The sequence below is a fragment of the Pristiophorus japonicus genome, chromosome 13 (genome assembly GCF_044704955.1).
Source record: "Pristiophorus japonicus isolate sPriJap1 chromosome 13, sPriJap1.hap1, whole genome shotgun sequence".
In the NCBI taxonomy this organism is placed as follows: Eukaryota; Metazoa; Chordata; class Chondrichthyes; family Pristiophoridae; genus Pristiophorus; species Pristiophorus japonicus.
In genome coordinates this window covers 73,836,153-73,897,273 of record NC_091989.1, presented here as the reverse complement: position 1 = coordinate 73,897,273, position 61,121 = coordinate 73,836,153, and the positions used below count along the sequence as shown (strand labels likewise).

The 61,121-nt window shown below is 49.1% G+C and overlaps 1 protein-coding gene and 2 non-coding genes across 4 annotated transcripts; all 3 read left to right on the top strand.

Annotated features, from left to right (window-relative positions):
* Positions 1–4,416: 4,416 nt before the first annotated feature.
* On the top strand, positions 4,417–14,027 carry LOC139278641 (solute carrier family 25 member 3-like). Of its 2 annotated transcripts, none has more exons than XM_070897655.1 (7): positions 4,417–4,639; positions 4,953–5,083; positions 6,799–6,978; positions 8,449–8,630; positions 10,195–10,367; positions 12,662–12,772; positions 12,856–14,027. In XM_070897655.1, exons 1-7 carry the CDS (start codon positions 4,477–4,479, stop codon positions 13,014–13,016), a joined length of 1,101 nt encoding a protein of 366 aa, XP_070753756.1. In that variant the 5' UTR covers positions 4,417–4,476; the 3' UTR covers positions 13,017–14,027. The 2 variants fall into 2 exon arrangements, with proteins under 2 accessions (XP_070753756.1, XP_070753757.1); XM_070897656.1 differs by lacking the exon at positions 4,953–5,083 and adding an exon at positions 5,290–5,414 and having other exon boundaries at positions 4,418–4,639.
* On the top strand, positions 8,667–8,918 carry LOC139279208 (small nucleolar RNA SNORA53). The gene has a single exon (XR_011596424.1). It is a non-coding gene; the product is annotated as a small nucleolar RNA SNORA53 (small nucleolar RNA).
* LOC139279209 (small nucleolar RNA SNORA53) lies at positions 13,411–13,663 on the top strand. Its single transcript, XR_011596425.1, has one exon. It is a non-coding gene; the product is annotated as a small nucleolar RNA SNORA53 (small nucleolar RNA).
* Positions 14,028–61,121: the final 47,094 nt, after the last annotated feature.

Sequence of the window (61,121 nt, the reverse complement as noted above, 5' to 3'; positions counted from 1 at the left end):
ATTGATTGGGATAGGGCCAACGCTGACCAAGCTACATTGTCCCCACTGTCTCGCAACTATTCATTTTGAACCGATGGTGCTCCAAAGTGGTGTTGGGTAGGGAGTTCCATGATATTGATTCAACAACAATGAAAAAACAGTGATAAATGTTCAAGTGATGGTGGTCCTTGAGTTGGAGGTGATGGTGTTCACATGACATTGCTACTCTTGTCCTTCTCGATGGTAGAGGTCGCAGGGGAGGGAAGTGCCGTTAAAGTATGTAACAAAAACTAGAATAAGTTTGCTTTTTCTGTATCAAACATAAAAGTGAACGGCAATCTGGATTACATAAAGTCCACATTATTAAACTAATCATAATTAGACAAACTAAGAATTCACCATGGATAAAATTGCAAAGATTAAAAAGAATGCAACATTTAGCTTTTGATATAGAAACAAAACGCTGGAAGCATTCGGCTTCTGTGGAGAGAGAAACAAAGTTAACCTTTCAGGTCAATGAACTTTCCACACTTGAGTTCAAAGTTAACACAGGCTAGAAAGCTCAGAACTGAGAAAGAATTAAGAGAAGTGCATAGGAATTTGAGAGATCATTCAACACCAAAGGAGACGTGAGAAAGAATGGAAAAACATATCTGGCACTTATGGGGCTCAAAGATGAGTTGAGGACCGTTTGATCCAATTATTATAAATACTTTTTTTTTGGTGCAAGGCCCATTCACATTTCCATGCATGCACGGTTTCTTGCATTGAAAAGCCACTGGGTGGCCTGCGTGGCACCTTCAGACTGCTGCGCAGCCGTGCAGCTTAACGGGAACGTTGCCAGGATTGTATCCGCTCAGTTCAGATGACTGCTGTTCAAATGCTAAAAATAAGTTGACCTTTGATACCAGTTTGCTGTCACAGAAAGCAGTATATTGATGCTCTATGTGTGCTTAAAAACTGGGAGGTTTCCAAGTTCAGCTGTTCATTCGTTCTAGAATTTAGTCAGATGGAGGATCTGTAAAGTGTGATATGTATTAACCACACGTTTCAATCCTGATCACTGATATTGTAGAAGATCATGAAACCTATTGAATATTTTTAAAATAGACTTACATTTTGTTAGAAGCTATTAAAAGGAATAATTAATCAATTTGATATTTTACTTAAGTGTTTTTCCAATTCTCATGTTTAGGTTCAGTTTATGGTGGATACTTTGGTTGTATGTAATATTTCTCCATTAAAAGAGTATTATAATGTAGAGTGAGACTACTTTTAGTCCAGTGAACAGATGTTTGTAAGTAGGGAATTGTTAATCCTCTGAGTTGTACAACTTTGCACGGGCAGGTTATTGTAAAGGTACCGCTTTCACCTCTTTAATGGAAATGCTGTAAAAGTTAAGCCATTTCAGAAAATACCCCAACTTATAATAATTGAGGATAGTGCGGTGGGATATATTTGGAGACTAGGCGGACCATTAAGTATTAACTTGGACCAATCTAAGCTATCAAGAAAGACTGGATCAACTGGGCTTGTATTCACTGGAGTTCAGAAGAATGAGAGGGGACCTCATAGAAATGTTTAAAATTCTGACGGGGTTAGACAGGTTAGATGCAGGAAGAATGTTCCCAATGTTGGGGAAGTCCAGAACCAGAGGTCACAGTCTAAGGATAAGGGGTAAGCCATTTAGGACCGAGATGCGGAGGAACTTCTTCACCCAGAGGAATTCTCTACCACAGAAAGTTGTTGAGACCAATTCACTAAATATATTCAAAAAGGAGTTCGATGAGGTCCTTTCTACTAGGGGGATCAAGGGGTATGGTGAGAAAGCAGGAATGGGGTACTGAAGTTGAATGTTCAGCCATGAACTCATTGAATGGCGGTGCAGGCTAGAAGGGCCGAATGGCCTACTCCTGCACCTATTTTCTATGTTTCTATGTAAGCTAAAACGCAATACAATGTGATAGTGCAGGCAAAGCTGATATATGTATGAGATATGAAAGAGTATTCCAACTGGAAGTACAGAAATTGGAGTTGCTGGTGGAAAACATAGCTCCAACACGAAAGAGACGATGGAGGATTGCAATGTGTGCAAGAGGATAAAGACAAGCGATGTAACCGTCAGCTGGAAATACACAGACAGGAGCTGGGCTGCAAGAGGCAGCATAATCTCACCAGGCAAGTGGGGGTGGAGTAAGATCTAGCTTCAGTCTGCTTGTTGGCAAAAGGGATGACTCATTTAAACTGTTAGTGCATTATCACATGAGAAACTGAGGAATGGGGAGACAAACCGTCACAGAAAGAACCACTTGATTTCTATAAAATGTGACTTGAGTACACAATAGTGAAACAAGCAATTCTTGTATATTTCACTTTCACTCCAGCAGCAGAGAGTGTAAGTGTAAACCATCTAAATGTTACAGAAAGCATACAGCGATACGTAAAAAGTGACATGAACTATATTGCCTGTATTTCTGACGAAATTCAATGTCGGGACATAGGAACAGGAGTCTGTTCCGCCATTCAGTAGATCTTGTCTGATCTGTATCTTAACTCTATTTATCTGCCTAGTTCCATATCCTAGCAACAAAAATCTGTCACTTTTGACATTTTCAGTTGACCTCCATCCTGGAGCCTTGTGGAGGAGAGTGTTTCAGATTTCCACTACATGTTGAGTGAAGAAGTGCTTCCTGACATCACCCCTGAACAACCTAGCTCTATTTTAAGGTTATGCCCCTTGTTCTGAACTCCCCCACCAAAGGAAATAGTTTCTCTCTAACTACCCTAGCATCCATTAATCATCTTAAATGCCTCAATTAGATCACCACATAATCTTCTATCCTCAAGGGAATCAAGCCTAGTCTATGTAACCTGCCCTCATAATTTAGCCCCGGTATAATTCTGCTGAATCTGCGCTGCAGATATATCCTTCCTGAGGTGTGCACCCAGAACCCAACGCAGTACTCCCGATGCAGCCTAACCAGACCTTGATGCAACTTGCAACCCTCTGTACTCCAGCCCCTTGAGATGAAGGTGTGGAGAGATTTCATCTTATTTACCCACTCGGTGTTGATTTAAAAAGTTCGGCCCTAACTCTAGTTTTAATAACCTACTTAAACATAAATGTTACTACCGATTACACAGTCATACTCAGCTGTGCCTAGGATACAAAGCTGATCAATCTTCCACCAATGGCACTGGTACCATGAATCTCCCAGAGAACTCTGCCTCACCTTGGGCTTAACTTTTCTTATATTGGGTTTTCCTGCATGTCTTGCACATGGTCTCACATTTTAAAAGTACTTGGATATGCACTTGAAGTGCTGTAACCTACAAGGCTGTGGACCAAGAGCTGGAAAGTGGGATTAGATTGGCTAGCTCTTTCGGCTGGCACAGACATGATGGGCTAAATGGCCTCATTCCCTGCTGTAAATATCTATGCTTCTATGACACTCCTTGGCCTATCTACTCTCGTGCCCCTCAAATAACCCTACAACTATCCTCTGCCTCTCTGCAATCACCAAAAGGCCCAGCAGTGCACTTCCATGGGCTTATGGGCAGCAATCCTGACTTTCCTCTCTGACGACCTTCCCAGCCAGCATGCCGGCTGGGGGCTAACCTCACCACCCTTCTTCCTGTCTCACTCAATGCCCCAACGTGACTGAAACTTGAGTTCACTGGTGGGGACCTCTTGCCGAAATCTGTTCGCATGGTTGTACTTTGCAGCACCTGTCTCACCCAAACTGCTGTGACTGTGAGCATGGTACATTAGCCCCCTGCATCCTCCTCGGCCTGTGCAGACAGGTCTGTTCATGTTCAATGCTTCACTACCTGACAGACTACAATGCTTTCAAAAAAAGATCTTTCTGATTAAATATATTGAGGATTATTTTTAAGTGAGAAGCAGTGATAGTTTATTGCAGGTGCAAAATCAATTTGTTGCATAAAGAGGAAGCAAGGCCTTTGTTGACATTGCCCAAGGACAGAAGTTCTTTGCACTTAGTGGAACCCTCCTTTGGGCGCTGTGCCTGCAGCCAGTCGCTGGGAAGTGACACCCTGTCAAAGACCATAAATAGGAGCACGATTCGGCCCCTCGAGCCTGCTCCGCCATTCAGAGATCCTGGCTGGTCTTCGACCTCAACTCCACCTTCCCACACTGTCCCCATATCCCTAGATTCCCTTAATATCCAAAAACCTATCGATCTCTGCCTTGAATATACTCAATGACTGAGCCCCTGACCTGGGGCAGGGAATCCCAGAGAGAGAACATGTCCTCAACAGCAGCAGCTCCAGGCTGGGGCTGCAGGCCCCGCCCCAATTCCGGGCCCGCCCCCTGCTCCAGGCCCCGCCCACAATCCCTGCTCCAGGCCCGCCCTACGCGCTGGCCAATCAGCGGACGGCGCTGGGCTCGCGCGTCACAGTGACGCAAGCGCAGGTCGCGGACGGCGACCGCCATTTTGGGGAGTGCGAGTGCTGTGAGGGCCGCACGCTGCCGCCATGTTCTCCTCAGTGCTGCCCCTGGCCGGCGCCAACCCCTTCAACGCGCCCCGCTTCCAGCTGCTGCGGGACGGCGGCTCCAGCCCGACACAGGCCGCGCCTCACACCGGCGGCCCCGCCGCTCCCGCCCGCCGGCGCCTGGCTGCCGCCTCCACCGCTACAGGTAAGGCCGATGGGGTGGGGTGGTGGGAGTGGGCCCCGGGTCGCGCGGTCTCTCTCTCTCTGGGCTGCGGCCCGCGGGGGGACGGTGAAGGTTTAGGAGGCGGGGCGTGAGGCGCTTCCCCCTGGGCCCCGGGCCTGTGGCTGGGACCTTGGCCTCGTCACCCGGTGACCTCTACCCGTCCTGCTGCTCTTGGGCCCGGCCTCCATCCCGTGCCGCCCGGCCGGCCGGCCGGACTCCGGCCTTTATCACAGCCCACCCCGTTACACACACTCCCTTCCCTCTCCCCGCACTCATGCTCTACTTTCCCACACAGACCAGGAGGAGTATAGCTGCGAATATGGCTCTACTAAGTTCTTCGCGCTGTGCGGCCTGGGCGGAATCCTCAGCTGTGGTACGACGCACACGGCGGTGGTGCCCTTGGATTTGGTTAAATGCAGGATTCAGGTTTGTTGTGTGGCGCATGGTCCTCACCGGCCCGCACGGAGAGGCAGGGTAACTGCACATGCCAGCACGCCAGCACCCCGACAGTGGGCCGGGCCTGCGGTGTGTGCTGATCAGCTTCACGTTAACGTTCTAGGAAGCCAGCCCTGCTCATGTTGCACGTACAGTCAACTAATTGCATGGTGTGTCTTTGTTTTACTGTGCTGCAGAGAACTACAGCTGCGAGTATGGCTCCGCCAAGTTTTATGCTTTGTGTGGATTTGGAGGCATTCTGAGTTGTGGTCTTACACACACTGCTGTTGTGCCGCTGGATCTGGTGAAATGTCGCATCCAGGTTTGTATTTCACGTCAACACGAGGTGTACCCGAGTTCCAGCAGTGCTGAGCACACGGCCTCAGATCAGGAAACCTTTTTAGGGAAAAGCATGGAGATGCCCAACATTTTGTTCTCAGCATAACGTTTCCTCAGGAACTGTGCGTGGTAGTACAGACTGGGTTTTGTGGGGTGTTGTGGATGGAACAGTGGTGATACTTTATAAGAATGATATTAATTGCAGATAGTTTTTGAGATTTTTTTTAAAGGAATGCTGCAATGAAGTTATCAACAACCTAGCTTCAACAGGAAAAGATGTATGTTGAGGCTGTCCTTGTGATTTTTAGCCCCTCAGTGGCATGACTCCCCATTGGGACTTGCAATGGAATTTCTCAGTTATGCAGGAGAACTGGCCACCAATTCCCTGTACCATTTCTACTGAGCTCTTTTATATGCTGCCCCCCTCTGGTCCCTGGAGTTACATCAGTGGTTTGTCAAACTTCCTGTGGAAGATCATTGGCTTAAACGTCCAAGAGATAGTATTTGGTCCCCAAACAAAAGCAAAATAAGAAACTAATAAATGGAATCCTGAATGCAGATGAAGGCATTGCATGCAAGTCTGATTAGATCACTACCCCTCAATGCTACGTTGGTTTCTGCTCTTCAAAAAGTGGCATAACACCTTTTAACATCTCGTCTCAACCATCAGCAATATAGCAGTGTCTAAATTGTGTGCTGCAGCGGAGCTTGAACCCACGCTCTTCTGCCTCAGGCGAGTGATCGCGCTGAACCAAGCTGACATTAGCAGCACCAAAGGTGGCCATTAAGTCCATTGTTTTGGTCTGATTTGATTGTTCTAAATGCATGACCACAGACTTGACGGTGTCTACGTGGTTGCTTGTTAAGCTTACCGCTTTTGTAGGTAAAAATTGCAACCTCTTGAGTGACTTCCCTTTTTCATTTGTCTGTGTGTTCAGAACTGTACTTGGAAATTACAACACAGCCATTTATCCCAACCTCCTGTACCTGCCCAGTTTACACCTCCCTTTATTCCCTTCACTTAACCACCAACAAAGCTAGTCTCTGGAATCTTTCAAATTATGTGAACAGCGTGCGAGTGGAATCAGTTGTGCTGGAAATGTGCACTGCAAGTCCCAGTACCAGAGAAGTGGGAGGAGATTAATTGATTCACACGATATCAATATAGTAAATTTGACACTTGGTAAATCGATGTGTGCATGCCATTTACTGCAGTTTGGCCAGATTGGGCTCATTGTGACTTGGAAGACTCCTATCCAGTTTGTGGGGCCAATTGCCACAGGTGTGTTGGTGTTTCGTTCTGTTTTGGGATGGGCAATGTGGACTCTTCCATTATTATGTAACTGTTTTTACATTATTGTGTCCAGGTGGATCCTGGCAAATACAAGAGCATCTTCAAAGGGTTTTCAATCACAGTGAGGGAAGATGGTGTTCGTGGTCTGGCGAAAGGATGGGCTCCAACCTTCATTGGCTATTCGATGCAAGGGCTGTGCAAATTTGGTTTCTATGAAGTCTTCAAGAACTTTTATGGTGACCTGATGGGTGAAGTAAGCTTTTTTAATAAAAACTTTCTATCTAGGAGTTGCAACCAGCTAGTGAGCATTTACACGGGTACGCTAGGTGTAGTGAGCGTTTACACGGGTACGCTGGGTGTATTTACATGGGTGCGCTGGGTGTAGTGAGCGTTTACACGGGTACGCTGGGTGTAGTGAGCGTTTACAGGGGTACGCTGGGTGTAGTGAGCGTTTACACGGGTACGCTGGGTGTGGTGAGCGTTTACACGGGTACGCTGGGTGTATTTACACGGGTGTGGTGAGCGTTTACACGGGTACGCTGGGTGTATTTACACGGGTGCGCTGGGTGTGGAGTGTTTACACGGGTACGCTGGGTGTGGTGAGCGTTTACACGGGTACGCTGGGTGCATTTACACGGGTGCGCTGGGTGTGGTGAGCGTTTACACGGGTACGCTGGGTGTATTTACATGGGTGCGCTGGGTGTGGTGAGCGTTTACACTGGTACTCGGTGTATTTACACGGGTGCGCTGGGTGTATTTACACGGGTGCGCTGGGTGTATTTACACGGGTACACTAGTCTGCTAAGTATAAACTTTAGTTTATGTGCTGCACATTGTAGAACCAGGTGTTCTACATGTGGAGACGTGAGCACCATTAACGAGAGAGGATCTGTTCAGAGTTGAATCTTTTAACAAGACGTCTTTTAAAGGGGAGAGGGGAGGTGTTCTTTGGGAGAAAGTTCCATGACAGTAGGGCATTATGGCTCGAGTGGGTTGGGGGAAAGTGATAATTGCAAGGCAGGGGTCTGCCAGCAGTACTGATGGATTGGCGACCAGGGGAAGGAGAGCAGTAACCGTAAGCGGGAGAGGGGATCGGAGGAGAGAGAGAAAACTTGGATGATGGATCTCGATCTTCCAACCCCCTTTGCACCAACACCTGATTTCTTGGAAGGTTTGGGGTGTGTGACGAGGGGTATCATTGGATGAAATCCAGAACTCACGACACTGTCATTATTCACTTCATACCCAATAAATCTGTTCATAATCTGTGACCCCCACACAATGCTCCCATCTGTGGCGGCGGAGAGAGGTCAGGAACATGGGCTGGAGGGGGCACGAACTTGGGCTGTGGGTGTCAGGAACTTGTGCTGGGAGAGCTCTACCCTGTCTGGACTCTGAAGTCAGAACGGCCTAAATTACACTTTGCAAAGTCACTCAGAACTTGGGCTGGGCGGTTCCAATTACACACTCCAGAGAAACCTCGGTGTGGCTTCTCCTCCAAGGGAATCAATCAGGTTATGTGATCGTGGAGAGCCTACCAGAGCATTTTCTAGTGCAAATAGCTATGTGCCTTGAATATAGAGGATGGAAGTGGGTCGGTGGTTGATCATTCCTTTGCAGTAATCAGCACTCAGTTTGAAAGTGAAAGGTCTTTCCTTTGAAAATGAGGAACCAATGATTAAGTTTTCAGCAGAAAAGGTATAATCTCTCAATTTCATTACAGGAAAATGCATACATGTGGCGTACATCTCTGTATCTTGCTGCATCTGCCAGTGCTGAATTCTTCGCTGATATTGCACTTTCTCCGATGGAGGCTTGTAAGGTCCGTATTCAGACCCAACCTGGATTTGCAAACAATCTGAGAGAAGCTTTTCCTAAAATGTATTCTGAGGAAGGCATTTGGGCGTAAGTATGCTTGTGTTTATTGGATAAAACTTGACCAACACATTCCTTAGATCCACCTTTGAGGTGTATCTGTTTTGCTGTGCTGGCTGGCCGCATTGCTCCGTGGTGGGTTCTCCAGTATGGTTACCAGATAATCCGCAACTTTTGTGGTTGTACAGTCAAAGGTGCTTGAGTCATTGATGTGTGAGAATAATATACCTGCATATTAGCCTTGCTTGTTCCAATGTGAACGGCCTGTGTACTACATGCTGTTTCCTGCCATTGGGACGTGGCTGGTTTGCGGACATGAAAACTATAATGTTTGCTTATTTGGTGTGTTAAAGTGAACAATAAGCCGCAGTATAGGAATCGGCACTATCGGGTATGGTAGGTGGGCAAGCGGATGGCATGTCTGAATTAAAACAGAGTGCAATGCAGAAATTTCATGGGGCTTCCCACAGCACTGTCACTTCTGATGGGAGAAACGACTTGTTTCTGATCATTGCGGCTTCAGTGTTCAGACGCTTGGGCCTGCTCCTTGTAGCCAGTGATCTGCTCGTCCCATGATACTTCCTTCAGCTGGTGGCAGCATCAAAATAAACTCTGGTTTTAGAACCAGAATATGTATGTTTGTGTGAGCCCAGTGCTCCAGAATCAGCCCTCTTTGGTTTCCCACATCATCCAGTTTTTACGGTTTTGATTTGCATATTGAAAATGGAAAGAGCTTTCAAGGAACTTGTCTCAGCATTGGTCGAAATTCTGGCTTTGGATGCAACGTGACAAATGTCCTGTTCTGTCTTGTTTTGGCTTTTGTAGAAGTACCTTTAGTTTCACCTGAGGAAATGTTTATGCTTAACCTGATCCGACTTGTGCACGGTTCTTCGATTGTCTGCCAGACTCAAGGAGGCGCTGCTCAGCTGTCTTTGAGCAAATAGACTGTGGGGCTTGTTCATTATGTGAAATGGACACCATGTACCAGAGCACCATTCAGATCCAGGAAGTCTCAGCAACTGGGATTCTTGAAGGAGATGTAACTGTTTGAACTTTAAGATATAGTTCAGGCTAGTGCCAAAATGCTGCACATGAGAAAGTTATTTTCAGACGAATAGTTCAGCATTTAGATTGCAGCCTTGAGTTCCATACAAAGATTTCTACTGCAATTATGTACTGGTGTGACGTGATGCTCTGCCACCCATTAAAGGTGGGAGAAAGCCTATGTAGTTATTTCAGTACCTAAAATAATTGATAACATCAAGTTCTGTTCTGTTATCCACAGCTGAAATAGATATCAAATTAGTAAAGATACTCTTGACAGGTAGGTGGGGCTCAAGTGATCTAAACTATCAGATGACAAATGTAGAGGTTGACTGAAAAGACCCGGACCCCAAAGTGTCATGCTGGAATAGTAGGTGGGACTTGTCTTGACTTTGTTTTACACCCTTTTTGATATTGTGCTTTTGGCTATGAGCCTGCCTTAGTGGAGTGTGATTCTGTCTTTTATACATTCTAAACTCGAACATGTATGGCAGGAGAGATTCAGTAAGTTAAAGGCTTCACATATATTGCCATTACTCTTATTCAACAGGTTCTACAAAGGTGTTGTCCCTCTCTGGATGAGACAGATCCCCTACACAATGATGAAGTTTGCTTGCTTTGAGCGCACAGTTGAAGCACTGTACAGATACGTGGTGCCCAAACCCCGTGTCGACTGCACCAAATCTGAGCAGCTGGTGGTGACTTTTGTTGCTGGTTATATTGGTAAGAAATTATTGGAAAAATGGAGGAAAGAGTGAAATATTTTAGCCACTTATTTGCTGTTTGTACATTTGTGTGGCTTTGTAGACCAGTTCATGTCTGGTGCATGGTTGGTCCCTTAGGACCTCTGTCTACATCATTTGGGTGTAGCTAATGTGTAAATATTCTCAAGTGATAATTGTCAGGAGCTGCCCCAGCATATTAGTTTGTGACAAACATTTTCCATGTTGCGAAGTCAATTAGCAATTGTCAGACTCAACATGGGAACATCATCCCCTCGTGCCTCGATTAGATCGTGGCTAATCTGTATCTTAACTTCATTTACCTGCCACGGTCTGTATCGTCTGTTTTGAAAGTTTCAATTGACCTAGCAACAATTGCTTTCTGGAGGAGAGAGTTCCAGATTTCCACTGCCCTTTGTGTGAAGAACTGCTTGAACCCTCCACCCCCAGCCTTAACAGCTTTGAGATAGTGTTCAATGTTTCCCTTTGTGTGGAAAGAGTGCTTCCTGACATTGCCCCTAAATGGCCTAGCTCTAATTTTAAGGTTATGTTCTGTCCTCCCCCACTAAAGGAAATAGTGGGGATACAGATGTATATATCACCAGGTAACAATGTAGGTTAGTGAGGTCATTAAAAAAGCAAACCAAGCACTGGGGGGTGATTTGTAGAAAGGTTAGAATTGAAACGCAGAGAAGTGATAAACTTGTAACAAACGTTGGTTACACCACACTTGGAGTACTCCAACAGTTCTGGTCTCCATATTATAAAGAGGATGCAAAAAAAGGTTTACCAGAATGGTATCAGGACTGGGAGGTTATACCAATTGGGAAAGATTGAACAGGCTGGGGCTGGTTTGCCCAGGGTAGATGTAGAGATGTTTCCACTTGTAGATGAGACCAGAACTAGGGGCCATAAATGTAAGATAATCAGTAATAAATCCGATAGGGAATTCAGGAGAATAATCTTTACCCAGGGAGTGGTGAGAATGTGGAACTCGTGACCACAAGGAGTAGCTGAAGCAAATAGCATCGATGCATTGATGGGGAAGCTGGGTAAACACGAGGGAGAAAGGAATAGTTGTTGATGGGCATAGATGAAGGATGGGAGGAGGCTCATGTGAAGCGTTGGGCCGAATGGCTTGTTTCGTGCTGTAAGTATCGATTAGATATGCCCATAATCTTGTATTCAAGGAAATAGAAGTCTTGTCTGTACAACCATTCCTCATCATTTAACCCTGATATTCTGGACTCACTCCAAGGCCAATTTATCATTGCTGGGGTGCAGTGCTCAGAACTGAACGCAGTCTAACCAGAGAACGATACAACTGTAGCCCTTTATATAGCAGTTTCTCAGCATTTAGAACATACTCTGATCCATCTTTCTTGGGTCCAAAATGGATGCCCTCACACTTTCCCACGTTGAACTCCATCTGCCACAGTTTTGCCCACTCACTGAATCTATCGATGTCCCTTTACACTTTCCGCTCCCATCCACATTACTTACAGTGGCACCTAATGGGGTGTCTCCAGCAAACTTTGATATAAAGATTTTTAAAAAAAACACTGCGGATGCTGGAATCTGAAATAAAAACAGAACATGCTGGAAATCTGTGGGTCAGGCAGCATCTGTGGAGAGAAACAGAGTTAACATTTCAGATCGATGACCCTTCATCAGAATATAAAGATATTTGGCACAAAAAAAACTAGGTGAGATGAGAATTTTTTTTAGTGATCTGGAATGCACTACCTGCAAGGGTGGTGGAAGCAGATTGAAAACTTTCACAAGGGAATTGGATAAATAATTGAAGGGGAGAAATTTGCAGCGCTAATGGGACTAAATGGATAGCTCTTTCAAAGAGTCTGCACAGGTGCGATGGTCCAAATGGGCTCCTATGCTGTGTTATTCAGCAGTTAGTAGTTCAGAGTTGGTTAATGGAGCTTCTACTAGGGTGTGAATATTTGCTGCAATTTCGGATCAAACATCAGTGAAGTTTTTTTTTGCAATTCTCACTGAAGCATTGGGTTGTCTGCTTCGAATCCTGACATGGCTAATTGTAGTTGGCCCCTCCATATTAGCTGCTGACACGTTTCAACTGGTGCCAGAGTGCTGTCTAGTGGCATGGCTTCATAGGAGGCCTCTGATAGAACACTTAAGTTCGGTATTCAATTATTTCAATACATTTAAAAATAATCATGTCCTTTGGTAGCTAACAATTGTCCCGTTGGTAATGGTTTTTAATTAAGTGCCACACTGTTACTATTTTGTGCAACTGACCGTTTTTTCTGTTCCTTTCAGCTGGTGTGTTTTGTGCTATCGTGTCTCACCCTGCTGACTCTGTGGTGTCTGTGCTGAACAAGGAAAAGGGTAGCTCTGCTATACAGGTTCTGCAGAGGCTTGGACCTGTCGGTAAGCCATATTCCATATTCTAGATGATGTGCCATGCTTTCAAGTTAAACATGTGACCCAATGAACTGTTTTTTGTTCTGCAGGAGTGTGGAAGGGGCTGATTGCTCGTATTATCATGATCGGCACTCTGACTGCCTTGCAGTGGTTTATCTATGACTCGGTTAAGGTCTACTTCAGACTTCCTCGCCCACCTCCCCCAGAGATGCCAGAGTCGCTGAAGAAGAAGCTTGGGTTGGATAAGTAAGAACACATGGACTTGGACTTCATCCATAAGACATGGATTGAATGTTCTATTTAATATTGAAAGTATCATGTTTGTAATGTGTGGCTGTTGATGAACCCTGGCAGACTGGGTGCAGAGTATTCATCAACTCTGATTCTGAATAAAGAACAATTACCCAAGTTTTAGATGTGCAGCTCATAGTTGTTTTATTTGCAGGTCTAGTTCACCACAATCTATTTAAAAATAGTTCAGATTCAAACTTTTGGTTTGAACGAACTCTTGCTAAGCAGAGGCACCTTGGGCAAATCTTGTGCTGCTGCGTATTTGTTTCGCCACAGCTTTTCACTCCATGTTTGTGATTGTGACTAAACTATCCAGCTGGTTTGTACATTTGAATGCTCATAGTGTAAAATAAAACATGCTCCTTAGATCCACCTTTGGAATGTATCTGTTGTGCTTTACTGGTCGATCTTTGCACTCTGGTGTTGGGTTCTCCAGTGTGCTAGCAGGTAACATTCAGCAACTTTAGTAGTTGTACAGTTGAAGGTGCATGAGTCATTGGCGTGCGAGAGTAATATACCTGCACAGTAGACCCTCTGTTCTGATGTGAACGACCTGTTACTGCAGGCAGTTTCCTACCATCAGGACTTTGCTGCTCTGCGGACATGTTTATCAACATCTGATTTAAATGTTGCAATAAAACGTGGTGACATGTTTGCAAGCTATTCTAGCTGCTTAGTGACCCCATGATTAAAAATTGCCAGTTGTGCTAAATTACCATTTTTATATGGAAGCGCCGGCATCGGTAAAATCCTGCTTACAATCTCGATCAAAGGAATGGCTGCAGCATTGCAAATATCTGTAATGTTCTTACATTTGATATTCAACGGTATGGCAAGTGTTAAATCTGTTTAATTTGGGGGCTGACATCAACATGGGACCAAGATCTTTGTAGGTAATATTCTAGTTTGTTGCACTCTGGGTTTTGGTTATTTGGGTCAGTAAGCATTAAAGAATATTTGCAACAATCAATTTTTCTCTGCGATGTTATTGTGTCCCGGAGGTGTTGACCTCCTCACTGGGTTATAGTTCCACAGGCAATGGTTTCATCCTTGTGCAGCTGTCTTTATCATGTGAGCTGTGACTGGCTATCCTCATGCTATCAGACAGGTGAGCCTGGCAGCAGAGGTTGCTGGATCGGGGTCAGGACTGGGTCAGTTTTTTCCCTATACCTTCCTTAGCCCAGGGCAGTAAATTATAGTGCCCCAACGACCAAGATTGGCCAAGATCACACAGGCTAGGGATGGAACCTGCTACAGTCACTGGGTCCTTTTTCCAATTATGTTGGGTTAGGGTGGTCGAACTGGAAAGTCCGGACCTATTGGCTGAATATTACATTACATAGAACTCGCAGCACAGAAACAAGCCATTGGGCACAGCTGGTCTGTGCTCCACATGTGCATCCCACCTTCACCTAAACACAACTCATTCTCCCTCAAGTACTTAACCAGCTTCCCCTGAAATGTATCTGCTATTTGCCTCAACCACTCATGTGGCAGAGAGTTCCACAATCTCACCATTCTCTGGGTAAAGCACTTTCTCCTGATTTCCCTATTGAATTTATTAGTGGCTATCTTATTTATGCCTTAGTTTTGGATTCCCACAACAGAAACACTTTCTCTACATCTTACTGTATCAAATACCTTCATACTAAGACCTGTAGCAGCAAGTCAACCTTCTCATTCAGAGAAAAGAGCCTCAGCAGTATTTTCCCAGTAGTTCTAACATCCCAGTTCTGACATCATCCTTGTCAATTGTTTTTGCACCATCTCCAGTGCCTGCGTATCCTTTTTGTAATGTGGAGGCCAGAACTGTGCAGTGTGGTCTAACCAAGGTCTATACAATTGCAGCATGACTTCCCTACTCTTGCATGCCAACTCCCTTGTAATAAAGGCTAACATACTATTTGCCTTCCTAATTGCTATACCTGCATGTTAACCAGTACAAGGGTATCTGAATCCCAACATTGTTTTTTTTTATCGTGGCACAAAGCTGTGTGCAATAAACATTTCATCCAACTCTCCTGATAACTATTGTACAATTGCCAATGCAAAGCCTCTAGTTTCACACTCCCGGCATTTGATGAAACAATCCTGCTGTGGCCTGCCCAGCAACACGAGCAATTTAAATTCCACAGCAATTTGGGAAGCTGACAAATGAATACTGACATCACGGATCTGAAAGTTGGAATTTAGCGAAGATGACGCAGGTCACAGCAGTGTTGATCTGTGGATTACCGAGCATAACCAACTGATGGGGTCAACCGGCTGGCAACCCTCGGAGATTCTGCAGCTCCAGCCCATAACTTCACCCTGGCAACCTGCATTGCACCATCTCACCTCCGACAAAGTTATGGGGGCAGAGCAACAACTACTTGTATTTATATCACGCCTTTAACGCTGTAAAACATCCCAAGGCACTTCACAGAATCGTTACCAAAATTAAATTGGACACCGAGCCACATAAGGAGATATTAGGACAGGTGATCAAATGCTTGGTCAAAGAGATAGGTTTTAATGAGCATCTTAAAGGAGGAGAGAGAGGTGGAGAGGGAATTCCAGAGCTTAGGGCCCAGGCAGCTGATGGCCGCCAATGGTGGAACAATTAAATTGGGGATATACGAGACCAGAATTGGAGGAGTGCAAAGGTACTGGAGGGTTGTGTGGCTGAAGGAGAGTTGCAAGGAGGGTTGAGGACATCGAGACATTTGAACACAAGGGTGAGATATTTAAATGTGAATTGTTGTTGGACTGGTAGCCAGTGTAAGTCAGTGAGCACAAGGGTGATGACTGAGCGGGTACGAGTTAGGACACAGGCAGCGAGTTTTGAAGAAACTGAAGTTTATGTAGGGTGGAATTTTGGAGACTGGCCAGGAGAGTATTGGAATAGTCAAGCCTGGAAGGTAACAAAGGCATGGATGAGAGTTTCAGCAGCGGATGAGCTGAGGCACGGCCGGAGATGTTACAGAGGTGGAAATAGGCGGGTGTTGTGATGGAATGGATATGTGTTGTGATGGAATGGATATGTGTTGAGAAACTCAGCTCGGGGTCAAATATGACACCGAGGTTGCAAACATTGTGGATCAGCCTGAGAGAGGGATGAAGTCAGTGGCGAGGGAACAGAGTTTGTGGTGGGGACCAAAGATAATGGCTTCAGTCTTCCCAAAGCTTAATTGGAGGACATTTCTGCTCATGCGGAATTGGATGCGGGAGCAGTCAGATAACACAGAGACCATGGTGATGGTCCAGAGAAGTGGTGGTGAGGTAGAGCTGGGTGCCATCAGTGTACATATGGAAACTGACGCTGTGTTTTCAGATGATGTCTCCAAGGGGCAACATGTAGATGAGAAATAGGAGGGGCCAAGGATAGATCCTTGGGGGACACCAGAGGTAATGATGCGGGGGTGGGAAGAGAAGCCATTGCAGGTGATTCTCCGGCTACAATTAAATAGATAAGACTGGAAACAGTGAGTGCAGTCCCATCCTAAATCAAAAAAAAATTGAAGAGCAAGTTATTATTTAAATGGAGAAAGATTGCAAAGTGCTGCAGTACAGTAGGACCTGGGGGTACTGGTGCAGGTACAGCACGTGATCAGGAAGGCCATTGGAATCTTGGCCTTTATTGCAAAGGGGATGGAGTATAAAAGCAGGCAAGTCTTGGTACAGTTATACAGGGTATTGGTGAGGCCACGCCTGGAATACTGTGTGCAGTTTTGGTTTCCATATTTAAGAAAGGTTATACTTGCTTTGGAGGCAGTTCAGAGAAGGTTCATGGGTTGATTCCGGAGATGAAGGGGTTGACTTATGAGGAAAGGTTGAGTAGGTTGGGCCTCTATTCATTAGAATTCAGAAGAAAGATAGGTGATCTTATCAAAACATATAAGTTTATGAGGGGGCTTGACAAGGTGGATGCAGAGAGGATGTTTCCACTGATGGGGTAGACTAGAACTAGGGGGTGTCATGTATTTCACCATCTTGCAATGACAATAGTTATGTAACTAACTCATGCACACTGTACCTGTACCATTGAAATGCACACCCTGACCACAGGGGGTGAACTTGCGGGAGACACTCCTCACCTGGGTTTTCAGGTATAAAAGGGGTGGTCCCACCCAGGGTCAGCACTCCTTGGTCCTGGGAATAAAGTGAAGGTCACAGAGTGACCGTGTCTGATATATCCATGCCTCGTGTGAGTCTGTAGTAAGGTGCAGAGACACTACATCTGGCGACGAGAAACGGGAATCACCGAACCACGAGGATGGCCACCGGTGGCACAGAGGAACGTTACTGTGTGGGTGAGGACTGGGACGACTTTGTGGAAAGACTCCAGCAGAGCTTTGTCACAAAGGACTAGCTGGAAGAGACAGCGGCTGACAAGCAGAGGGTGCATCTACTGACCAGCTGTGGTCCACAGACATATGCGCTGATGAAAGACCTGCTCGCACCCCAAATTCCAGCAGACAAGTCCTTCGAAGAGCTCAGCCAGCTGATCAATGAGCATCTCAAGCCGGTGAGTAGCGTACACATGGCCCAGCACCGGTTCTACTCTCACCGGCGTCGGGAGGGTCAAAACGTCTCGGACTTCGTAGCAGAACTACAGCGTTTGGCCAGTCTCTGTAAGTTCTCTGATGCCTGCAGGGGGGAGATGTTAAGGGACTTCTTCATCGAGGGCATTAATCATGCCGGCATTTTCAGGAAGCTCATAAAGACCAAGGACCTGACTTTAGAAGGAGCGGCATTGATAGCTCAGACCTTTATGGCAGGGGAAGAGGAGACCAAGATAATTTATGCACGCAGCCTTGGTTTTAACGTTGTGATGAACCAGGGAGTTAATGTTGTAAAAGTGATACAGAACCCCGCAAGCAGGCAAGGGCAATTCGACACCGCCCAGACAGGCAAGCAAGGGCAATTTGACACCGCCCAGACAGGCAGGCAAGGGCAATTTGACACCGCCCAGGCAGCAACAAGCTCCAGGGTTGGCCCGCAACAGGGACAATGGAAAGGGGATCGGCAATTCACGCCATCACGAGGAATAATGCATCCCGTGATGGGACCATTAACACCCTCCATCAGAAGGCTTAGAAAGAGCCAAACAGGCCATCAGAGAGGAATGCCTGGGAATAGTCCTTTTGTTAACAGCAATCTCAGCTCATGTTGGAGGTGTGGGGGTAGACACACTGCCAAAAGCTGCAGGTTCCAGCTTTATACCTGTAGGATTTGTAATGTCAGTTGGCCAAGATGTGCAAAAAGGCAGTAGTGAGGCTAGTCTGTGAGACAGAGGAACCAGACGAGGGGTCTGCAATGCAGGATGAGGCTTGGGGTACAACCATGGATGCTGAAGTTCAGCGGGTTCATGTGGCTGACATCCACAGCTCAGACACTAAAACGCCATCCATGATGATGAAAGTCTTACTGAATGGCATCCCGGTGCACATGGAGCTGGATACGGGAGCTAGCCAGTCACTCATGAACGGCCAACAATTTGAGAGACTATGGCCACACAGAGCTAGCAGGCCCAAACTGGAACGCATTGAGACGCAGCTACGTACGTACACCAAAAAAATCATCCCAGTGCTGGGCAGTGCAAACTTGGTGGTAATGCATAATGGATTACAGAATCGGCTGCCACTCTGGATTGTTCTGGGAAATGGGCCCGCGCTTTTGGGGAAGAGTTGGCTAGCTGAGATGAATTGAAAATGGGGGGATGTGCACGCCATTTCATCCGTGGAGCGAAGTTCATGCTCGCAGGTATTGCAAGAATTCGAGTCACTCTTTCAACCCGGTGTCGGTACGTTCAAGGGCACTAAAGTAGTGATACGCATCACTCCAGACGCCAGACCAGTGCACCACAAAGCCAGAGCGGTGCCGTACATGATGCGTGAGAAAATTGAAAGTGAACTGGACAGGCTGCTCAGGCATAATTTCGGCCGTTGAATTCAGCGACTGGGCAAGTCCCATCGTTCCCGTCCTCAAAGCAGATGGCTCGGTTAGGATTTGTGGCGACTACAAAGCCACCATCAACCAAGTGTCGCTGCAAGACCAATACCTGCTTCCAAGAGCGGAGGACCTCTTTGCCACGCTGGCAGGTGGCAAGCTGTTCATGAAGCTGGACCTCACTTCGGCCTACATGACTCAGGAACTGGCTGAAGAATCCAAGCTTCTGAGCACCATCACGACGCACAAGGGATTATTTGTTTACAATAGGTGTCCGTTTGGCATTCGTTCGGCAGCGGCTATCTTTCAGAGAAACATGGAAAGTTTGATCAAGTCCAAGACGACATTCTCATAATGGGTCGAGATACTGAGGAACACCTCCGCAACCTGGAGGAGGTGCTACGCCAATTGGACTGGGTAGGCTTGCGGCTAAAAAAGGCCAAGTGCGTGTTTTTGGCCCCAGAGGTCGAGTTCCTGGGCAGGAGGTTGCCGCAGATGGGATCCGGACCACTGAATCAAAAACTGAGGCGATTCGCCGGGCACCCGGGTTATTACAGTACTACACCCGATTTGTCCGAGGGTTACTCCAGTACACCTGAGATGTCCGAGGGTTACTCCAGTACACCTGACCTGTCCGAGGGTTACTCCAGTACTACACCTGACCTGTCCGAGGATTACTCCAGTACACCTGACATGTCCGAGAGTTACTCCAGTACACCTGACCTGTCCGAGGGTTATTACAGTACTACACCTGACCTGTCCGAGGGTTACTCCAGTTACACCTGACCTGTCCGAGGGTTACTCCAGTACAGCTGACCTGTCCGAGGGTTATTACAGTACTACACCCGACCTGTCCGAGGGTTACTCCAGTACTACACCTGACCTGGCCGAGGGTTATTACAGTACTACACCTGACCTGTCCGAGGGTTACTCCAGTACTACACCTGACCTGTCCGAGGGTTATTACAGTACTACACCTGACCTGTCCGAGGGTTATTACTATACTACACCCGACCTGTCCGAGGGTTACTTCAGTACACCTGACCTGTCCGAGAGTTACTCCAGTACACCTGATCTGTCCGAGAGTTACTCCAGTACTACACCCGACCTGTCCGAGGGTTACTCCAGTACACCTGACCTATCCGAGGGTTACTCCAGTACTACACCTGACCTGTCCGAGGGTTATTACAGTATTACACACGACCTGTCCGAGGGTTATTACAGTACTACACCCGACCTGTCCGAGGATTACTACAGTACACCTGACCTGTCCGAGAGTTACTCCAGTACACCTGACCTGTCCGAGGGTTATTACAGTACTACACCCGACCTGTCCGAGGATTACTGCAGTACACCTGACCTGTCCGAGAGTTACTCCAGTACACTTGACCTGTCCGAGAGTTACTCCAGTACTACACCTGACCTGTCCGAGGGTTATTACAGTACTACACCCGACCTGTCCGAGAGTTACTCCAGTACTTCACCTGACCTGTCCGAGGGTTATTACAGTACTACACACGACCTGTCCGAGGGTTATTACAGTACTACACCCGACCTGTCCGAGGGTTACTCCAGTACTACACCTGACCTGTCCGAGAGTTACTCCAATACTACACCTGACCTGTCCGAGGGTTATTACAGTACTACACCCGACCTGTCCGAGGGTTACTCCAGTACTACACCTGACCTGTCCGAGAGTTACTCCAGTACTACACCTGACCTGTCCGAGGGTTATTACAGTACTACACCTGACCTGTCCGAGAGTTACTCCAGCACTACACCTGACCTGTCCGAGGGTTATTACAGTACACCTCCTGCAATATCTGGGCACCTGACGCAGGATTGAAGGACCCTGATGGTCCTCTCCACCACCTGCCACTTTGCGGAGGACGGCCAATGGAAGCAATACCGTGCAGCGTTCTCGGTGATGAGGAAACCTGCAATAAGCCATGGTTTCAAGGTTAGGCCTTGTCCCCCAGAATCCAGCTTGCTCACTTCACAGGTTGGTGAAGTATTGATCCCCACATACTGGAGTATTGATTGCATTTGACATCAAGGCAACATTTGACCGAGTGTGGCATCCAGGAGCCCTAGTAAAACTGAAGTCAATGGGAATCAGGGGGAAACTCTCCACTGGCTGGAGTCATACCCAGCACAACGGAAGATGGTTATGGTGGTTGGAGGCCAAACAGCCCCAGGACATCGCTGCAGGAGTTCCTCAGGGCAGTGTCCTTGGCCCAACCATCTTCAGCTGCTTCATCAATGAGCTTCCCTTCATCATAAGGTCAGAAGTGGGGATGTTCACTGATGATTGCACAGTGTTCAGTTCCATTCATAACTCCTCAGATAATGGAGCAGTCCGTGCCCACATGCAGCAAGACCCGCACAACATTCAGGCTTGGGCTGATAAGTGGCAAGTAACATTAGCGCCACACAAGTGGCAGGCAATGACCATCTCCAACAAGCGAGAGTCTAACCACCTCCCCTTGACATTCAATGGCATTGGTGAGCAGGTTATTGGTGAGTAAGTGATGTTTAATAGCACTGCCGATGACACCATCCATCACTTTGCTGATGATTGAGAGTAGACTGATGGGGCGGTAATTGACCGGATTGGATTTGTGGACAGGACATACCTGGGCAGTTTTCCACATTGTCGGGTAGATACCAGTGTTGTAGCTGTACTGGAACAGCTTGGCTAGAGGCACGGCTATTTCTGGAGCACAAGACTTCAGCTCTACAGCCTGGGTACTGTTTGGGTCCATAGCCTTTGCTGTATCCAGTGCACTCAGCCGTTTCTTGTTATCATGTGGAGTGTAACGAATTGGCTGAAGACCGGCTTCTGTGACGGTGGGGACCTCAGGAGGAGGTCGATATGGATCATCCACTCGGCACTTCTGGCTGAAGATGGTTGTAAACGCTTCAGCCTTGTCTTTTGCATTCGCCTGCTGGGCTCTGCCATCATTGAGGATGGGGATATTTATGGAGCCTCCTCCTCCCGGTTAGTTGTTTAATGGTCCATCACCATTCACGACTGGTTGTGGCAGGACTGCAGAGCTTTGATCTGATCTGTTAGTTGTGGGATCGCTTAGCCCTGTCTATAGCATGCTGCTTCCACTGGTTAGCATGCATGTAGTCCTGTGTTGCAGCTTCCCCAGGTTGGAACGTGTCATGAATGTACATTCTGTTTGTAGCCACCAGATGGCGCAATTGTTGGAGGCCACTGAGCAGCACGCACATGGTGCTGCTCAGGTATAAAAGGCCAGCCGTTTTGAGAGTCAGGCACTTTGGGCCTAAATAAAGCAGAACCAAGGTTGTACCTTGCTTAGTTAAACAGTACTCAGTTTGAACCTTTATTGCATACATAACATTTGGCGACGAGAATACAAGAACCTTTGTTTATGAAGTAAGCATGATTGGATTTTTAGAGCGATTCATGGAGGGAGAAGATTGGGCAGACTTTGTGAGCTGTTTGAACCAGTAATTTGTGGCCAACAAAATGAAGGGGGTCGACGATGCAGATCGGCGCTGGGCCGTGTTCCTCATTGTGTGCGGCTCAAAGCTCTGCGGTCTGATAAAGAATCTATTCATGCCTAGTGATCCAACAGAGAAAATGTACGAGGAGTTGTGTACATTGGTATGGGAGCACATCAAGCCAGACAATGGCATCATCATCTCGAGATACAGGTTTTATACACACGTTCGATCGGAGGGCCAGAGCGCGGCGGAATTCGTTGTCCAACCTGAGACGTCTAGCGGGACCGTGCAAATTCGGGACGGTGTTGGCAGACATGCTGCGGGACTTCTTTGTTATCGATATCAACCACGAGGTGAATCTGCGCAAACTTCTAGCAGTGGAGGAGTTGGATTTAAAAATGGCCATCCAGATCGCTCAATCATGTATGACGACGGACAGGACCTCGGCAAGTACTGTAAATGCGATTGATTCGGCGTTCGGTAGAGCGGCACATGGCAGGGCCTATGCGGCTGCGTTCGCGAAACCTGTGGCTGCCCAAAATCCGCCAGCGGGAATGTATCCGACTTCTCCATGTTGGCGTTGTGGGGGAAATCATCGGCACCAGCAGTGCCGATTTAAGCAATATAGTTGCAAAGGCTGTCTGAGAGTGGGGCATCTCCAGCGCAAGTGTCCGCAGATGAGCAAGCGTGCTGCGACACACCATGTGGAGGATGAGAGTCAGACTAGTGCGGATCTGGATACTTAATCTGAGATGCCAGAGGAGGAAGTGTATGGACTGTACTCCTTCATAACCGAGAGTAAACCAATTTTGATTAATGTGAAGTTTAACGGGATACCAGTATCGATGGAACTGGACACATGGGCGAGTCAATCGATCATGAACAAGAGGGCATTTTATAAGCTGTGGGATACTAAGACTGTGAGGCCCAGGCTGAGCCCTGTTAATGCCAAGCTGCGCACGTACACCAAAGAACTGATAAAGGTGATTGGCAGTGCACAAATTAATGTGTCATATAACGGTGCGGTTCACGAGTTACCGTTGTGGATTGTTCCAGGCAATGGCCCAACGCTGCTCGGCAGGAGCTGGTTGGAGAAAATCAGATGTGACTGGAACGACATAAAGGCGTTGTCATCGGAGGAAGATACATGTGTCCAAGTATTGAGCAGGTTCCCCTCGCTGTTCGAACTTCACGGGAGCCAAGGTGCAGATCCACGTGGACTCAGATGCAAGACCCGTCCATCATAAAGCTCGGACAGTGCTATATATGATGAGGGAGAAGGTCGAAATTGAACTGGACAGACTCCAGCATGAAGGGATCATATCATCAATTGAATTTAATGAATGGGCCAGCCCCATTGTTCCTGTGCTGAAAAGTGATGGCACAGTCAGAATCTGTGGAGACTACAAGGCTACAATCAACAGGGTTTTGAAACAAGATCAAATACCCGTTATCGAAGGCTGATGACTTGTTTGCAACGCTAGCTGGAGGGAAATCGTTCACAAAACTGGACTTGACGTCAGCCTATATGACACAAGAGTTGGTTGAGACGTCGAAGAGACTTACGTGCATTAACATGCACAAAGGATTATTTATTTACCACAGGTGCCCGTTTGGAATTCGCTCGGCTGCAGCAATATTCCAGAGGAATATGGAACGTCTACTGAAGTCCATTCCCAGAACTGTCGTGTTCCAAGATGACATCCTGATCACCGGTCGTGATTCCAAGGAACATCTGAACAACCTGGAAGAGGTTCTACTGCATTTGGATAGAGTGGGACTCTGATTTAAACGCTCGAAGTGCATCTTCATGGCACCGGAGGTCAAATTCCTCGGGAGGAAAATCGCTGCTGATGGCATTAGACCTACTGACGTGAAAACCAAGGCCATCAAGAATGTACCCAAGCTGCAGAATGTGATGGAGCTGTGTTCGTTCCTGGGTCTACTCAACTACTTTGGTAACTTCCTACCTAAATTGAGCACCTTACTTGAACCACTGCATATGCTATTGAGAAAAGGCAACAACTGGGTGTGGGGCGCATTGCAAGTCAGAGCTTTCGAGAAAGCCACCAATCTGCTTTGCTCGAACAAGCTGCTGGTACATTATGACCCATGTAAATGTTTAGTTTTGGCCTGTGACGCATCGTCATATGGAATTGGTTGCATGTTACAACAAGCCAATGAATCGGGGAAACTTCAACCTGTCGCGTATGCATCCAAAAGTTTGTCTAAAGCAGAAAGAGTCTACAATATGGTATAAAAAGAAGCTTTAGCGTGTGTGTATGGTGTTAAAAAGATGCATCAATATCTGTTCTGTCTGGGGTTCGAATTAGAGGCCGATCACAAGCCGCTCATTTCATTGTTTTCCGAGAGCAAAGGTATCAATACCAACGCTTCATCCTGCATCCAAAGGGCGCTGACATTATCTGCCTATGATTATGTCATTCGCCACAAACCTGGCACAGAGAATTGTGCCGATGCTTTGAGCGGTTGCCGTTGCCCACACCGGAGGTGGAAATGCCACAACCGGCAGATTTAATGTTAATCATGGATGCTTTTGAGAGTGAAGGTACCCCTGTCATGGCTCAACAAGTTAAGGCCTGGACCAGCCAGGACCCGATTTTATTGGTGGTAAAGCGTTGCATCCTCAAAGGGGATTGGTCTGCCATACCTAAGCAAATGTGCGAGGAGGCCAAACCGTACATTCGTCGCAAGGACGAACTGTCTATTCAAGCAGATTGCATATTGTGGGGCAATTGAGTTGTAATGCCCAAGAAAGGGAGAGAGAAGTTCATGCGTGAGTTACACAGCACACATCCTGGTAGAGTGATGATGAAAGCCATTGCCAGGTCCCACGTATGGTGGCCAGGAATTGATTCTGAGCTGGAAGCATGCGTGCATCAGTGCAACACTTGCATGCAGCTCAGCAAAGCACCAGTGGATTCGCCGCTGAGTCTGTGGTCATGGCCATCCAAACCTTGGTCCAGGATCCATGTAGATTTTGCAGGTCCCTTCCTGGGCAAGATGTTTTTAGTGGTGGTGGATGCTTATTCGAAGTGGATAGAATGCATAATCATGTCATCCAGTATGTCCACGGCAACCATAGAGAATCTCAATGTCATGTTCATGACACATGGTCTGCCTGACATAGTGGTGAGCGACAATGGGTCGTACTTCACCATCAGGAGTTTCAGGAGTTTGTAAAACTTAACGGCATAAAACATGTAAGGTCAGCATTGTTCAAGCCTGCGTCCAACGGGCAAGCAGAACGTGCAGTACAAATTATCAAGCAAAGCATGAGGAGAGTAACCCAAGGGTCACTGCAGACCTGCTTGTCTTGCATACTGCTGAGTTACAGGACAAGACCCCACACACTCACAGGGGTCTCGCCTGCTGAACTCATGATGAAAAAAGGTCTTAAGACCAAGCTATCTCTTGTACACCCGGATTTAAATAATCATGTTGAATACAGAAAACAAAGTCAATAAGGGTATCATAATCATGCAACTGTGTCATGCGAGATTTCTGTTAATGATGCTGTATATGTGTTGAATTATGGTCAGGGTCCCAAATGTATCACTGCTACGGTCATGGCCAAGGAGGGCAACAGAGTATTCGTTATTAAGCTCAAGAATGGGCAAACTTGCAGGAAACACATGGATCAGACAAAGCTGAGGCACACAGATGAGCCAGAGCAATCGGACGAAGAAACCATCGACGACCAACCAACCTATCAGCAGTCTTCATAGGACACAAGGGTCATCAGTGAACCTGGAATTTCCATCACGGACCTGTTCAATAAAAATGGACTTGCAATTCCTGACATGGCCACTGCCACCCCAACAAGTCAGCCATCCAGCCACCAGCCACAACAGACTCCGCAAACTCACCCAAGGCCAGAATCGAACTGAGATGGTCAACCCGGGAGCGTAAAGCACCGGACCGTCTCAACCTGTGAAATACCGTGATAAGGTCTCAGAGGTGGGTATTGTCATGTATGTACATGCTGTTTGTAGCCACCAGATGGTGTCATTGTTGGAGGCTACTGAGCAGCACGGACATGGTGCTGCTCTGGTATAAAAGGCCAGCCATTTTGAGAGTCGGGCACTTTGGGCCTAAATAAAGCAGAGCCAAGGTTGTACCTTGTTCAGTTAAACATTACTCAGTTTGAACCTTTATTGCATACAGAACAGGACGTTAATCAGGTCCTGCTGTTAAATTCAGCTGGACCTGAGAGAAATTCATTCTTCCAGGTTGCCCGAATGCAAAACAACACCACCCCTCCCTTCCTGTCCAATACTTCCCCACTTCCCTGGAAATATCAGGAATGGGTGGGATGGATTACTGGGGAATGGGGTGGGGAGGGGAATGGAAAATGCGGTGCGGTGGGGTGGGGTGGGGGTGGGGCCTAACATTTCCTACAGTGCTGGGAGCAGCAGCGACTTGGTGATGGGGGGGGGGGGGCACTGAGGGAGGAGCAGTCGGTGAGGGGGTGAGGGGAGGGGGGTGCACTGAGGGAGGAGCAGTCGGTGAGGGCAAGGGGCACTGAGGGAGGAGCAGTCAGTAAGCGGTGGGGGTGGGGGGGGAAATGAGGGAGGTGTTGTGTATGGAGAAAATATCAGACTGAACACTGTGAGCTCAAAGTAAAGTGTGACCATAGTCTTTTATTGCAGGTCTCCAGAGTGTCTCTCCAACCTGTCAAGCCTCCTTAAATACCTGTTCTCCCAAGGGATTATGGGATCCCTAGGGACTCCAGGGGAAGAGCCCTCTGGTGGCTGTACAGAGTAAATACAAGTCCACATATACAACAGGAGGAGCAGTCAGTGAGGGGGGGCACTGAGGGAGCAACAGTCGGAGAGGGGGGGGCACTGAGTGAGGAGCAGTCGGTGAGGGGAGGGTGAGGGGGGGCACTGAGGGAACAGCAGTCGGTGAGGGGGGGCACTGAGTGAGGAGCAGTCGGTGAGGGGGGGTGAGGGGGGCACTGAGGGAGCAGCAGTCGGTGAGGGGGGGCACTGAGTGATGAGCAGTCGGTGAGGGGGGGCACTGAGTGATGAGCAGTCGGTGAGGGGGGGTGAGGGGGGGCACTGAGGGAGCAGCAGTCGGTGAGGGGGGGTGAGGGGGGGCACTGAGGGGGGCACTGAGTGAGGAGCAGTCGGTGAGGGGGGGCACTGAGGGGGGGGCAGTCGGTGAAGGGGGGCACTGAGGGAGCAGCAGTCGGTGAGGGGGGGTGAGGGGGGGGCACTGAGGGGGGTCAGTTGGTGAGGGGGCACTGAGGGGGGCACTGAGTGAGGAGCAGTCGGTGAGGGGGGGTGAGGGGGGGCACTGAGGGGTGGCAGTCGGTGAGGGGGGGCACTGAGGGAGCAGCAGTCGGTGAGGGGGGGTGAGGGGGGGCACTGAGGGGGGGGCAGTCGGTGAGGGGGGGCACTGAGGGGGGCACTGAGTGAGGAGCAGTCGGTGAGGGGGGGCACTGAGTGAGGAGCAGTCGGTGAGGGGGGGCACTGAGGGGGGGCACTGAGGGGGGGGCAGTCGGTGAGGGGGGGCACTGAGGGGGGCAGTCGGTGAGGGGGGGTGAGGTGGGGGGGCAGTCGGTGAGGGGGGGCACTGAGTGAGGAGCAGTCGGTGAGGGGGGGCACTGAGGGAGCAGCAGTCGGTGAGGGGGGGTGAGGGGGGGCACTGAGGGGGGGGCAGTCGGTGAGGGGGGGCACTGAGGGGGGCACTGAGTGAGGAGCAGTCGGTGAGGGGGGGCACTGAGTGAGGAGCAGTCGGTGAGGGGGGGTGAGGGGGGGCACTGAGGGGGGGGCAGTCGGTGAGGGGGGGCACTGAGGGGGGCAGTCGGTGAGGGGGGGCACTGAGGGGGGCAGTCGGTGATGGGGGGGGGTGATACCTGGGAGCTTTAGTCTGGATCAATGGTGATAGAATGTTAGCACTGGTGGGCGAATGGGGAATTAGGGGACAGAGGCGGAAGGGGGAATGAAGGATTTTGAACTGTGAACTGTGGGCTGTGGGACCATGGAATGCTTCACCACAAGTGGCAATTGAGACAGAGATGAGAACATCGTTTCAAAGGGAATGGGATAAATACTTGTAAAGGAAGAATATAAAAGGATCTGGGGGTAAAGGGGGTTACAGGTTACAGCACCAGCAGCGGGGGTCGAACTGCCTCCTCCTGAAAACTTCAATGAAAATGAGTCGGAGCTCAGGGAGTGGTTTGGGAATGTTGGTACTGAGCTGAGTTTAGGACGATGTGCTCTGTGAGCAGTGCCCCAAACACCGAGCCCACTGCCGGGTTTAACGTGTGAAGGCCAAGGACAGATCGCACTGACCGAGTCCCAACTCACACTCGTCACCTTCACACACAGCCAGAACCCAAAGCCGAGCGGATCGGGAGAGAGAATGCGACTGGGGACCCGCTCCACACCACTTCCTACCAGTTATTGGATCACTCTTGGTTATGAGGGGAATCTGAGTGTTACCAGTATTACTATTAGTTATCAGAGCAGTGTCAGTGAGTTACCATTAGTTGCTCCGAGCTCTGGCTTCCTCTTCTGTCTGGCAGTCACCCATTCCCTCTCTGCCTGCACACTCTTAAGCTGTGAGGTGACCACCTCTAGAAACATGCTAGCAACGAAGCTCTCAGCCTCGCGAATGCACCACAGTGACTCCAGCTGCCGCTCAAGCACCGAAACTCGGAGCTTGAGTTGCTGTAGCAGGCAACACTTCCTGCACATGTGGTCGTCCAGCTACGCGAAGCGTCCAGGACTTCCCACGTGGCACAGGATGTGCATTCCACGAGACTGTGCTGCCCTGCCATCCCTATTTATTTGTCCATGAACTAAACTATGAACTAATTGACTATGAAATAAACTTGAAACTAGAAGACAAAAACACTCACCGGCTATTCACCAATCCCTTTGCTCCTCTACCCCATTTAGATTCTTATTTTCCAAGGAATATGTGACCTCCCTAATTTTCTTACCAAAATGTATTACCTCACATTTATCCATGCTGAATTTCATTTGCCCATTATTTGCCCATTCTGCAAGTTTATTAATGTCCCCCTGTAATGTGTTGCAGTCCTCCTCAGTGTTGACTATCCCCCCCACCCCCCCCAATTTAGTGTCATCCGCAAATTTAGAAATTGTTACACAGGATTACCCAGGATACACAGCACAGAAATAGGCCATTCGGCCCAACCAGTCCATGCCGGTGTTTATGCCCCACTCGAGCATCCTCCCGTCATTCCCCATCTAAATCTGTCAGCATAACCTTCTATTCCCTTCTCCCTCATATGCTTGTCTAGCCTCCCCTTAAATACATCAATACTATTCGCCTCAACCACTCCCTGTGGCAGCGAGTTCCACATTCTCACCACTCTCTGGGTAAAGAAGTTTCTTCTTAATTCCCCATTGGATTTCTTGGTGACTATCTTATATTGATGGCCTCTAGTTATGCTCTTCCGCACAAGTGGAAACATTCTCTCTGTATCCAAACCGTTCATCATTTTAAAGACCTTTATCCAGCCACACATCCGCAGCATAACTAAAACCACCTATTTCCACCTCCGTAACATCGCCTGTCTCCGCTCCTGCCTCAGCTCATCCGCTGCTGAAGCCCTCATCCATGCCTTTGTTACCTTTAGACTTGACTATTCCAACACACTCCTGGCTGGCCTCCCACATTCTACCCTACGTAAACTTGAGATGATCCAAAACTCGGCTGCCCTGTGTCCTAACTCACACCAAGTCCCACTCACCCATCACCCCCTGTGCTCGCAGCCCTACATTGGTTTCTGGTTAAGCAATGCCTTGAATTCAAAATTCTCATCCTTGTTTACAAATCCTTCCATGGTCTCGCCCCTCCCTATCTCTGTAATCTCCTCCAGCCCCACAATCACCCTGAGATATCTGCGCTCCTCTAATTCTGCCCTCCTGAGCATCCCTGATTATAATCGCTCAACCATCGGTGGCCGCACTTTCAGCTGCCTGGTCAGAGCGTACCGGGGTCAGAGCATCACGGGGTCAGAGCATCACGGGGTCAGAGCGTCACGGGGTCAGAGCGTCACGGGGTCAGAACGTCACGGAGTCAGAGTGTCACGGAGTCAGAGCGTCACGGAGTCAGAGCGTCACGGGGTCAGAGCGTCATGGGGTCAGAGCGTCATGGGGTCAGAGCGTCATGGGGTCAGAACGTCACGGGGTCAGAGTGTCACGGGGTCAGAGCGTCACGGGGTCAGAGCGTCCCGGGGTCAGTGTGTCCCAGGGTCAGAGGGATCACACCTATAGGAATGCCTCCACCAGCAACACGAATGAAGTGCTGCAATCCCAGGAGGTTACTGGGTCAGTTCAGAGTGAACATACTGAGCTACTCAAGCAAACCATCCCGAGAGCAGGAGTTGACTTTCAGTGAAATGGTTTCCTAAGTACAGAGCCACTTCCACATGTGGCTGTTGTTTGTCACGTTTATCCTCACAAAGCGATTATCTGCACCATCATTTCTGTGCCCTTCTGTCCATCGATACAGTCCCCACAGTTGCAGCTGCCATACAGCCTGAGACAAGACCTCACACTGGGCCTGGGACAAGGCCTCACTCTGGGCCCTGGGACAAGGCCTCACACTGGGCCCTGGGACAAGGCCTCACACTGGGCCCTGGGACAAGGCCTCACACTGGGCCCTGGGACAAGGCCTCACACTGGGCCCTGGGACAAGGCCTCACACTGGGTGGGCCCTGGGACAAGGCCTCACACTGGGCCTCAGGACAAGGCCTCACACTGGGCCTCGGGACAAGGCCTCACACTGGGCCCTGGGACAAGGCCTCACACTGGGCCCTGGGACAAGGCCTCACACTGGGCCCTGGGACAAGGCCTCACACTGGGCCTCAGTGTTATATATTTAACCCTTTGTAACCTGCATGACACCTGACCACCAGAGGGCCCATCTGTTGGAGTCCCAAGGGATCCCAGCATCCCTTGGGAGCACAGTATATAAGCAGCCCACCCACGAGGTACCTGCACTCTGGAGTCTTATTAAAGGAGCTAAGGTCACACTTACTCATTGTACACAGTACTCAGTTTCACCCTTCATTATGAGTGTACCAATTGGCAATGAGGTAACGAATAACCGCGCGAAAATGTAAAGAACTATTGGTATCCTGGAGAAGTTCTCAGAAGGGGACGATTAGGAGGCCTTCATGGAGAGACTCGACCAATACTTTGTGGCCAACGAGCTGGAAGGGGACGAGAACGCTGCCAAATGAAGGACGATCCTCCTTACTGTCTGTGGGGCAACAACCTATGACCTCGTGAAGAATCTCCTGACCCCGGCAAAACTAACAGAAAATCCTACGAAGAATTGTGTACGCTGGTCCGGGAGCACCTAAATCCTAAGGAAAGCGTTTTGATGGCGAGGTATTGGTTCTACACGTGTCAACGATCGGAGGGCCAGGAAGTGGCATGCTACTTCGCCGAACTAAGGCGCCTCGCAGGACATTGTGAGTTTGAGGGATTCCTACAACAAATGCTCAGAGACTTTTTTGTACTGGGCTTTGGACATGAGACAATCCTTCGCAAACTGTTGACTGTAGAAACTCCAAATCTAAGTAAAGCCATATCGATAGCCCAGGCATTTATGTCCACCAGCGACAACATCAAGCAGATTTCGCAGAGTAAGGAAGTTTCAGCAAGTACTGTGCATAAAGTAACGTCGGTCTCGAGCAGAAATGTACATGGCAGAATGTACACGCCGGCTGCTGTGGCCCGACCTCAGATGACCCAGAGTCCGCCATCAATTGTTAATGCGAGGCAGTTAACACCCTGTTGGTGCTGCGGAGGTGATCATCGGCTCCATCAATGCCGCTTTAAGCACTATGCGTGCAACGGTTGCAGAACAATGGGACACCTCCAACGAATGTACAGGTGAGCTGCAAACTCTGCAAACCACCACGTTGCAGAGGAAGATCGATCCACGGTGGATCAGGCTGAATTGGAGTCTCGTACTGAGGAGGCAGAAGTGTACGGGGTTACACACATTCACTACGAAATGTCCACCAATAATGCTGAAAGTTGAACTGAACGGTATTCCAGTATTCATGGAGCTGGACACGGGGGCAAGTCTGTCCATAATGAGTCAAAAGGCCTTCAACAGGCTGTGGGCAAAAAGGCACACAGGCCCAAGCTCAGCCCCATTCACAGCAAACTAAGGACTTACACCAAGGAACTAATCCCTGTAATTGGTAGTGCAGAAGTCAAAGTCTCCTATGACGGAGCAGTGCACGAACTCCCGCTATGGATTGTGCCAGGAGATGGCCCCACCTTTTTTGGCAGAAACTGGCTGGGAAAAATCCGCTAGAACTGGGACGACATCCGAGCGCTTTCGTCCATCGACGACGCCTCATGTACCCAGGTTCTGAGCAAGTTCCCATTGCTGTTCGAGCCAGGCATCGGAAGCTTCTCGGGGGCGAAGGTGCAGATCCATTTGGTTCCCGGTACTCAACCCATCCACCACAAGGCACAGGCGGAACCATACATGATGTGTGAAAAAGTGGACATTGAGCTGGACAGGCTGCAACGTGAAGGCATCATCGCGCCGGTGGAATTCAATGAATAGGCCAGTCCGATTGTCCCCGTACTTAAGGAGAGAATTTGAGGGGACAATAAAGTAACTATTAACTGTTTTTCGCTGCAGGACCAGTACCCGCTACCCAAGGCAGGCGACCTATTTGCGACCCTGGCTGGAGGGAAGATGTTCACCAAGCTGGACCTGACTTCGGCCTACATGACGCAGGAGCTGGAGGAGTCTTCGAAAGGCCTCACCTGCATCAACATGCACAAAGGTCTGTATCTACAACCGGTGCCCGATCGGGATTCGCACTGGCAATCTTCCAGTGGAACATGGAGAGCCCGCTAAAGTCGGTTCCTCGCACTGTGGTCTTCCAGGACAACATATTGGTTACAGGTCGGGACACCATGGAGCACTTGAAGAATCTGGAAGAGGTTCTTAGTCAGTTGGATCGCATGGGGCTCAGGTTGAAACGCGCGAAGTATGTTTTCCTGGCACAGGGTGTCGAGTTCTTGGGAAGGAGAATCGCTGCAGACGGCATCAGACCCACCGACGCCAAGATGGGGGCCATCAAGAACGGGCCGAGACCACAGGATGTGACAGAGCTGCGGTCGTTCCTGGGGCTCCTTAATTATTTTGGTAATTTCCTACCTGGGTTAAGCACCTTGCTAGAACCCCGACATGCGCTACTGCGCAAGGGAGACGACTAGGTATGGGGGAATTCACAAGAGGCTGCCTTTGAGAAAGCCAGAAATCTGTTGTGTTGAAAGAAACTGCTTGTCCTGTACAACCCTTGTAAATGATTAGTGCTAGCTTGCGATGCGTCATCATACGGGATCGATTGTGTGTTACAACAGGCTAATGAATTGGGGATTTTGCAACCGGTCGCTTATGCATCCAGGAGTTTGTCCAAGGCCGAAAGGGCCCACAGCATGATTCAAAAAGAGGCTCTGGCGTGCATCTACGGGGTAAAAAAATGCACCAATACTTATTTGGCCTCAAGTTTGAGCTTGAAACTGACCACAAGCCGCTCATATCGCTGTTCTCTGAGAGCAAAGGGATTAATACCAATGCCTCTGCCCGCATCCAAAGATGGGCGCTCACGCTGTCGGCATACAACTATATAATCCGCCACAGACCGGGCACAGAGAACTGTGCAGATGCTCTCAGTCGGCTGTCATTGCCCACCACCGGGGTGGAAATGGCACAGCCAGCGGACTTGCTCATGGTCATGGAGGCATTAAGAACGAGAAGTCCCCTGTTACGGCCCACCAGATCAGGACCTGGACCAGCCAGGATCCTTTACTGTTCTTGGTAAAAAACTGTGTCCTCCATGGGAGCTGGTCCGGTGTCCCAGTGGAGATGCAGGAGGCAATTAAGCCGTTCCACAGATGCAAAGACGAGTTGTCCCTGTAGGTGGACTGTCTATTGTGGGACAATCGCGTGGTCTTGCCCAAGAAAGGCAGAGACACATTCATATGTGAACTGCACAGCACCCACCCAGGTATTGTAATGATGAAAGCCATAGCCAGATCCCATGTGTGGTGGCCCGGCATCGACTCAGATTTAGAGTCATGCATGCGCCAGTGCAACACTTGCTCTCAGCAATGCACCCAGAGAGGCACCGCTAAGTTTGTGGTCGTGGCCTTCCATGGTCGAGAATCCATGTAGACTATGTGGGCCCATTTCTAGGCAAAATGTTCTTGGTTGTCGTGGACGCTTACTCAAAATGGATTGAATGTGCAATAATGTCTGTAAGCATGTCCACGGCCACCATTGAAAGCCTATGAGCCATCTTTGCTACGCACGGCTTGCCCGATGTCCTAGTCAGCGACAATGGGCCGTGCTTCACCAGTGCTGAATTCAAGGAATTCATGATCCGCAATGGGATCAAACATGTCACATCTGCCCCGTTCAAGCCCGCATCCAACGGCCAGGCAGAACGGGCAGTTCAGATCATCAAGCAAAGCTGGAACCTGTGTCGGAAGGCTCCCTGCAGACCCGGTTGTCCAGAGTGCTGCTCAGCTACCGCACCAGACCCCACTCACTCACCGGGGTTCCCCCAGCCGAGCTGCTCATGAAAAGGGCGCTTATAGCAAGGCTTTCCCTTGTCCTCCCTGATATTCATGATCACGTGGAGGGAAAGCGGATCAACAAAGTGTGTACCATGACTGCGCAAATTTGTCACGTGATATTGAGATCAATGATCCTGTGTTTGTACTCAATTATGGACATGGTCCCAAATGGCTCGCTGGCACGGTCACAGCCAAAGAGGGGAGTAGGGTGTTTCAGGTCAAATTGGCCTGCATCCCTTGGGAGCACAGTATATAAGCTGGCCACCCACGAGGTACCGGCACTCTGGAGTCTTATTAAAGGTCACACTTGCTCATTGTACACAGTACTCAGTTTCACCCTTTATTGTGAATGTATCACTCAGGACAAGGCCTCACACTGGGCCTGGGTCAAGGTCTCACACTGGGCCTGGGACAAGGCCTCACACTGGGCCCAGGATCAAGGTCTCACACTGGGCCTCAGGGTAAGGCATCACACTGGGCCAGAGACAAGGTCTCACACTGGGCCCAGGATCAAGGTCTCACACTGGGCCTCAGGGCAAGGCCTCACACTGGGCCCAGGATCAAGGTCTCACACTGGACCTGGGCCTCACACTGGGCCTGTGCCAAGGCCTCACACTGGGCCCTGGGACAAGGCCTCACACTGGGCCCTGGGACAAGGCCTCACACTGAGCCTCAGGACAAAACCTCACACTGGGCCCTGGGACAAGGCCTCACACTGGACCTCAGGACAAGGCCTCACACTGAGCCTGGGACAAGGCCTCACACTGGGCCTCAGGACAAGGCCTCACACTGGGCCTGGGACAAGGCCTCAAACTGGGCCCTGAGACAAGGCCTCACACTGGGCCTCAGGACAAGACCTCACACTGGGCCCTGGGACAAGGCCTCACACTGGGCCCTGGGACAAGGCCTCACACTGGGTGGGCCCTGGGACAAGGCCTCACACTGGGCCTCAGGACAAGGCCTCACACTGGGCCTGGGACAAGGCCTCACACTGGGCCTCGGGACAAGGCCTCACACTGGGCCCTGGGACAAGGCCTCACACTGGGCCCTGGGACAAGGCCTCACACTGGGCCCTGGGACAAGGCCTCACACTGGGCCCTGGGACAAGGCCTCACACTGGGCCCTGAGACAAGGCCTCACACTGGGCCTCAGGACAAGACCTCACACTGGGCCCTGGGACAAGGCCTCACACTGGGCCCTGGGACAAGGCCTCACACTGGGTGGGCCCTGGGACAAGGCCTCACACTGGGCCTCAGGACAAGGCCTCACACTGGGCCTGGGACAAGGCCTCACACTGGGCCTCGGGACAAGGCCTCACACTGGGCCCTGGGACAAGGCCTCACACTGGGCCCTGGGACAAGGCCTCACACTGGGCCCTGGGACAAGGCCTCACACTGGGCAACAGGACAAGGCCTCACACTGGGCAACAGGACAAGGCCTCACACTGGGCCTCGGGACAAGGCCTCACACTGGGCCCTGGGACAAGGCCTCACACTGGGCCCTGGGACAAGGCCTCACACTGGGCCCTGGGACAAGGCCTCACACTGGGCCCTGGGACAAGGCCTCACACTGGGCCCTGGGACAAGGCCTCACACTGGGCCCTGGGACAAGGCCTCACACTGGGCCCTGGGACAAGGCCTCACACTGGGCCCTGGGACAAGGCCTCACACTGGGCCCTGGGACAAGGCCTCACACTGGGCAACAGGACAAGGCCTCACACTGGGCAACAGGACAAGGCCTCACACTGGGCCCCGGGACAAGGCCTCACACTGGGCCTCGGGACAAGGCCTCACACTGGGCCCTGGGACAAGGCCTCACACTGGGCCCTGGGACAAGGCCTCACACTGGGCCTGGGACAAGGCCTCACACTGGACCCTAGGACAAGGCCTCACACTGGGCCCTGGGACAAGGCCTCACACTGGTCCCTGGGACAAGGCCTCACACTGGGCCCTGGGACAAGGCCTCACACTGGGCCCTGGGACAAGGCCTCACACTGGGCCCTGGGACAAGGCCTCACACTGGGCCCTGGGACAAGGCCTCACACTGGGCCCTGGGACAAGGTCTCACACTGGGCCCTGGGACAAGGTCTCACACTGGGCCCTGGGACAAGGCCTCACAGTGGGCCCTGGGACAAGGCCTCACACTGGGCCCTGGGACAAGGCCTCACACTGGGCCCTGGGACAAGGCCTCACACTGGGCCCTGGGACAAGGCTCCGGAGAAGATTGGATCAAATGGGGAGAGAGGGTGAGAGAGATCGGAGGGAGTTAGAGAGAGGACGGTGAGGGAGCGAGGGTGGGGAGAGTGAGAGGATCGGAGAGAGGGGTGATCTGATCAAGAGAGGAGGAATAGGAGGGTGGGAGGGGGCGATAGGAGGTCAGGAACTCGGTAGAGGGAGGGGGTAAAGAGCATGGAGAGCACAGTGGGGATGTGCTCTCCATGCTCCAGGTCTAAAGGGCGGCTGAGAGCGAGAACGTGATCTAGATGGTAAGACTGGACGAAATCCGGAAGTCGCGACACTGTCACTATTCACTTAATAACCCAATAAACCTGTTAACAATCCGTGACCCACACACAATGGCCCATCTATGGTGGAGGGGGGGGAAGCAGGCCAGGAACTTGGGCTGAGGGGAGTAGGGCAGGAACTTGTTTGGGGTGGGGGGGCAGGTAGGAGAAGGTCTTAACCCATGAGCGTGAGCCTTGTCTGTTCCAAGTGAGCTCTGTACTGTCTGGAATCAGCAGTCGTAATGGATCGAATTGCACTTTGCAAAGTCACTGATTACGTAATCAGGGCAGGGACCAATCAGCAACCAGGTCATGTGATCAATGGCACCCAATCAGAGCTTGCATCCTTATCCTCACTGCTCACCTTTGTACTTTTCTCCAGGTCATTCAGCTTACAAAAACAACACAGCCACCTGCTCAGTGTGGCTTGGGTTTGAACTCGTGTTCAGGATATTTGGGCTTTGTTCTAACTCCCTGAAACATTTTGTCCTCACCATTCAGTTGTTCCAATGGTCAAACTTTTGCACGTTAATCAGTTGCTGCATCCTGTGCCATTGCCTCCCCACCTGTGGTTGCTGCCTCTGAGGATAGCTCCCTGCCTCCCTGCACTGTAGGTGCTGCTGTGACACTGCCAGCTACCGCTTTCTACAGGAAAGGTCAGTTAGCACCTGGCCTTGGTTTTCCGAGGACCGAGTGCTGTTTGAAGAAATGACGTGGCTGCAGAGTTAGCTCAGTGGCAAAGACGGAAATCGTGGTGTCTCCTTCCCGCGGATTGACTGGATTCTAGTGAAAAGCAATGCACCGACCTGAAGCTGCTGCGCCCACGCGAGATCCCGGTCCCGAGACCTCCCCGACTGCGCGTCACAGCGCGTGCACGAGCTGGAGTCACATGGCTCTGGCAGCCAATCAGGGGCAGTATATTCTCATTCATAGTAATAGGAGTTTGGAAAGTTGGAAACTCCTGTTACAGTGAATGAGAAACACCCCCAAATACCCAAACACTACATAAAACATTAAAAATACACCGCACATAAATACTCTATAGAAATTAAAGGTGATAGAAATGTTTTTTTTAAAAAATATTTGCCGATTTTTAAAAAAAGTTTTAATTATGGTTTAAAATAAAATTACCTGAGTGGGCAGGGTGTTTAACATAAATATGTATTTTTATATGTTTTTAAACTTTTACGCTGGTAAAAGTACACTCTGTGCCTGCTTTTACCAGGCGCAAGATTTTTCAGGGCATTCGCTGGGCAAGAGACGGGCAAATCGCCCAATCTCTGCCGTGCGAATGTCCTCCTCCCCGAGATGTGGGAGATCTGTTAATCCAGAAACGACAGATCAGAAAAGCCGGGTTTCAGCGCATGCGCATTGCGCGCCAAAAACTGGCTTTTGCGATGCCTTCCCGGGTCCTTACACGCTCCGTACACGCTCCGTACATGCCCCTTACACGCCCCGTACACGCCCCTTACACGCCCCGTGCACACCCCGTGCACACCCCGTATACCCCCCGTGCACACCCCGTGCACACCCCGTGCACACCTCGTACACCCCCCGTGCACACCCCGTGCACGCCCCGTGCACGCCCCGTACACATTCCGTACACCCCCCGTACACATTCCGTACACACTCCGTACACACCCCGTACACCCCCCGTACACATTCCGTACACACTCCGTACTCACCCCGTACATACTCCGTACACCCCCCGTACACACCAGTACACATTCCGTACACACCCCGTACACACTCCGTACACACCCCGTACATACCCCGTACACACCCGTACACACTCCGTACACACCCCGTACACATTTCGTACACACCCTGTACACACTCCGTACACACTGTGTACACACCCCGTACACACTCCGTACACACCCGGGGAGGCCAGAATTTCTGGGCCCAGCAAAGTCCAGGTCAGCAATAGCATAGAAGACAAAACAGATACATCTGGTTCAGAAAGCATACAAATACATCAGGGGTGATGAAAACCAACAAGTGTGATAGGTTAAAATGTGAGAAAAGCACCATTGGGGCATTTGGACAGGTGAGGGCCTGTTGCCAAAAGCTGAGTTCTACACACAAAGGGTCTGACATAAAGGCCAATACTGACACCTGGCTACACACACCATGAGTGGCAGATACATGCTACAGGTTAGAAGATCTTTAGAAAGAACAAGGACATTGGAAAAGGAGTAGCAATATTGACAAAGGACACTATCAATGTTCCCTTTAATTATTTGTTGGGTGCACTGGCCCACCCAAAGTACCCCGCATGTGCGGCTCTTCCTATTTAAAAGCCGGTGAGCCAGTGAGCGCTGTGCGGGAGTTGCCGAGCGTGGCCTTGCGGTTTAAAGGGAGCACTGGACATTATTACACCCTGAGGAAAGCGGCTTGGCGTGTGAACAGGCACCCAATGCTCTGGGTAGAATTGAGGACTGGAAAAGGACACAAGACATTGTTGGGAGTTGTGTACAGACCTCCTGATAGCAGTGATAAAGTAGTGGGATGCACAAATACAGAAATGAGAGAAGCTTGTTGCAAAAGTGGAGTGATTATAGTGGGAGGCTTTCATTTTTCACACCGACAGGGGGAAGCAGCTTTGGTCTCAATGGCTGTGAATTTCTTGAGTCTATTCGGGACAGTTTTCTGGAACAATATATTCTTGAACCAACAAGAGGAGATGCCTGACTAGATTTAGTAATGAATAATGATCCAGAATTAGTCAACAACCTAACGGTGAAGGAGCACCCAGTGAAGAGTGACCATACTATGACAGAATTCGATATTAGGTTTGAGAGGGAGAAAGGTGAGTCATGAACCAAGATTTTACATTTAGATAAGGCTGACTTTGCAGGGATTAGGCAGAGATTGACTACAATAGACTGGGCAGAGTTATCAACGGATAAAACTACTGATGAACAGCGGAGGGTGTTCAAAGAGTATTTGGTGGAATACAGGACTTGTACATCGCCCTGAATGGAAAGAGCTCTACATGTGGCCAACAAGGGAAGTGAGAGATAGTATAAAACTAAAGGCAGGGCTTATACAAAGACAAAGAATAGTGGCGATCCCGCGGACTGGGAGAGATATAAAGAGATACAAAGAAAGGGAATGTGAGAAAAAGCTGTGAGGGATATCAAGGGCAGCACTAAAGGGTTTACAAATATATAAATATAAAGAAGGTGGGCTAAGACAGACGCAGGTGGTCCTGTAATTGGAAATCAGGAAATGGCAGACTTACTAAATCGTGACTTTGTTTTGGTCTTCACAGTACAGGAGAGGATAAAATAGCAGATACTAAAAATAAATCCAGGGGAGGTACTAACTGGATTCAATATAAGTAAAACATTGGCGACAGGAAAACTAATGAAAGTAAAGATGGACAAATCTCCAGAACCCAGTGGATTCCACCCCAGGGTTAAAAGGTGAGGAAATTGTTGATGCTTTGGTCATGATCTTCCAAAACTCTTGATTCAGGAATTGTCCCTTGCGTTGGAAAACTGCCAATGTCACGCCGATATTTAACAATGGGAGGAGGAAATTATAGACCCATTCGTCTAATGTCAGTGGTGGGGAAGTTACTGGAATCTATTATTAGGGACAGAGGCCTGAATTTTAACCAGAGGTGGCTTGGAAGTGGTGGGGAAACCAGGGAGAATGGGTTTCCCACAGGGCCTGCTGAATTTAACAGCAAGACCTGATTTGCATTGGAAACCTTTGTTTCCCTCCTGCAACCAGCCAGATTGAGAGGCTGACTAGCTGCGGGCAGGTAGGCCTGTGGCACTAGGCCGCAGAGAGGAGGGAGGGATCGCTTGGGGGCTGGGTATTAGTTGGGAGGGGAGGGGGGCCGTATGAAGACGAGGTGGGCCGAAGGAGCAGGGCGGGAGGGTGGCGGGGGTGGGGGCTGATCTTCAGGGGGTCGGAGCAGCGTGAGGTGTCAGGACATGTGGGGCAGAATCGAAGGCCTGAGGGGGATTAGGAGGCCTTGTGAGGGTCTCCGATCGTGGTGGGTGGGTGGGCGGGGGAGGGGCGCTGAATCCGGGAGGTCAGTGTAAAGGCATTTATCGCCTGGATCCAGCCGTCCTTACCTTATTTTAGCTGGCGGGCTTCCCGAGGCTGGAGAAACCCAACCAGCTACAGGTACTGTCATTTATCCTACATAGCCACTGTTTGTACTATCTCAAGGTGTGCCACCAGAGGTCACAGCAGTGGGAGACTTGTAGGTTACCTGTACAGGTGTGCCTGGCCTAGTATAAAAGGCAGGCCACCAGGTGTGATCCTCACTCTGGAGTTAACTAATAAAGGACTAAGGTCACGACAGTTCAAGTACAACACACTGCCTCATTGAGTCATTGTTAGAGTATCCAAGGTCACAACTGGCAACGAAAATACGAACTTTCACACGAAAATGGCTACCCTTGGTACGTTGCAAGTACCGATGGTGATGATTTGGACGTCTTTGTGGAGAGGCTAGACCATTTCTTCACAGCAAACGACCTGGCAGGCGACAACCCGGCCACACTGGCTGATAAGCGCAGAGCTATCCTGCTAACGAGTTGTGGGCCCACCGTCTATGGCCTCGTCAGGGACTTGCTGGCACCAGCGAAGACAATGACCAAGACGCACGAGGAGCTCACAACCCTGATCCATGAGCAACTCAAGCCCAAGGAGAGCATCCTCACAGCCAAACACCGGTTCTATACCCACCGACGGCCCGAAGGCCAGGAAATCGCGAAATACGCTGTAGACCTCAGGAGGCTGGCGGCACTGTGCGAGTTCAGCGACCACCTCACCGAAGCGCTGCGGGACATTTTTGTCATTGGAATCGGCCATGAGGGCCTTCTTCACAAGTTACTGTCGGCGGATACCACAGTCACACTGCAGAAGGCCATCTCTGTGAGCCAGGCATTCATGACCTCAACCTGCGGCTCTAGGCAGATGTCTCACCCTCAGGACTCAAACCCGGCAAGTACTGTGCACAGAGTGGCGCCTTTTAGACGCAGGACTGTAGAGCGCGAACCCTCTCAGGGAAGAGAGAACAGGCCCCTGAGTCCCTTAACTCAGAGTCCGCCGAGGGGGGCTAACCGAGTAGCTCCATGCTGGCGTTGCGGAGGGAATCACAGGGCTCACCAGTGCTGCTTTAAAGACTATGTTTGCAAAGGCTGCAGCACAAAGGGCACCTCCAGCGAATGTGTAAAAGAAATATGACTCACTGTGGTGATGAAGAGTCTGCAGATGGCCATGAATCCAGCGAGGATTATGAAGCGATAGTCAGAGAGGCAGCTCAGCCCCACGAGGAGGTATATGGCATGTTTACCTGCACCACCGAGTGTTCCCCGTTGAGAATGGAAGTTGAGATAAATGGCGTTCCAGTCTCCATGGAAGTGGACACAGGGGCGAGCCAGTCAGTAATGAATCAAGAAGCTTTTGAGAGGCTATGGGACAAGTTGGCCCCGGTTCAGGCAAAGCTGTGCACCTACACCAATGAACTTATCCCAGTCGTTGGTAGTGAGAATGTAAAGGTACTTTATGATGGCGCGGTGCACAAGTTACCTCTGTGGATTGTTGCAGGTGATGGACCAACGCTACTCGGAAGAAGGTGGATGGAGAAGATTCATTGGAGTTGGGAAGACTTCACCCCTCCAGCGATCGGCGTCCTCTGCGCTCAGAGGCAAAGCAAGCCCTCACCTGAGGGTGGACCTGGCACCAGAGACACAGACCGCTCAGCACGACTGCGTGGAGATGATCCAGCTGAGACGACCCGAACGCACTTTCCAGGCTCCAGTGGCAGGATTCCGGAGGAAGAAAATCGGATCCAGAGGCGACTTCCCAGCTTCGGAGGCAGAACCCGGGGAGAAGAGGATCACCGCAGTCGACATCGTGGATGGAGGAAAGATGGCGCCCAAACCACAAGGTGAGGCGCTGAAGAAAAAGATGGCCGCGGCCAGACCACGATGTGCAGCGCTGATGGAGCAACACATGGCACCAAACGGAGAAGCGAATTGAGATAAAGATGGCAAGGCTCTCTTAAAGGAGGCCTGCAACCCACTACAATTAAAGGGACAGTTCCACACACTCAAGCAATGTAATAGTAACTGTAAGTCAGAGACAAAATGTGTAACTGATCATGTAAAATATGTAATTGATGATCTGAATTGTGCACATGCAACCAGCGAAGAAACGTCATGCAATCGCAGTCGGACCGACAGAGTGTTCATCATAAGTAAGGAAAAGTTATGTGATGCAGGATTTCAACTGCACGCAGCCAATGCAGTGGGCAGACACCCATCGGGAGCACACAGGTCGAGCGAGCTACCCAATGTTGTAGCCTGCATCCCGGGGACCAGAGTCATGCACCATGGAGTGTGGCCACAAGCAGCCAACACACACAAGCTGCACACACACAGGTTTTGATACCATGCCCCTGATCAGCTCCACCTCTCAGGCACCCAATGGCACCAACTGCCACGAGCCTGAAGGAGCAGACCGTGCTAAGACGCAGCCCCCAGACCCCGTCGCCACCAGAGCCATACCCGTAAACGAAGGGTCACCCGCCACAGTTTCCCCCAAAGGGGACCGGGACCAGCCAGGATCCCAAGCCAAACAACGCCCAGGCCAGCGAGTCAGCAGTCCCCTGTGCACTGCTTAGCGACAGCTCCTCAGGAAGCAGCAGCGACCTAGGGCGCAAAGAAAGGACAGGGACAGGGAGGTCACAGGCCCGACGCTCGGGACCACGGCAACAGCCCAAAGAGCAGGCAACTCGAGCCAACCGGGCTCCCACTGCCAGCACCAGGCACTGAGCCACCACCAGACTGCAGGGACTCAATCCAGCAACCCTGGAACTAGTTTTTACTCAAGCACCGGTCACCACATCAATAAAGGCATCTCACCAGTCTAACGTACTTGTCTCACAACGGAACCACAAATGTAACGTTTTCCCTGAACTTGAATGTATATGAATGCTATGAGCCTCTGGCAAAATCTGTATGTGGTGGGGTGGGGGGGCGAGAATGGAGTGGTCAGTGACATACACAAACAGCAACCACCAGCACTCTACTGCACCAACCACTCACCCAAGATTAAACAACCTGCCAAGGGTCAACCAGATAGAGCGAAGCCCAGAGCACAGTCAATGCAGAGGCGATTTGCACTAAAGGCTCAGGGGAGAGTGATGTCATGTATCCTACATGGCTACTGTTGGTACTATTACAAGGTGTGCCACCCGAGGGCACCGCAGTGGGAGACTTGTAGGTTACCTGTACAGGTGTGCCTGGCCCAGTATAAAAGGCAAGCCACCAGGTGTGATCCTCACTCTGGAGTTAACAAATAAAGGACTAAGGTCACTGCAGTTCAAGTACAACACACTGCCTCGTGGAGTCATTACTGGAGCATCTAAGGACACAACAGTTACATTTAAAATGGTGGTTAAAACTGAGCCAGGCAGACCTCATTATAATATTTAAATGTGTGCCCCACCTCCTGGGAGCGGATTGGCTGCCCGTCCCCATCCCGCCTCCGTTTAAACTGGAAAACTGGAAATGAGGAGTCAGGATTCAGACTTTCACCTTCCCACCCGACCCCAACCCACCCCTTTTCTGGGTTAAAATTACCCCCAGAGTGTCTGAGCATGTGACCAAATATGAGGTGATCAGAAAGAGCCAGCGTTGATTGGTAAAGTTGAATTCATGTCCAACAGCCCTCGTCATCAAATGACATCATCAGACCCACTTCCGTCAACTGGCCGGGAAACGCGCCCAATCAGGGCAATTCATTTCAGAGGCCAGGACGGAGATAGCAGTGGGGTCAGGACCCACCATTGACATCGCCCTCCACGGACCCACCGAGGTTCGTAAAATCCAGCCCAATGTTTCATGACCTTTCATCAGATCTGGTTAAAGTTAGAGATGTAACAGGCTTTAAATACAGAGGCAGGGAGAGGGGAGGAAAGAACAAAGGGAAGGTCTGTGACAGGGTGGAAGGCAGGAGAGATTAAATATCTATGGGCGTAATTTATATGAGGCAACCTATTGGCTTGGATAGAGTATGCATTAGGAGGTAGGAGCCAGAGTAGGGATAATTGGAATGTGCTCCAATTGGTGACATGTGACTAGTGGTGTTCCCCAGGGATCTGTGCTGGGGCCTCAGCTATTCACTATATCCATTTAACTTGGAAGAAGGAATAGAGAGCTGTATATCCAAGTTTGCTGATAGCACGAAGTTAGGTGGCGAAGTAAGTCGTGTAGATGGAAGCAGAAAGTGTAAAGGGACATTGATAGATTCAGTGAGTGGGCAAAACTGTGGCAGATGGAGTTAAATGTATCCTCCACTTTGGGCAGAAGAAATATGTATCGATGGATGAGCAGAGAGGTTTAGGACATGTGCAGAAATCACTGAAAGCTAGTGGACAGATACAAGCAATAATTAAAAAGGCGAATGGAATGTGGGTCTTTATTGTGAGGGGACTGGAATACAGAGGGGTGCAAGGGATGCAACAGTCTCTGCTGAGACCCACCTGGAGAATTGCGTTTATTGTGGGCACTGCATCTCAGGGAGGGAGGCAGATTCACCAGAGGGATTCTGGGGCTAAAAGGATTAAATTATAAGGACGGGTCACAGATACTTGGAGTATAGAAGAATAATGGGTGATCTAATTGAGCTGTTTTAAGATGTGTTAAGTATTTAATAGGGTAGAGATAAATGATTTCCTCTGGTGGGAGAGCTTAGAACAAGGGGACATAAACCTTAACATTAGAGCTCGGCCATTCAGGGGAATATCAGGAAGCAGTTCTTCACACACGTGAGATCTGAAAGTCTCTCCCTCAAAAAGCAGTTGAGGCTGGGGTTTCATGTATGTAACCTGTATGTAACACCACTGCAATACTGTATATACCTAAGAAATGCACACCTTGACCACAGGGGGTGAACTTGTGGGAGACACTCCTCACCTGGTCATCCAGGTATATAAAGGGAGGTCCCACACAGGGTCATCACTTCTTGGTCCTGTGAATAAAGGTTCAGGTCATAGAGTGACCTTGTCCATAGAATGTGCCTCATGTGGGTTTTGTGCCATTGAGTAAGGACATTACATTGGCGACGAGAAACGGGAATCAACGACCCACGAGAATGGCCACCGGTAGCACAGAGGAACGGCACTGTGTTGATGAGGACTGGGATGATTTCATTGAGAGGCTCCAGCAAAGCTTTGTCACGAAAGAATGGCTGGGAGATGCAGCGGCCGACAAGCGAAGGGCACATCTGCTGACCAGCTGTGGACCTAAGACTTACGCGCTCATGAAGGACCTACTAGCACCCGAAAAGCCGGCGGACAAAACCTTTGAAGAGCTCAGCAAACGAATTGGTGAGCACCTCAAACCGGCGAGCAGCATACACATGGCCCGACACAGATTCTATACCCACCAACGTCATGAAGAACAGAGCGTACCGGACTTCGTTGCGGACCTCCAGCGTTTGGCCAGCCTCTGTAAGTTCACAGACGCCTGCAGGGGGGAGATGTTAAGGGACTTCTTTATTGAGGGCATTAATCATGCGGGGATTTTCCAAAAGTTAATTGAGACCAAGGACTTGACTTTGGAAGCGGCGGCGTTGATGGCTCAGACTTTCATGGCGAGTGAGGACGAAACCAAAATAATATACGCACGCAATTCTGCCTCCAACGCGGTGGGGGAATCAGGGAGTCAATATCAGAGCCCCGCAGGCAGGCAAGGGCAGTTCGACACACCCCAGGCAGCAATAGACCCCAGGGTAGGTTTTCAACAGAGACAATGGCAGGCTGAACGGACATTTACACCATCACAGTGGACAATGCGATCCAGGATGGGGCCATTGACACCCACTAACAGGGTACTCAAGAGCAGTCAAAGGGACAATCAGCGAGGAATGCCGGGTGATAGCTCCTTTGTTCAAAACAATAGGAATCTCAGCTCATGCTGGAGATGTGGGGGCAAACACTCTGCCAGGACTTGCAGGTTTCAACAATTTGTCTGCAGATATTGCAACCTCAGTGGCCATTTAGCTCGAATGTGCAGGAAGCCTGTAACCAGGCTAATTTACAAGGCGGATGGACCAGAAGAGGGGTCTGTGAGGCAGGATGACTCTTGGGGCAAATCAATGGACGCTGAAGTTCAACGGGTTCATATGGCAAACATTCACAGCTCATATACCAAAACGCCACCAATGATGATGAAAGTTTTATTAAACGGCATCCCTGTACACATGGAGCTGGACACGGGGGCCAGCCAGTCACTCATGAGCGTTCAACAATTCGAAAAGCTATGGCCACTCAAAGCCAGTAGACCCAAACTAGAACGCATTGAGACACAACTACGAACATATACCAAAGAAATCATTCCAGTACTAGGCAGTGCAATGTTGGCGGTCACACACAATGGATCGGTGAACCGGCTGCCACTCTGGATTGTCCCGGGCAATGGTCCCGCACTGTTGGGGAAGAGCTGGTTAGCTGAGATTAACTGGAAATGGGGGGTTGTGCACGCAATGTCATCTGTGGAGCGAAGTTCGTGCTCACAAGTCCTACAACAATTTGAGTCACTATTCCAACCTGGTGTCGGGACGTTCAAAGGTACCAAAGTAGTGATACGCATCACCCCGGACGCAAAACCAGTGCACCACAAAGCCAGAGCGGTGCCCTATGTGATGCGGGAGAAAATTGAGAGCGAATTGGACTGTTTGCTGAGAAAGGGCATCATCTCGCCCGTTGAATTCAGCGACTGGGCGAGCCCCATCGTTCCCGTCCTAAAAGCGGATGGCTCGGTCAGGATCTGTGGCGACTACAAGGCCACTATCAATCGGGTGTCCCTACAGGACCAATACCCGCTCACGAGAGCGGAGGATCTTTTTGCCACGCTGGCAGGCAGCAAGCTGTTCACCAAGTTGGACCTCACTTCAGCCTATATGACCCAGGAACTGGCCGACAAATCTAAACTACTGACCACCATCACCACGCACAAGGGACTGTTCGTTTATAACAGGTGCCCATTTGGCATTCGATCAGCGGCCGCGATTTTTCAAAGAAACATGGAAAGCCTGCTTAAATCCATTCCTGGAACAATCGTATTTCAGGACGACATCCTCATCATGGGTCGTGACACTGAGGAACACCTCCACAACCTGGAGGAGGTGCTACGCCGACTGGACCGGGTAGGCTTGCGACTCAAGAAGTCTAAATGTGTGTTTTTGGCTCCTGAGGTTGAGTTCCTGGGCAGGAGGGTTGCTGCAGATGGGATTCGGCCCACCGAATCCAAAACAGAGGTGATTCGACAAGCACCCAGGCCCGGCAACACATAGGAGTTGCGTTCATTTCTGGGACTCTTGAACTATTTCGGGAACTTTCTGCCGAACTTAAGCATGTTGTTGGAGCCGCTTCACGTGCTCCTGCGTAAGAGTTGTGAGTGGTTTTGGGGAGACTGCCAAGAACGGGCTTTCAATCGGGCGTGGAACCTACTTTGTTCAAATAAGTTGTTGACTCTGTACGACCCCTGTAAAAAATTGGTTCTGACATGTGATGCATCATCCTATGGGGTTGGGTGCGTGTTGCAGCAGAGGAATGCTGAGGGCCAACTACAACCTGTGGCTTATGCCTCCAGGTCGCTCTCTCAAGCAGAACGGGATATGGGATGGTTGAGAAGGAGGCACTTCCATGTGTCTATGGTGTAAAAAAAATGCATCAGTACCTTTTTGGCAGGAGGTTCGAATTAGAAACGGACCACAAGCCATTAACATCCCTGTTGTCAGACAGCAAGGCCATCAATGCCAACGCATCAGCTCGCATACAGCGATGGGCTCTCACGCTGGCTGCTTATGACTACTCCATCCGGCACCAGCCTGGCACTGAAAACTGCGCTGACGTACTCAGCAGGCTCCCACTGGCCATCACTGAGGAGGCAGCGGAATAAAGCGCTGAGATGGTCATGGCCGTTGATGCCTTTGACAGCGCAGGCTCCCCCATCACAGCCCACCAGATTAAAATCTGGACAGAGATCCCCTCCTATTTCTGATTAAGAAATGTGTCCTGACTGGGGATTGGGCGCCCACACACGGAGCGTGCCCTGAGGAGGTCAGACCGTTCCACAGGCAGATGGATGAGCTCTCCATCCAAGCTGACTGCCTACTATGGGGCAGCCGGGTAGTCATACCCTAGAGGGGCAGGGAGGCATTCATCAGGGAACTCCACAGCGAGCATTCAGGCATCGTGCTGATGAAGGCCATTGCCCGGTCACATGTTTGGTGGCTGAGAATTGATTCAGACCTGGAACACTGTGTTCGCAGGTGCACGACGTGTGCCCAGCTGGGTAATGCCCCTAGGGAGGCCCCGCCCAGCCCGTGGCCCTGCCCACCATGCCATGGTCACACATTCATGTAGACTACGCGGGCCCGTTCATGGGAAAAATGTTTCTCATTGTGGTAGATGCGTACTCGAAATGGATCGAGTGCATCATTTTGAATTTCTGCATGACATCCACCACTGTGGAAAGTCTACGTGCGATCTTTGCAACCCATGGCTTGCCGGATATCCTTGTTAGCGATAATGGCCCATGTTTCACGAGCTACAAATTCCGGGAGTTCATGTCGGGCAATGGCATCAACCATGTCAGAACAGCACCGTTCAAGCCAGCTTCCAATGGCCAGGCGGAATGTGCGGTCCAAATCATTAAACAAGGTATGCTCAGGATTCAAGGACTCTCCCTACAATGCTGCCTATCGCGTCTCCTGCTGGCCTATAGGTCCCGACTGCACTCGCTCACGGGGGTCCCGCCCGCTGAGCTACTTATGAAACGAATAGTCAAAACTCGGTTGTCCCTCATTCACCCAGTCCTGACCGACATAGTTGAGGGCAAGCGCCAGTCCCAAAACGAGTACCATTACCGTAATGCGAGGGGGAGATGTATAGAAATAAATAACCTCGTATTTGTCCTCAATCACGCCGTGGGGCCCAAATGGCATGAGGGCACTGTAATAGACAAAGAGGGGAACAGGGTCATCGTGGTTAAACTTAACAATGGCCAGATATGCCGTACTGAGGAACCTGAGGAAGATCATGAGATGGTGCTCACACCACCGCCAGTGAACGAGCAACAAGAACATTTAGCAGCATGCACAGTCCCTGCGGTCAGCCCAGACAGGCCGGAATCACCACAGGGGACAGACACTCACGCCAAGGCTCAACAACCAGAGCCCCAACTGCGGCGCTCCACAAGGGAGCGTAGACCACCTGAAAGACTTAACCTATGATCCCAATAAGACTTTGGGGGGGAGGAGGTGATGTCATGTATGTAACCTCTATGTAACACCACTGCAATACTGTATATACTTAAGCAATGCACACCTTGACCACAGGGGCTGAACTTGTGGGAGACACTCCTTACCTGGTCATCCAGGTATAGAAAGGGAGGTCCCACGCAGGGTCATTACTTCTTGGTTCTGTGAATAAAGGTTCAGGTCACAGAGTGACCTTGTCCATAGAATGTGCCTCGTGTGGGTTTTGTGCCATTGAGTAAGGGCATTACATGGGGGTCAATTGAAAATTTCAGCACTAAGACTGAGAGATTTTCGTTATGTAAGGATTTTAAGAGTTCTGTAACCAAGGCAGGTAGATGGAATTACGATACAGATCAGCCAAGATCTAATTGAAGGGCTGAATGACCCCCTGTTTTTATGTCTTATATTCCTATTATTGCAGACACTTTGTGTGCATTCATTTTATTATATTCAAATGAACTCAAGCTCCAAGCACGTTCAGGTTGTACACCCCAGCATTGCATTTAAAAACAACAAGACCGACTGAATGCATACTGTGCAGCAGGCAGAATCTCACTCCCTTGGTGTTCATTAAACGTCCTTCAAAGATCAAAGATTATTCTATGAGCTCTTCCGAGCTGATAACTCAGCAAATAATTAAGATAAGCGTATAATCATGGAAAATATCTCGTGGTGCCAATTTATGGGAAGTACCAGTCAGAAGGTGAGGATGAGCCAGAAGTTAGAACATTTAAAATATGCTGAGCATTCAGATAAAGACTAAAATAACTCCTGAGTTTTCACATTATTTCCACACCAGCCCAGACTGATGGGGTGAAAGTCTCCTTGCTCTCTACTGGCTACAACCAGGAGTTTCCCTGAGATTAGATTCATCTCCGTGATACTGCTGCAGCAACCCAGGAGAGAAATCATAGGCACACTAAAAATAGCGTTTTCTGGAAAAAAAACTCCTTTGAACAGTCTTGTTTACGTGTTATAAAGATGTTGGTCGGATATCATTTGTGACTTTCGGGAGACTGAAAGTTTCATGGATGGCACATTCCAGGAGGATGCTACGCTGCAACTACAGAGAGTTGAGGAAGGTAAGTGGGTGGCCATTCAGAGGAGCAGGGAGATACAGGAGACCTCTGGGAGTCTGGCACTCACACACCGACTCACTGGTTGAGGGCGATGATACCTCGGGTGGGTGCTGTCTCGAACATGTCCACGGCACTGTGGGTCAAAACATTGCACAGGAGGCACAGCAAATGTAGAAATGCAGCTGCCATAGGGGATTCAATAGTCAGAGGGATAGGCAGGCATTTCTGGGACTGCCGATATCAGTCCCGTACAATGTGTTGCCTCCTTGGTGCCAGGGTAAAGGATGTCACAGAATGAATGCAGGATATTCTGCGGGAGGGAGGAGAAATGCCAAAAGTTGTGGTCCAAGTTGGAACTGATGACAATAGAAAGAAAAGGGTTCAGGTCCCACAGGCAGAATTTCAGGAGCTAGGCAGGAACCATTATTGATAGTCTCTGGATTATTCCCAGTACCACACGCCAGCGAATATAGCAACAGCAAGGTAAAGCCGGTTAATGCGTGGTTGGAGAGATGGTGTATGAGGGAGGGCTTCAGATTTCTGAGGCATTGCGCTCAATTCTGGGTCAGGTGATGGACAGGATGCACCTGAACAATTGGGCTGGGACCAATGCTGTCATGGGGAGGTTCACCTGTGCAGTGGGGGAGGGTTTAAACATTTAGTAGGAGGAGGGGGACCAGGGGGATGAGAGAGGAGAAACAAGATGCAGAGAGGCTGGGAGAGACAAACGGAGTGAGAGTAAAGAGTCAGCCAGAAAGAGGACGGATCAGACAGGGGGTGATATGCAAAACAAACAAAGGTGGGTTTGAAGTATATGTGCGTAAATGTACGGAGCATGGTGAATCAGGTTGGTGAGCTGCAGGCACAAGTCAGCACATGGGATTGTGATCTCGTGGCAGTAAGAGAGACCTGGCTCAAACAAGGGCAGGAATGGGAACATAGTATTCCTGGCTACAATAATCTCAGGAGGAATAGGGAGGAGGGGGTATCAGTATTGATCAAAGATACTGTTACTGCCCTGGAAAAGGATGATATGCTTGAGGATTCTAAGACGGAATCTATTTGGTTAAAGTTAAGAAGCAGAACAGGAGCTGTCACGTGGCTGGATGTATTCTATAGGCCACCAAATATTGGGAAGGAGATAGCGGAGCAAATGTGCAGGCATAAGACCATAAGAAATAGGAGCAGGAGCTCGGCCATATGGCCCCTCGAGCCTGCTCCACCATTCAATAAGATCTTGGCTGATCTGATCATGGTCTCAGCTCCACTTCCCCTTTACTCCCTTATCACTCAAAAATCTGTCTATCTCCACCTTAAATATATTCAATGACACAGCCTCCACAGCTCTCTGGAGTAGAGAATTCCACAGATTTACAACCCCCTGAGAGAAGAAATTCCTCCTCATCTCCATTTTAACAGGTGACCCCTGATACTGAAACTATGCCCCCTAGTTCTAGATTCCCCCACGAGGGGAAACATCCTCTCTGCATCTACCCTGTCCAGCCCGCTCAGAATCTTAAATGTTTCAATAAGATCACCTCTCACTCTTCTAAACTCCAATGAATATAGGCACAACCTGCTCAATCTTTCTTCATAAGACAACCCCCTCATCTCAGGAATTAACCTCGTGAACCTTCTCTGAACAGCCTCCAATGCAAGTATATCCTTCCTTAAATAAGGAGACCAAAACTGTACGCAATACTCCAGATGTGGCCTCGCCAATACCCTGTACAGTTGTAGCAGGACTTCTCTGTTTTTATACTCTATCCCCCTTGCAATAAAGGCCAATATTCCATTTGCCTTGCTGATTACTTGCTGTACCTACACGCTAACTTTTTGTCTTTCATGTACAAGGATCTCCAGGTCCCTCTCTACCTCAGCATTTTGTAATCTCTTCACATTTAAATAATAATTTGCTTTTTTCTTTTTTCTTCCAAAGTGGATAACCTCATACTTTCCCACATTATACGCCATCTGCCAAATTTTTGCTCACTCACTTAGCCTATCTATATCCCTTTGCAGATTATTTGTGTCCTCTTCATAACTTGCTTTCCTACCCATCTTACTATCATCAGCAAACTTGGCTACATTATACTCGGTCCCTTCATCCAAGTAATTAATATACATTGTAAATAGTTGAGGCCCCAGCACCGATCCCTGCGGCACCCCACTAGTTACTGCTTGCCAAACGGAAAATGACCCATTTATCCCGATTCTCTGTTTTCTGTTAGTTAGCCAATCCTCTGTCCATGCTAATACATTACCCCCAACCCCGTGAGCTCTTATCTTGTGCCGTAACCTTTTGTGTGGCACCTTATCGAATGCCTTCTGGAAATCCAAATACACCACATCCACTGGTTCCCCCTTATCCACCCTGCTCGTTACATCCTCAAAGAACTCCAGCAAATTTGTCAAACATGATTTCCCTTTCATAAAACCATGCTGACTCTGCTTGGCCATGATCTTATCAAATGGTGGAGCAGGCTCGAGGGGTCAAATGGCCTACTCCTGCTCCTATTTCTTGTATTCTTGACTGTATTATGATTTTCTAAATGTGCTGCTACTGCTTCCCAATCCTCTGGCCTTCCATTAATCTTCACAACATTGTATGCCTTTGTTTTCAATCTGATCCCATCCCTTATTTCTGAGTTAACCATGGATGGTTCATCCTTCCCTTAAAGGCTTTCTTTCTCGCTAGAATATATCTTTGCTGAGAGTTATGAAATATCTCCTTAAATGTCTGCCACTGCTTATCGACTGTTGGAGAAAAATTTCTTAACCTATAACCTTTGTAACTTTTATAATGTGTAGCCAGCTCCCCTGTCTTTCTCTGATGAATTATGGGACAGGGAGAGTGGTCAAGTAAGAAATGTATACTTAAGCAGAAGGCATGTGTAGTCTCCAAAGTACATTGACCCTGAGTCATGGAGATAGGGGAAATAAGACAATGGGCGGTTGGAGAGGCAAACAGATGTATATCGCTTGTACTAATAACAGGAAGATAGTTCCTTGTTTTTCTGCTGATGCGGGGAACTAACCCCACTTGTGTGTGCGTATGCTAGTTAAGCTTTGACTTACCACAATGTAAAGATAGATTGTCATAGCATTACCATATAGGGTAAGACGTTAAAAAATGTTAGATAATTGGACAATGGTGTAAGGGGGCGGGACCGCCCCCAAAGGTATAATTGTAACTTGAAAACTTCGCTTGAAGAGAAGGTGTGGCGAAGTGGCGGAGTTTCCCCACTTCTCCCAGAGCGCTCTGTATGAATAAACTGTGATGTTTCCCTCACTGTTCTCGGACTCGGTGTGGAATTTATTTCCCTTACAGATTTGGCGCTGCGAGCAGAATGAATATGGTCACTTCGGGTCGCCTAGCCGGTGGAGAGGGACAAGTAGTCAAGGTTTGACCATCCAGTCAATTGGGCCCCGGAACAGGGCGACTCCTGAGCCCTGATTCACCAAAGAACAAAACATCCGTGAACGGTGAGAAAAACCACAGTTGAGCCGCGGGTTAGAGGCTAAGCTAGCATGGTGTGAGTGATGTGTGAAAGAAACGAGTGTTCCCCGCCACCTCGATTGTCACAAACTATCTCAGTCACCTAACTTGAGCCGGAATTAAGAGGGCGAATGCCCCACGTGATGGCCAAGGATTAAGGTCGAAGGGAACATAGAGAGGACAAAGTGGCGATGGAAAAGTGGAACAGCGAGTGAAGTAGGGACTAATCTCCTTGCGACTTTGAGTCACACAGGTCGGGACATTGTGGGTCGTGTGTAGAACAATTAATGTGGTTGTAGTAAGTTGCGGGTGCAGCTGGAAAAGATCATAGTGGGTCACGGAGGCGCCATTTTTAACGAATCGCAAGTGTGTTGAAACACCTCTGTTGATAGAGACTGCAAGTCCTGAACGGACCGCTGACAGTAGTAAGACCGCGACGGGAAAGACTGCGATGTCCGGTAAGGAAACGGAGTGGGGCCCCCCGGGGTCCTTGACCAGACTGTACCTAGTCGACCAAAAGGGATTGAGAGAAAGAATGCAAAAGGAGGGTTGGGACCCGGCAAAGAAGGTACACGAACAACGAGAGTGGTGGGAGATGCAGAAACAGAAAGAAAAACTGGGAGATTTGAGATGACGAAAAGCAGTCCTCAAAGCCTGCATGCTAGACTCCGTTCTAGTTATGAAAAGAAAGGATAAAGATGCAGCCTTGAAAGAAAACAAATTGAACGAAATTGAAAGAAAAAGTGTCTTCGATTGTCTGAATTAACAAAGTTACCGAGAGACGAGCCCTCTGTGTAAAATACCAAAACCTAATTTGAAGAAAGGAGATCAAAAAAAAGAGGACATAACTTACTAAATACTAGTTGATATTGGCTGTTAAAAAAAAAGAAAATATTGGTTTAATTGAAAAGATTTTTGGAAGAGGTAAAAGACACTCTCCATTGAAAATGATTTTAAATTACGAGAAAGTTTCATTGCAGTTTGAAAAGATTTCCAGAATAGACGTGTTTATCAAGAAAAGTCCCGAACAGTCTAAACAAGCAGGAGGGTTTTGAAAATAACGAGAAGAGATCTAAGCTATGCGAACTCAGCACAGAAAGAAAAATTGGGAATTAGAAAATCTTATTGATTTTAAAATTCTTATAGGAAATGTTGGAATGTATACAGCTTGTGTGAAAATTGAAGTTCAGTAAACAAAATAACGATTAAAAATGTGTGGTATTGTTTTAAATCAATTAAAAAAATAATCTTTGGCAAGTACTTGAATTAGAAGTTAAGGAAAAAATTGAAATTTAATCTAAAATGTTGTCTGTCCTGATGAGAAGACTTCTATTATGACGACTTTACTAATGATTTCTGTTGTTTTAACGGATTCCTAATGTCTAATGCAAGTTTTGAAAGCACAAAGACTTAAAAAAAAACGAAATTCGGATGATTATGTGAAGTCACGTAATGACATCAGGCCTTCTTACAAACCTGTAAAGAAGTTAACCCTTTCCATTGACAACTGTTTTATATTGGACTTTATTCATTTGAATTTCTTAATAGAATAAAGAAGACTCACCTGACAGATAAAGGAAATGATGGGATAGTCAGAATAAAATAAAACATGTAATAATACTCACCTGATACAAATAATGAAAAAATTATTCTCGGAACAGACTTAATAAGGGAATTTAAACTATTAATAGACGCCGAGCTTAACAAAATAATCTGCCGCAAGCGGATGGATGTAAAAGCAAGTACTCCGCGCCCTTAAGAAACATTGCGAAAACAGGCAGTGCTAAACCACTGGCCCGGGATTAGGGATAAGAGTCGGGGGTAGATGGGGTGATATGCGAGGCCCTAGAGCCGGAATGGGCCAAAACAAAGCAGGACACGGGCCTCATTGACATGACGCCGGTTAATGTCCCAGGGCCCGAACATGAGGGACATAGAAGGAAACCCGGCAGAAGGCCTCCTGGGGGCAGTGAAGTTGCACTAGTGTGAGGGAGTGGATAGTGAGAATATAGAAGGTCGCCGAGCAGGCGAACCCTTAAGCGGGGCACAGATGACCCTCTAAGTGGATGGGTCTAGAAAGTATGTCGGAGGGACACCACGGACCAGGTGGGCCGTGGTAAATGGCCAGTTACAAACCGTGGCATCTGGCAGATTAGATGGGGGACTCTCAGCCCAAGTTGCTGAGCTTGTGGCCTTCACCGAAGCCTTGAAGCTGGCAGGGGGAAAGACTGTTAATATCTATACAGATAGTCGCTATGCGGTTGGAGTTGTACATGATTATATGATAGCATGGGGACGCAGGGGGTCCGTCACAACAGGGGGAGAACCCATCCGACACCGGGAAAGAGTCCAGGCTCTATTGCACGCAGCTGAAGGGCCACTGCACGCTGCTGTGATAAAAATAAAAGCTCATCAAAAGGTACAAACCCGGGAGCAGGAAGGTAATCAGGCGGCTGACGCCGCTGCACAGGGCATTGGAACAGGACGTGGAGGAAAGAACTGAGGGGGTGGGGAGCATAATGAGGGACGAAGTGGATATAGTCAAGTTATACTCTGATGTTTCGCCAGAGGAACAGGAGGAATGGAAGGCCAAGGGCGGGGTACCAGGTATAGATTCGGGGTGGAGAAAGAATGGAAAAGTCACAGCCCCAAACTGCATTAAGCAGACATTACTGGAACTACACCATGGAGTGACCCATACAGGCAGGGGACCCATGATGGAGTGGCTCACGAGAAGATTGGTGGTGGTCCGGAATGGGGCGGGATATAGCCAAACACTGTCAGCGCTGTATAACGTGTGCGCAACATAATCCCGGTAAGCCAATTAAGATACGAATGGGGCACCAATCAAGGCCCCAAGGGACATGGGAAAACATACAAATAGATTTTACTGGACCACTGCCCGACTCACGGGGGAAAACAACATTGCTTAGTGGTAATAGGCCAGTTCACCCGATGGGTGGAAGCTTACCCAACAAGGAACTGTACGGCCACTGCAGTAGCTAGAATTCTGGCGGAGGAAATAATCCCAAGATGGTGGGGTGCCGTTGCAAATGGACTCAGACCAAGGCACCCACTTCACGGGGAAGGTAATAAAGGCTGTATGTCAACTAATGGGAATAAAACAGAAATTCCACATACCATACCATCCCCAAAGTTCAGGAATGGTAGAACGGATGAATCGAACCCTTAAGATAATGATCGCAAAGGCAATGCGAGAAACTGGGACTACATGGATTAGGCGGTCCCTAATCGAACAACGGGCTTATCCCCTTATGAGTTAATGACGGGAAGGGCGATGCAACTGGCAGAAGGAATTTTTATGGGAGGAGCGGATGTAGGACCCCTAAGGGATAGAATTCAGAGATATATATATTGGAGATGAGTAATAGTCTCCAGGAAATGTGAAAGCAAACCAGAGAAAGGCAGGCTCAATGCGATAAAAAAAACTGGAGTTCGCCGCCTTCCAGACATACCTCAAGCCGGAACGCGCGTGATGGTGAAGGTTCTCCCAGGAAAACTCGGGTTCGCCCCGAAGTGGATAGGGCCGTACGAGGTTATGATTAGTGGAGATACATGCGCCTGTATTGATATTAGGGGAAAAGGACAATGGAAACATAGAACCCAGCTTAAGGTTTTCGAGCCGAAAAACTAATGCCTGTAGTATCCACCATTCTTTGATTCACCCACAGGTCAATAGAGACATTACAAGCAACATATACGGCCATTTTGCCTTTGACTATTTGTTAATATAAAGTGATAAGATGAAACTGTGTGCCACAGTCTGTATAATAGCCTTGGTGTACGTCAAGTGCAGCGCGTGGGAAGCGAGACGGAAGCGAGAGCTCCATGTAAACACCTTTTTGTATATGTCTTATGTTTATGCGCAAAATGGGAACTTTTCTAGTTGCTGGGTGTGCTCACATATCCCTATACATTCCAAAGGGGGAATTCCTTTGCGCCCCATTCCCCTGACCCTAACTGAGACTGTCAAGTGGTTTCTGAGCCAGAATGGCATGGGAGGAGGGGGGCCAATGCAAGAACGAAGGATGAAAGGCGGGTCAAGAGAGGGATCACGGATGGGAGGAGGACCATCATACCGTTACCGTGTGGACAACCACGGTGCGTCACCGAGTGGGAGAGTGCTGGGTACCCCATTAGTCAAACGTTCCAGGGATGGTACCAACCACCCTATGACCATAAAAGGGAGCCCCCATTCCTAGTCCTGACCAATACCTCAGGGATCGGGAGGCCAACCGGGACCATATGTTTAACCCGAAACAACACCAGCAGAAAGGGACATATCATAGGGTACAGCGATTGCCCACACAACCTCAATATCACAACAGGCGCACGGGTCACTATCCTCTCACGCCTTCCGAATAAAACAGGTGGAGGTCTGTGGGCCCAGTCTTGGGACCCCGACACAATATATGAAATGGCAGCGTATAACAATATTTTGCGTGCGGGCATAGGACATATCCCTGGTTACCCGGGCGATGGACAGGGTCCTGTTATTTGGGATATGTGGTCCCCTTTGTCAGACAGGTAAGTACCCTGGCAGAGGTGCGTACACCAGGTCGACGAAGACGAGCGATTACCCCGGTAGAAAGACTCTTTGGAGTTGTGATGTGCCCATACGGGATAGGGAGCACCATGGATGAACTAAGAAACGTAGAGAGGGTTCTGGAACAAATAGCTAACGACACTGCCGAGGCGATGGAGAGCATAACAGCTGAAATGGTAGCCATACGTACTACCGTACTTCAGAACCGAATGGCCCTAGATTACGTATTGGCCCAGAACGGAGGCACTTGGGCATTGATTGGGGCCGAATGTTGCACTTATATACCCGATAATTCGGAGAATATAACTAACCTAGCCGACCATATAAGGAGAGAAGTGAGGAAACTAACCACCCCGGATGGTGAAGTTGGCTGGCTGGGGGGATGGATGTCTAAGTTGGGACAAAGTATTGTACAGGAGCTGATTTTGATTGTGGGCATATGCCTGGCTTTGTACCTTGTGATAATGATGATTAAGATATGTATGTCCAAGTTGTGTACCGCGATACCCATAGCTGCCGGGACCCGCATCAACGATACAACAACCCAACTTCCACCCGCAACATATCAGAAGCTGCTCCTCCATTTTCAGCAGTACCACCAACTCCAGGCTCGCCCAAGAATCCTGGCACAAGACGACGAGACAGTCCGAATGTAGGATTGGATTGTTCTTATTCGCATGAGATGGGAAAAGATCAAAAGGAGGGACTGTTGAAGAAAAATTTCTTAACCTATAACCTTTGTAACTTTTATAATGTGTAGCCAGCTCCCCTGTCTTTCTCTGATGAATTATGGGACAGGGAGAGTGGTCAAATAAGAAATGTATACTTAAGCAGAAGGCATGTGTAGTCTCCAAAGTACGTTGACCCTGAGTCATGGAGATAGGGGAAGTAAGACAATGGGCGGTTGGAGAGGCAAACAGATGTATATCGCTTGTACTAATAACAGGAAGATAGTTCCTTGTTTTTCTGCTGATGCGGGGAACTAACCCCACTTGTGTGTGCATATGCTAGTTAACCTTTGACTTACCACAATGTAAAGATAGATTGTCATAGCATTACCATATAGGGTAAGACGTTACA

Bases quoted from the DNA above. Each gene is read 5' to 3' on its own strand.
- LOC139278641 (XM_070897655.1), top strand. From the start codon at position 4,477: ATGTTCTCCTCAGTGCTGCCCCTGGCCGGCGCCAACCCCTTCAACGCG. The intron at 5,084-6,798 runs GTTTGTTGTGTG...TATTGTGTCCAG, and splicing joins TGGTTAAATGCAGGATTCAG to GTGGATCCTGGCAAATACAA. The intron at 8,631-10,194 runs GTAAGTATGCTT...CTTATTCAACAG, and splicing joins TCTGAGGAAGGCATTTGGGC to GTTCTACAAAGGTGTTGTCC.